This window comes from Arachis ipaensis, chromosome B4, assembly GCF_059453495.1.
Source record: "Arachis ipaensis isolate K30076 ecotype BB chromosome B4, ASM5945349v1, whole genome shotgun sequence".
Classification (NCBI taxonomy): domain Eukaryota; kingdom Viridiplantae; phylum Streptophyta; class Magnoliopsida; order Fabales; family Fabaceae; genus Arachis; species Arachis ipaensis.
The window spans coordinates 139658779-139730867 of NC_142439.1; the positions used below are offsets into that span (position 1 = coordinate 139658779).

General features: G+C 34.8%; 6 protein-coding genes across 6 annotated transcripts; 2 read left to right on the forward strand and 4 right to left on the reverse strand.

The window, feature by feature from the left end:
- Nucleotides 1-16536: 16536 nt before the first annotated feature.
- LOC148569447 (uncharacterized) lies at nt 16537-17151 on the forward strand. Its single transcript, XM_088485050.1, has one exon. The coding sequence runs from the start codon at nt 16537-16539 to the stop codon at nt 17149-17151; it is 615 nt and encodes a 204-aa protein (XP_088341176.1).
- A 15204-nt stretch (nt 17152-32355) lies between these two features.
- LOC107635231 (subtilisin-like protease Glyma18g48580) lies at nt 32356-37669 on the reverse strand. The gene is made up of 11 exons (XM_016338637.3): nt 37530-37669; nt 37319-37428; nt 37096-37193; nt 36825-36983; nt 35732-35855; nt 34318-34864; nt 34112-34206; nt 33751-34002; nt 33508-33622; nt 33201-33417; nt 32356-32982 (listed from the first exon to the last, which is right to left on the reverse strand). Exons 1-11 carry the CDS (start codon nt 37617-37619, stop codon nt 32438-32440), a joined length of 2352 nt encoding a protein of 783 aa, XP_016194123.1. The 5' UTR covers nt 37620-37669; the 3' UTR covers nt 32356-32437.
- A 12326-nt stretch (nt 37670-49995) lies between these two features.
- LOC148569448 (uncharacterized) lies at nt 49996-50514 on the reverse strand. Its single transcript, XM_088483400.1, has 2 exons — nt 50323-50514; nt 49996-50241 (listed from the first exon to the last, which is right to left on the reverse strand). The coding sequence occupies exons 1-2, from the start codon at nt 50512-50514 to the stop codon at nt 49996-49998; spliced, it is 438 nt and encodes a 145-aa protein (XP_088339526.1).
- A 1333-nt stretch (nt 50515-51847) lies between these two features.
- LOC107635232 (uncharacterized) lies at nt 51848-55507 on the forward strand. Its single transcript, XM_016338638.3, has 2 exons — nt 51848-54701; nt 55146-55507. Exons 1-2 carry the CDS (start codon nt 51848-51850, stop codon nt 55505-55507), a joined length of 3216 nt encoding a protein of 1071 aa, XP_016194124.1.
- Nucleotides 55508-58367: 2860 nt separating this feature from the next.
- Nucleotides 58368-63994, reverse strand: LOC148569449 (uncharacterized). The gene is made up of 7 exons (XM_088485051.1): nt 63924-63994; nt 63796-63864; nt 62977-63054; nt 62140-62230; nt 61631-62015; nt 61400-61419; nt 58368-58601 (listed from the first exon to the last, which is right to left on the reverse strand). Exons 1-7 carry the CDS (start codon nt 63992-63994, stop codon nt 58368-58370), a joined length of 948 nt encoding a protein of 315 aa, XP_088341177.1.
- Nucleotides 58956-61335, reverse strand: LOC148569450 (uncharacterized). Its single transcript, XM_088483130.1, has 4 exons — nt 61294-61335; nt 59378-59611; nt 59081-59173; nt 58956-58988 (listed from the first exon to the last, which is right to left on the reverse strand). Exons 1-4 carry the CDS (start codon nt 61333-61335, stop codon nt 58956-58958), a joined length of 402 nt encoding a protein of 133 aa, XP_088339256.1.
- Nucleotides 63995-72089: the final 8095 nt, after the last annotated feature.

Below are 72089 nucleotides of genomic sequence, written 5' to 3' on the forward strand. Positions count from 1 at the left end.
CGCGACGATTTTAATAAATTTTTGAAAATTTTGATCCTTATTTAAATTTTGAGCGTTGTGATTTTGATTGAGAGAAGAACCTTTTGCGCTATTCAAGAGTTGGGAAAGCGCGTATTTACACGCAATCTAAATTAACAGTTATTTTTGTTGGATTTAGACTAACTTGTATGAACTTGTATACCAAAAAGATTTATTATATATGTAGCATGCCTCAATAGAAATATTAAAGTCGACATGTAAAGATAATATATGTATCATGTATTAAAAGTTTTTTTTATTATTATATATATCATATTATTAACCAAATGGGGCTTTTAGAAGGGAAAAAATTGTTTAAATAAATTTAGTATATGCAATCTTAAGTTCATGATCAAGGTACTCATTAACTTTTCACAGGTAACCAAAAGTATACTCAAAATTTTTTAATGCTTGCACGCTACGTGTGATATTTTTTCTTTCATCCAATACTTGTATTGCTTATGGGAATTAAAGTAGAATACAAAGAGGGACCAGCATGCACCATTATATGTCAGCAAAATAAATCATGATAAAATTAAATATGAATAACCGTGTATATAACTTTCGGCTCCACAACCCCTTAAAGTAAAAATGAAATGATTTACTACTACTATAGGTTAGTAGCAGGTTAGGGGACAATTAAATTAAAATTTTCTAAATTCCAATTTTATTATTTGCCATGTATATTATTTGCTTGTTATTAGATGGTTTCTAACTCGTGTGGTGAACAACATCTAATTATATTTAATAATTATAATCTCATCATCATATTTCAAATAATTCTGTTTATTTGTAATGACTTGTGCAGTTGTGCAGAAGAATAACAACCAATTTTAATTACAACATCATGATGTTTTTCATGCAATTATATCTATATATTTTTTAATTGTTGTAAGTTTTGTTTTTCAATAATACATATATATCAATCGATTAAAGAAATGATAAGGATAATGGAATAAGATCTCACACAAATATTCAGTACTTCAACTTGAGAGCGAGTAAAACTTTTCTAATTAATGTGAGTTGATTTTTTGAAATTACTTTTCTATTTTAAATTTTAAAATTAAAATTTCAAACTCTAAACTTTACGCTTTAACACTTTGTTTGGATGCAAGATAGAAAATGGAAGGAAAGAAAATGAGAGAAAAAAAAAATGAAAGGAAAAGTTGATTTTTTTTTATATTGTTTGGATGAAGAGAAAATGAATGGGAAGAAAGTATAAATTTTTTTTTATTTGAATAGAAGAAAAAGTAGAGAAAAAAAATTATAACCAAGTAAAATTACATTAATACCCTTATTTATATTATATGTAAATTATAATATATTAAAGTATTTAAATTATTTTTTAATAAAAAAGTGATCCTAATTGTATTTTAAAATTTTAATGTATTATCATTGTTAACAATAATATTTTTTTAAATTGATCGTTTTTTTATTTTCAATTAAATGTTATAAATTTTGCTTTGCATTTAAACAATAGGCATATTAGTAATTTTATCTTTATTTTAGAATTTTCGTTGGTTTTCTTCGCAGGTTTGGAAAGAAAACTTAAATGTGGGCCCACGTCATTATTTTTCTTTTTCATCCATTTTCTATGCTCATCCAATCAGAGGAAAACTTCATTTTCCATCAATTTTTCCTCCGTGCATTTTCTTTCCTTCTCATTTCTATTGATCTAAACATAGTGTAAATTCTATAATACGAACAAGCCAATTTGTCATGGTTCGAATATACCAATTGTAGATCCGACAATTTATGATAGGCCAAATGTACTAATTGCAGATCTAACAAGCAAAAGAGCAAAAAAATCACCTGTGTAGATGAAGGATTATGAAGCGTGATGTAGGGGTGCGTCACGGAAAAATTATTACAGTATGTTGAGGTGGAGAGTTAATTACAACAATAGAAATAGTACATGTGTATAAAGAGAGAGTAGTGTAATGGACAATGGTAGGAATTTTCATATGGAAAGTTGTCAGAATATTCTTTCCTGAGTCAGAGTTGCTATTATTACTGATATACTACAATTATATTTTTCACTGTTTCATTGATTACTTGATAATTTTCTGCATCGTATAACCTCACTTGCTGATCTTGTTCTTATGTGAATTGTATTTTGATCGTTAAATAAATAAGTTTTAATTTTTATCTTTCTTGTCCTTTTATCATTTTCGACTTCTTTTGCATTAATATTTGTTTTTACTCCTCCATACGTTTTTTTTATATCCCCCTTTTTTCAGTTTTTCTTTACTTGAGGACAAGCAAATTTTTAAGTTTGGTGTTGTCGCTTTACTTGTGGTTTTTCTATTTATTTTAAGGGCACCAAAGGGAGGCGAATCATCTTCACGGAAGAGCACAGCCTGAAGAATGAGACGGCCACTAGGATAACTGAGGTGGTTGATTTCCTTTGATTCTATATTTCCTTCTATTCTTATTATGTTATATTCATGTTTTTTGCTATTTTGTCTTAGTGTCTGCATGATCTTTGGTTAGTTCAATTCCTAGGTTCTAGTTTAATTTTGCTAATTTTAATTCTATTATTTGCTTTTAATTCTAAAAAGTTATCTCATGTACCGCTCACTAAGCTTAAATCTAAAAAGAAAAAGAAAAGAGGTGATGTATTGCATGAAAAAATGAGTTTATATTAAAGAGTAGTCTTATTTACTTAAATGTGGTAGTGTATCTATGATTCTGAATGCATGATATGAACAGTACATATTTGAATTTGAATCAAAGGATGTTGATGCATAAGGAACAGGAATTTAGAGAACTATTATGAATTCTCAGAATTAAACAAAAGCTTAATCCTTGAAGCAAAAGAAACAGCAAAGAAAAATAAAAGCAAGGTCCAAGACTCTGAGCATCAATGACTAGGGAGGTCAGACATGATTAAAAGCTCAAAGAGTTATTTCTCTAGTCATATGCTTGTGGTGTAAATGTGTCAAGTAATCCTTGAGACAGAGCACTAAGAGTCGAGATCAAGTGCATTTAACAAAGTATGCTAAAGGCTTTGAGCACCACTGTCTGTGTAATACCTGGTCTAACCAAAATTAATTAAATAATAAGTTAAATAGGAGCGAATATGGTTGGAAGATTTGGCAATTGGAATTTGATAATTTAAATATGATAATTGGATTCAGTGAATTTTTCCGAGTCGGAAAACATAGTTTTCTGCGTAAAAGCGCGCAGTGGAATTTTGACCGGCAGTACCGGCCGAGATCTGTCTGGTACTGCAGTTGAGAAAATTGAGTATAAGTAAATAAGGTTAAGAAAGGAGGAATTTTAAATAGGGAAAGTAGAAATATTTAAAATGCGATTTGGAGCGCTAATCTTAAAGGTTTTGGCCCGAAATTGAGCCGACGGACAAAAATAAGTGAACCGGGCCTAAGTGGGCCCAAGACCCAACATATATAAACATTAGTTATGAGCATTTCAGCTCATTTTACTCTAAAGAGAAGGGTTGGGGCGCTGAAATTGAGAAGAGAGAAGAGAAGAGAGAAAACCCAACTCTCTTTGATCTTCAAACCACCTTAACTTGAGCTACGGAGCTCCGATTGACGAGCCGTTTACGGCCACGCATCGCTCTTTTGATCCTCTACAATTCTATCTAAGTTTTGCGGTAAGTATTCCATTCATCTCTGCCCAGTTTTCAAATTTTCCTACTGTTACACGTTTTTGGGTAGTTAGTGTTGAAATCTTGTGGTTTTGGGTGTTTAGGGATACTCCAACATGAATTCTAAGTGGGTTCTATCCCTACTTCATATGGGCTGAGGTAAGATGTGCTCAAACCCTTGTGATTTGTCATTTTTATGAGCCCTAGGTTGATGTATGTATGTATGTGATGTTGGTGCACAATTGGGAGATTGGTATTGCTTGAGGAGCTTTGGTGAGGCTTGGAGCTAAGGTTGGTGAAGACTTCCAAAGAAGAGGCTCAATTGGTTTGGGTACAAGAGGTACGGTTTAAGTTTCATTTAAGTACCGTGTGTTGTGACGAGAATTCCTAGGCTAGATGCCCCCTAGGATTAAGTTTGGATTGTGTAAATGGTTGGTGCTAATATGCATAGTTGGTATGCAATGTGAATTAATGATTGGGTTGAAAATTGTGTGGCCATGTATGCTTGGTGTATTGAGAATTTGATGTACTGGGTAATGAGTATTGATTTGTGGTTCATGCATTTAAATTGTGAAAATTGGGCCGGAGGCCGTGAATTTTGGGCCGGAGGCCGGAAAGAGGTAAGAAAGGTAAGTCGATGTGTGCATTGTATGATGGCACAAGTGATTGGATGAATTTCAGATAATGAATATATGAATGATTAGGTTGGTTATTGAATAATAAGGTATGAGGAGTTGAAGTGCGGAATTTGGTAATTTTGGGTGAAATTATGTAGATGAGGTATGTTTGGTTTGGTTGAGATATATTATGTGATCATATATGTAATTATGATTATTGATGCCTTGATGGTATGATGATGCATTAGAGATATGTATGTTGTGATATATGCTTGAGGAATGATTAAGGTTGATTTGTGGGTGAAACCACGTGATAGTGAGTATGATGTTGATTAGGTATAATGATGGTTGATTTGGAAATGGTATTATTGGAAATTGGGATGAGGAAGGATGTATGACATGATATTGTGTTTATCCTTTAGGCATTTGATTGAGAAGTGTTGAAATGGTTGGATGTGGTTTTGAGAATTTTGGTAAAGTGTCAATGTATGAGTTGAGGATGGCTTGATGTTGATTTTGGTACATTTTGATTGATTTCAAAAAGGGTTGAAATTGGCATGTTTTGGTTGACTTTGAAAATAGTTGAACATGGCTTGTTTTGAAAATGGCACCTTGTGGTTTTGTATGAAAATATGGTTTTTGGGCATATTTTGATGGGACATAACTTGGACTACGGATCTCTGTTTTGTGCCAAATTTGTTTAGAAATGAAATTGGATCCGGGATGTCCATGCCGTTTGAAGAACGGGTGAAAAACAATTTAAAATGAGAGAGTTATGTCCGTCGGAAGATTGGGGGTTGAATCTGTAAATTCTGCAGCTTTTAACTTAGAAAATTTTTAGCAGAACGACCCTCCGCGCGTAGGCGCACTTGGCGCGTACGCGCCGTTCTTCCAGAAAGCACCATCCACGCGTGCGCGTGGTGTGCGCGGGCGCGTCGATGCGCTGCACCAAATGCCCAGCTATTTTCCAGAGAGTTGTGCCAGGGTTGTGCCAGTTTTGTGCCTGGGCGCAAGAGCACCCACGCGTACGCGTGGCTGACGCTTGCGCGTCGATGAGTTTTTGGCCATCCACGCGTGCGCGTGGAGTGCGCGTACGCGTGGCCCTGCTTTCATGCCAAAGTTGGTTTTTGAGTTTTAAAAGCCAAATCTCATACTTCTAAGCCTCCGATCTCACCACTTATGTCTTAAATCATTATGATATGCCTAGCAATGAGAAAAGGAGCTAGTGAATGTGGTAACTTACGAGTGAAGCAAGGGGAAAAGTAATGATCAATGATGATCAAAGATGATTATATGAGATATGGAGGATGACGGTGGAAGTACCGTGTATGCCATGAACCGAAGGGCTGTATTTATTGATAAATGGCTGGTTCTCGATTGAACCTTGAGTTGGATGGCTGAGTTATTGCCGGATACGGTGGAGCCATGTTGATAAATTGGCTAGTTCTGGATTAAACTGTGAGCCGGATGGCTGAGTTATTGCCGGGTTACGGCAAAGCCATTATGGATTATGGCTGAGTATAAATGCATATATGATAAATGAACGAATATGATAAATGAATAATGATGGAAAATGTTGAATGTAAGTATGCTTGTGTTTTCTCTCTGGTTGTAAGGGTGACAGGGCACCGATACCCTCTAATGGCGACAGGGCGCAGATACCCTCTAATGGCGACAGGGCGCAGATACCCTCTAATGGTGACAGGGCACATATTCCCTCTAATGATATTAATGCGCAATAGAGAGACTGTGCCCGGGTTAGCTACCGGACACGTCGGGTTGGCTTGATAACCGACAGATGATATCATCAGCCATAGGGCAGGCATTCATCATTTGCATATGTTTGAATTGTTTGGGTTTGCCATTTGTTTTGGATTTCTACATCATATATGCCATGTTACCTGACTATATGCTACTTGTTCTACTTGTACCATATTTGTGTATTACTTGCCTGTATTGCTTGTGTTTATACAACTCAGAGGCCCCTCATGCTGGTGTCGGTGGGTGTGAGGACTGTTCTTGATGGGATGAATTGATGATGCGATTGTATGATGATGATGATTATCGAATGAGATAATTGGAACTCCCTGGGTAGACGCAGTGATGTGGTTTCACTAGCTCCAGGCGAGGGTATGATGTATTGATATAGAATTGCTGAGGCAGAACAACTGGTGATAGTTTTCCTTATGATTCTGAGTCTGACTCGTGGAAGAGTCAGCGAGTTTGGAAACATGTGTAACAGGAACTAGATTTAGTATCCCCTTACGACAGTTGCCTATTCATGGATCAGTGAGAATTTAGGCTGGATATTTGAAGAAGTTTAGGATGCTCAGTGAGTTTTTATTGCAGTGCATTGTATTTATTTGGCACTTTTACCGTACTGGGAACCCATGGGTCCGGGGTTCTCATTCCGTATATATCTCTTGTTTTTCAGATACAGGTCCAGGTACTCAGAAGTGAGCTGTGGTTCGTCTGAGAGACGGCGAAGATATTTATTTTCTCTACTTTGTGTTTTGCTTAGAATCTCTCCACCTTTGTTTTGAAAAGATTATATTATGTATTGAACTCTTTTGGAACTTGCCTATAGAGGCTCTTATGTTTCCTTTGGGAGAGATTAGGATATACTGTTGTCATCTACTTTCATACTGTACTCTAGCCGACCTAAACTTCGCGGGTCGCGACTAGTGGCTATTTACTTATGCTATATATATCTATCTGTTATCTATCTCTTAATCTCCTTTATGCCTTGTCCGTATATCGCGTTTGGCTTAACAGTTTAACTTTTCGTTGTCGAAACGTGAGTGATACGTCTTCGCGATTTTATTTCTACTCTTTTCAGGCTTCTCGATTAATACTCCTTTCGAAAATTACCTATATTTATATATGAAAAATCCACCTGAGAGTCGTACCACCGTAATATCATTGACTTATGACTCGAGCATAAGGATTTGAATATTAGGGTGTTACATTATGGTATCAGAGCAGTTCGTCCTCGTGAGCCTGAGAGATGGAACTGCTTATGCTCCAATGCATACTCTGAGTCTGTGCCTGTGCTAGTTAGGGTATCTAACCGATACATCTAGCATGAAGTCCATGAGTGTACCTTTGGTACTTTGAAGCACTATACTTCTGATATTGAGACTGATCAACTTGATATCGATTGTTTGGTGTGTATAGGAACCAGATGGCACCTCGTGGATCCAGTCAGGGACGTGAGAGAGACCGTACTAACACGCAGGAACCGGAAATTAACCCGAATAACCCGGTAAACCTTATGACGGCGTTGGAGAATATGGCTGCGGCTATGCAGGCCACTGCGGAGGCTCTTGGGCAACAGATAAACAATAATGGCAATGGCGGAAGGGAAGCTCAGGGCCCGATGACACTGGCAACCTTCTTAAAGGTTAATCCACCTAAGTTCAAGGGAACCACTAACCCGACTGAAGCTGACACCTGGTTTCAGGCCATGGAGCGAGCACTGCAAGCGTAGTTGGTTCCTGAAGAGCAGTGTGTTGAATTTGCTACCTATCTGCTCACGGGGGAAACATCGCATTGGTGGCAAGGGGCTCGACGTCTCCTGCAGCAGGGAAATGATCCTATCACCTGGGGTACCTTCCAAGTGGAATTTTATAAGAAGTACTTCCCGAATTCTGCTAGAACGGTCAAGGAACTTGAATTACTGCAGCTGAAGCAGGGTACAATGTCTGTATCTGAGTATACGGATAAATTTGAGGAGTTATTCAGGTTTTCTCGTATGTGTCAAGGAACCCCGGGAGATTTCAAGGAATGGAAGTGTATTAAGTATGAGAGAGGACTTCGGAGTGAAATCCTGAGCTCCGTTGGACCGATGGAGATTAGGGTCTTCTCCAAACTTGTGAACAAGAGCCGTATTGCTGAAGAATGTGTGAGGAAGGCTGTTGAGGCGAAGAATGACCGTCAGGAGTCCCACCGCAGGGAGCACAATCAAGAATACCCAACAAGGGGTCAAGAGTTTAAGAGAAGAGGATACACACAACGTTTTTCCCAAAGGCGAAATGACCTTGCAACGAATAAGAATTCCCAAGGAAAAGGTAGGGAAAAGCAAATAGTGGCTGCTTCGGATGTTTTGAGCTGTTAGAGATGTGTAGGTCATCACCCAAATAGACCGTGTCGTTATGGTTCGGGTTTGCGTTACAATTGCGGAAAGCTAGGACATTTGGTCAGAGATTGCCCACATCGGAAGGACCGGGAGACTGCCAGGTCTGATTTTCATACCTAAGGTAATAAGAAAACTGATAACTTAATTCTTTACCACTTTAGATAATGCTGAAGGCTGGTATTCACTCATAATACATGGTCGAATGAAAAATTATGATCTGTTCTAGATAACCCTAAGTTATCTTAATAGAAGGTTTGGTGAGCATAAGTGATTAGGTAGGCCTTTAGCAGAAAGCAATCTCAGAGTGGAATGACTGGTGGGCGATGTCAAAGCCATCATCCGGGAACTCCGTGTCGAGGTGGATTGGGACTTTGCCATGGTTGTAGAGGAGTTGGACACGTGTCCTGGAAACGTCCTAAGAAGGTCAACCGGAATACTACCAAGGGCCAACAACAAGGTCGTGTGTTCACTACAACAACGGGTGATACCGTTAGATCCGACGGTTTGGAAATTGATAAGCGAAAGATCAGTAACAACGTGTTAAAAGTACGATTAAGTTGGTATGTGGTTTTGGCTATCATAGATAGAAATCTAGTGAATGCCAGTCATGCTAAGTTGTGGTTGAGTACTTGAGGAAGTAAGTGATAGAACTCGTACTAGACGAGAGATCAGAATAAAACAGCGGAAACTTGTGGAAGCAGTAACGCAGGATAGCTACGAATAAGAGCTGTAAAAGTTTACTATAGTATCTTATGTTTGAATACTAGAAGGGTTAAGTGGGTCACTGCAAGTAATGATCCCCAAATAGTTGAAAATGTTTGCGGCTGCGAGCTTTGATGGTTCTAAAGTGGATGGGGAATCTATCATTAATGGACAATTGGATTTAGATGATGAGAGAGTGCAAGTTGTCGTGTTTGAGAGATGAGTACCATGATGTTGGGTCATAGTGACCTTGGATTTAGATTGAGATTTATAATGATTGGTTTTGAAAGACGAATGTGAAAACCATTAAATTGAAATATTGATGCGGTACTGAGATTGGTTTGAGGGAACTCGTGACAGGTGGTAAACTCCAATTTTTGGGGAGGTACTGCTGAAAATTCTTCCCCAAGAATTTGAAAGAGTGTTGGTTTTGGTTTTGAAGATGATTTTTGATATGTGTAATTTTAACAAAAGAGATGTGTTTCAAATGCTTTTATAGATTATTAAAGGAAATGCGGATTCTTATGATTTTGTTAACTTGCTATTCCAAACTCATTTGATTTCTAGAAATGAAAGGGGTTTTTGATTGATAAGCCAGAGACTTTATATCAGCAAGTCATGTAAAGATTTGAGGGTTTGAGAATAAGAAAGTAAGTTTGGAGATTATGCTTGGAGTTGAACTGTGATTAGAGGAATTGGCTTGGTAGAGAGAGAGAGAGGATAGTGATGGAGTATGATTAAGGTGTGGTGATGATCTTTAATTGATTATAGTGATGTGGGATAATGACTATGATTAACGATGATGGCAACCTTATTGATGACATGATTCGAGATTTAATAAGGTGTGAGTTGATAAGACGATAAAAGTAAGGAATGAGATTGTTGGTCGGCGTTGAACGAACGACCGAGACCCTTAGGGATAGAGAAATCAGAGCGCGGCAACGGAAGCACGCAGAGTAAAAGGACCTTGAAACTGTTATGCGTTTGATATAAAGGCAGACTATGCTCGCGTACTCGTAGTGATGGATGGAATTTTCGAGAGCGAAAATTTCTGTTAGGGGGGTAGAATGTAATACCTGGTCTAACCGAAATTAATTAAATAATAAGTTAAATAGGAGCGAATATGGTTGGAAGATTTGGCAATTGGAATTTGATAATTTAAATATGATAATTGGATTCAGTGAATTTTTCTGAGTCGGAAAACATAGTTTTCTGCGTAAAAGCGCGCAGTGGAATTTTGACCGGCAGTACCGGCTGAGATCTGTCTGGTACTGCAGTTGAGAAAATTGAGTATAAGTAAATAAGGTTAAGAAAGGAGGAATTTTAATTAGGGAAAGTAGAAATATTTAAAATGCGATTTGGAGCGCTAATCTTAAAGGTTTTGGCCCGAAATTGGGCCAACGGACAAAAATAAGTGAACCGGGCCTAAGTGGGTCCAAGACCCAACATATATAAACATTAGTTATGAGCATTTCAGCTCATTTTACTCTAAAGAGAAGGGTTGGGGCGCTGAAATTGAGAAGAGAGAAGAGAAGAGAGAAAACCTAACTCTCTTTGATCTTTAAACCACCTTAACTTGAGCTACGGAGCTCCGATTGACGAGCCGTTTACGACCACGCGTCGCTCTTTTCATCCTCTACAATTCTATCTAAGTTTTGTGGTAAGTATTCCATTCATCTCTGCCCAGTTTTCGAATTTCCCTACTGTTACACGTTTTTGGGTAGTTAGTGTTGAAATCTTGTGGTTTTGGGTGTTTAGGGATACTCCAACATGAATTCTAAGTGGGTTCTATCCCTACTTCATATGGACTGAGGTAAGATGTGCTCAAACCCTTGTGATTTGTCATTTTTATGAGCCCTAGGTTGATGTATGTATGTGATATTGGTTATGTTAGTGTATTTGGTGATGTTGGTGCACAATTGGGAGATTGGTATTGCTTGAGGAGCTTTGGTGAGGCTTGGAGCTAAGGTTGGTGAAGACTTCCAAAGAAGAGGCTCAATTGGTTTGGCTACAAGAGGTACGGTTTAAGTTTCATTTAAGTACCGTGTGTTGTGACGAGAATTCCTAGGCTAGATGCCCCTAGGATTAAGTTTGGATTGTGTAAATGGTTGGTGCTAATATGCATAGTTGGTATGCAATGTGAATTAATGATTGGGTTGAAAATTGTGTGGCCATGTATGCTTGGTGTATTGAGAATTTGATGTACTGGGTAATGAGTATTGATTTGTGGTTCGTGCATTTAAATTGTGAAAATTGGGCCGGAGGCCGTGAATTTTGGGCCGGAGGCCGGAAAGAGGTAAGAAAGGTAAGTCGATGTGTGCATTGTATGATGGCACAAGTGATTGGATGAATTTCAGATAATGAATATATGAATGATTAGGTTGGTTATTGAATAATAAGGTATGAGGAGTTGAAGTGCAGAATTTGGTAATTTTAGGTGAAATTATGTAGATGAGGTATGTTTGGTTTAGTTGAGATATATTATGTGATCATATATGTAATTATGATTATTGATGCCTTGATGGTATGATGATGCATTAGAGATATGTATGTTGTGATATATGCTTGAGGAATGATTAAGGTTGATTTGTGGGTGAAACCACGTGATAGTGAGTATGATGTTGATTAGGTATAATGATGGTTGATTTGGAAATGGTATTATTGGAAATTGGGATGAGGAAGGATGTATGACATGATATTGTGTTTATCCTTTAGGCATTTGATTGAGAAGTGTTGAAATGGTTGGATGTGGTTTTGAGAATTTTGGTAAAGTGTCAATGTATGAGTTGAGGATGGCTTGATGTTGATTTTGGTACATTTTGATTGATTTCAAAAAGGGTTGAAATTGGCATGTTTTGGTTGACTTTGAAAATAGTTGAAAATGGCTTGTTTTGAAAATGGCACCTTGTGGTTTTGTATGAAAACATGGTTTTTGGGCATATTTTGATGGGACATAACTTGGACTACGGATCTCTGTTTTGTGCCAAATTTGTTTAGAAATGAAATTGAATCCAGGATGTCCATGCCGTTCGAAGAACGGGTGAAAAACGATTTAAAATGAGAGAGTTATGTCCGTCGGAAGATTGGGGGTTGAATCTGTAAATTCTGCAGCTTTTAACTTAGAAAATTTTTAGCAGAACGACCCTCCGCGCGTAGGCGCACTTGGCGCGTACGCGCCGTTCTTCCAGAAAGCACCATCCACGCGTGCGCGTGGTGTGCGCGGGCGCGTCGATGCGCTGCACCAAATGCCCAGCTATTTTCCAGAGAGTTGTGCCAGGGTTGTGCCAGTTTTGTGCCTGGGCGCAAGAGCACCCACGCGTACGCGTGGCTGACGCTTGCGCGCCGTTTGGATATTTTCAACCCGCGCGTTCGCGCATATGGCGCTTGCGCGTCGATGAGTTTTTGGCCATCCACGCGTGCGCGTGGAGTGCGCGTACGCGTGGCCCTGCTTTCATGCCAAAGTTGGTTTTTGAGTTTTAAAAGCCAAATCTCATACTTCTAAGCCTCCGATCTCACCACTTATGTCTTAAATCATTATGATATGCCTAGCAATGAGAAAAGGATCTAGTGAATGTGGTAACTTACGAGTGAAGCAAGGGGAAAAGTAATGATCAATGATGATCAAAGATGATTATATGAGATATGGAGGATGACGGTGGAAGTACCGTGTATGCCATGAACCGAAGGGCTGTATTTATTGATAAATGGCTGGTTCTCGATTGAACCTTGAGTTGGATGGCTGAGTTATTGCCGGATACGGTGGAGCCATGTTGATAAATTGGCTAGTTCTGGATTAAACTGTGAGCCGGATGGCTGAGTTATTGCCGGGTTACGGCAAAGCCATTATGGATTATGGCTGAGTATAAATGCATATATGATAAATGAACGAATATGATAAATGAATAATGATGGAAAATGTTGAATGTAAGTATGCTTGTGTTTTCTCTCTGGTTGTAAGGGTGACAGGGCACCGATACCCTCTAATGGCGACAGGGCGCAGATACCCTCTAATGGCGACAGGGCGCAGATACCCTCTAATGGTGACAGGGCACATATTCCCTCTAATGATATTAATGCGCAATAGAGAGACTGTGCCCGGGTTAGCTACCGGACACGTCGGGTTGGCTTGATAACCGACAGATGATATCATCAGCCATAGGGCAGGCATTCATCATTTGCATATGTTTGAATTGTTTGGGTTTGCCATTTGTTTTGGATTTCTACATCATATATGCCATGTTACCTGACTATATGCTACTTGTTCTACTTGTACCATATTTGTGTATTACTTGCCTGTATTGCTTGTGTTTATACAACTCAGAGGCCCCTCATGCTGGTGTCGGTGGGTGTGAGGACTGTTCTTGATGGGATGAATTGATGATGCGATTGTATGATGATGATGATTATCGAATGAGATAATTGGAACTCCCTGGGTAGACGCAGTGATGTGGTTTCACTAGCTCCAGGCGAGGGTATGATGTATTGATATAGAATTGCTGAGGCAGAACAACTGGTGATAGTTTTCCTTATGATTCTGAGTCTGACTCGTGGAAGAGTCAGCGAGTTTGGAAACATGTGTAACAGGAACTAGATTTAGTATCCCCTTACGACAGTTGCCTATTCATGGATTAGTGAGAATTTAGGCTGGATATTTGAAGAAGTTTAGGATGCTCAGTGAGTTTTTATTGCAGTGCATTGTATTTATTTGGCACTTTTACCGTACTGGGAACCCATGGGTCCGGGGTTCTCATTCCGTATATATCTCTTGTTTTTCAGATACAGGTCCAGGTACTCAGAAGTGAGCTGTGGTTCGTCTGAGAGACGGCGAAGATATTTATTTTCTCTACTTTGTGTTTTGCTTAGAATCTCTCCACCTTTGTTTTGAAAAGATTATATTATGTATTGAACTCTTTTGGAACTTGCCTATAGAGGCTCTTATGTTTCCTTTGGGAGAGATTAGGATATACTGTTGTCATCTACTTTCATACTGTACTCTAGCCGACCTAAACTTCGCGGGTCGCGACTAGTGGCTATTTACTTATGCTATATATATCTATTTGTTATCTATCTCTTAATCTCCTTTATGCCTTGTCCGTATATCGCGTTTGGCTTAGCAGTTTAACTTTTCGTTGTCGAAACGTGAGTGATACGTCTTCGCGATTTTATTTCTACTCTTTTCAGACTTCTCGATTAATACTCCTTTCGAAAATTACCTATATTTATATATGAAAAATCCACCTGAGAGTCGTACCACCGTAATATCATTGACTTATGACTCGAGCATAAGGATTTGAATATTAGGGTGTTACAGTCTGGGAGTAACTGAAAGAAAAATCAGAACCAAAAGATAGTTTCCCAGTCAAGTGCTTGTGGTGTTTTTGTGTCAAGTAAAGCTTGAGACAAAGTATTTAAAGTCACAGCTAGGCTCAAGGTGCAAAGCACCAAAGAAAAGAGAATGAAAGAAATTTTGCTGTGTTCAAGGATTAAACCAAAGTATGAAAGCCAGAGAATTTATAATATTATCCGGATTCCAATTCCAAATGACAGTGACATTCCTCTGATTCAAAGGATAGTGAGATGCCATAACTATTCAGGATTGTAGTGTATAAACCCCACTTTAAGAAGAGACAGAAGCTTAATTGAACACTCACTTTTCATGTAAATTCACATCCTAAGCCTATATTAGTTTTGGTTGCTTGAGGACAAGTAACAATTCAAGTTTGGTGTTGTGATGCGTGAGCATCTTTTTTATCTTTTCTAGTGAATTTGCATTTGAATTGTTAAGTTTAATCAAGATTTAAATATCTTTTAGCCACTATGGATGCTACTTTGAGTTGTGTGTAATTCTATTTATTTCAAGTAGCATTCGGATGGATTTGATGGAGTTTCTGTAGAAAAAGAGAAGAAAGTGAATGATGCTGTCAACTTTGGCCTCCTTGTACTCCAATAGGAATAACTTGAGCTACAGAGGTCTAATTGATGTGATTTCAGTGACATTGGAAAGCTAACTTTCAGAGCTTTCCAACGATATAAAGTAGTATATACTTTCCTCCTATTTGGTATGGTCAAGGTGGCGCCTAACTTGAAGTTTCTCAAGTTAGGCGCTAGAACATCAAAGCTTGCACGTGAATTCAGTCAAGGTGGCGCCTAACTTGAAATTTCTCATGTTAGGCACCACATGAAGGAGCCAGCAGCAATTCCATTTGGCCATGGCAAAGTCTAACTTCACAAATGTGAAGTTAGGCACCAATACTAGTATTTGCCATGGTCCCCACGCAAAAAGAAGTATTCGAAGATTTTGTTTTATATTTTGATTAAACTTTTATTTTATTTATAAATAGGAAAATATATTATTTAGTTTTATAAAATATATTTTACATTAATTAGGATTAGATATAAAAGGGAAAAGAATCAGCCCTTCGGGGGCTTCTCTTCTCTCGGATCTCATTCTGCACTTTACAGTTTTTCAGAATCCTTATTTTCTCGCTGAATCATGAGCAACTAAACCTCCACTGTTAAGGTTAGGAGCTCTGTTTATTGTATGGATTGATACTATTACTTTTCTATTTCAATTCATGTACTGATTTCAGTTTCAAGAATTATTTTCGTTCATCATCTTATGAATCTGGATGGAACGGAAGTATGACCCTTATTCTAATTGAGTTCTTGCAAACCTTGGAAAAGCTCTTTACCTGAACAACAGTTTGAAAACAAATTCTCCTAAATCACTGATTATCTAGACTTAACGGGATACGTAACATATAATCCTCTTATATTTGAATAATTAGGATTTCTGTGGCACATAAACTAGTTTTGAACCTAATCCTCTAATCGGAATCAAGTGACCAAGTAATTGGCAGTTGAAAAAGGATAGAGGAGACTAAAAAGGTCTAAGAAATTAGGGTTTAGTCACATATAGTTTGCCATGAATTGAATCTTACATGATTAAAATAGTTGGTAAGAAATAGAAATCCAAAAGATAAACAACTCCGAAACCTTAACTGTTTTCTCATATATATTTCACAATCCATTTACTGCTTGCTTTCTAATTCTCTGAATTTACTGTTTAATGTTATTGAACTCTCAAACACCATTTTCTGTTTGTTTGACTAAGTAAATCACTCAACCATTGTTGCTTAATCCATCAATCCTCATGGGATCGACCCTCACTCACCTGAGGTATTACTTGGTACGATCCGGTGCACTTGCCGGTGGTTATAAATTCCGCACTATCTGCCTACCTCAATTGGACAGAGTTCTGTTACAATAATTATTTTCACTCTACCATTGAAATGTCACCACATGAGGCCTTGTATGGGTTTTCTGTCAGAACTATACCCGACTATACTAGTTGCTCTTCTTTTGTCCAAGATGTGGATGATCTATTGCGAGTCAGGAAGATTCTTGACATGGAACTCCAATTTCACCTCTAGCAAGCCCAAAAACGCATGAAACGCCAAGCTGACTCTCATAGGCGTGAAAAATCATTCAATATTGGTGATTTAGTTCTTTTAAAGCTCCAAACATATCGGCAGGGGTCGGTAGTGACGCGAGGACATTTGAAGCTTGGTAAGAAATATTTTGGACCATTTAAGGTGCTCCAAAGAGTGAGAACCGTCGCCTACAAGCTGGAGTTGCCAGTTGGAAGTGCAATTCATCCTGTTTTTTATGTTTCACTATTGAAGGAGTTTAAGAGTGAGTCTATTGTGGCAGGGGGCATCAACGAGCTTCCTCTTTCGCTGCCCTTTGAACCAGTGCCGATAGCCATTATTGATACTAGAACCTTGCAGCTTGATGATGGGTCTCAAGATGTTCAAGTGTTGGTGGAATGGCAAGGAGCACTAAGAGAGGAAGTAACATGGGTGAGTTGGACTGAATTGGTGAGAATGTATCCTGCGGAAGACTTTGAGGACAAGGTCATTGTAATAGAAAGAGTGATTGATACGAACAACTCAATTTATGATGGGCTGAATACACCAATTGCAGATTCGGCAATTCATAATGGACCAAATACACCAATTACAGATCCAACAAGAAAGAAAACAAGAAAATCACTTGTGTAGATGAAAGATTATGAAGTAAGATGTGGAAGTGCGTCACGGAAATTATTATATTATACTGAAGTAGAGAGTTAGTTACAACAATAGAAAAAATGCTATGTATAAAAAAAGAGTAGTACAATAGAAGATGATAAGCATTTTCATATGGAAGATTGTTAGAGTATTTTTTTTGAGTCAGGATTTTTGCTATTACTGATATACTATATTTATATTTTTCACTATTTTATTAATTATTTGATAATTTTCTACATCGTTATATATTTTACTTGCTGATTTTGTTTTTATGTGAATTGTATTTTGGTTAGCCTATTATTTTGAATCCTATAACTTCTAGTTCTAAACCCTAAATATTTTTTTAACAATACAGATTAAAAAATAATTTTAAAGTAAAACAGTTGACTAATATTAATTAATTACAAGTTAATTTTTTATTATATTTATTCATCATTGAATTACAAATATATTAGTCACCAAAAGAAAAAGAAAAGAAAATTAAAATATATATGTAGAATAGTACTGTATACTATTAATTGGCTCTACTATATTAGCCTTTTTTTTTCTCTTTCTAATAATTGTATTTACTAGATTTGATGGAGTTAATAATAAATATAAATTCGTGGAAATTAAGATTTAGTTTGATAAAGTTTTAATTTTTTAAAAGTAGCTTATAAAAGCTAACTTTTAAAAGATAATTTTTTAAAAGTTGTAGTATTTATGTTTGGTGAATCAAATTAAGAATAGCTTTTAATAAACACAAGCAACAACAATTACGTTTGGTAAAATAGCTTTTAAAATTTAAAAATACTATAATAGACACAAATGCAAGTATTAAATTTGAAAATTAGTTAATATACGAAGTTATATTAGATTTTTAAATTTTAAAAAATACAAGTCAACTTTAAAAAACTCTATTTTAGGTGCTTTCAAAAGTATCCCGATCTTTTAAAAACTGCAAGTACAAGTACATGATCTTTTTTATTTACCAAACATAAAATGAGGAATTTGAACTTTTAAAAAGTACAAACACCTCTTCAAAAAATTTTACCAAACCAAATTTAAGACAAACGATAACTATAATTACTTCTAAAATATATTCTCAGTTGACGAAATAAAAAGTATTTATAAATTATAAACTATAAATACAGAGGAAAGTATAACTTTTTAATAATAACTTTTAAGAAGTCACCAAAAAAAAAATAATAATAATAATAACTTTTAAGAGATCAATTGGTATTTCACCATAAAAGTTCCTTTCCCTCACCACATTATTTTCGACTTAACATTATTTTATAAACATAAAATACTTCTTATTTTCTTAATATATCCGCAAACAGCCTTTTAATTACTAAATGAATAACGGTGGAGATTAACTGCGCTCTACTCCTATTATTCATTCGAGCTTATATTTTTTTTAATAATCAATTGACTTTAACTCAAAAAACAAAACTACACAAAACTATTTTAGGGAAAGATACTCTTCTAATATTTTTAGAAAATTGAAGCCAAATCATATTAGAAAGTGAATCATAAACAACTAAGTAAATAATTTAGTTGTATTTAAATTTAGTTAAGTTATTCACACAAAATTTTTCAGGGTGATTGAAAACTCTTTAGAATTTAATTTTAGTGTTTAAAACAAAAATATTTAAATTAGTTTATATGAAATTCAATTCAATTTTATTATTTTTTTTCTCAAAATTAGTTTCAAACTAAATAAGTCTGATTTGAAATTGTATTCTATTGGGATTTCATTTAAAATTTAAAATGTCTTTATAATCTAATAATGCCTTTATAATTTAATTATTTTTTTTTAACTTTTCTCTCACTCACTTTCTTTCAAAGTCTCTCACCCTTTAACACACATTCTCTCTTCTTTTACCACCTTCGTTCCTTTCTCTTTTTTTTTTTTTAAAACTCACTTAATATAATATATACTTTTTTTTAAGTTCTATTATATAGATCTAAAAAAAATCCACACGTATAAATTTTATGTGTTTAATTTAGATTAATGACATACATACACTAAGCATTTACCAATACGTCTGAACATTAATGACACTAAGCGTTTGTCAATACATCTAAACATTTCAAGTGAACAGTCACCAAAAAAAAAAAAACATTTCAAGTGAAGTTGTGTCAATCATGATACTACTAGTAAAAAGTAGCATAATTTCGTTCTATTTTAATAACATGAATTAGTTATTATAATTTACGGTTAATAACTAATTTTTTTTACTTACTATGTCATTAAACTACTCAACAAGTTGTTTCTTGATAGTTGATGTTTGTTTTTTGTTATTAGTTTGTCGATAGAATCAACTATAAAAAACCATTTAATTTTTTAATTAATAAATATTTTTTAAATTTAATATTTTTAGATTAATCTAATTTTTATTTTTTTAAAAGAAGTGAAAAAATTTTAATTGAAAAAAATTTTAATTAAAAAATATAATTTTTTAATTATTTTATATAATTTAATAAATAAATATATTTATTATTTGAGAAAAAGACAAAAAAGTTCTTGACCTTTGATCCGTGAACATTTAAATTCTCGACATTTTCAAAACTTGGGTCTGTTAGACCCAACGAAAAAATCAAACGTGATTCCCATATGGATGCACATATGAGAGAGTTTTAAAATGAGACAAATTAAACCCAGAGATCAATATGTTCAAATTTTAAAGAAGTTAGGAACTTATATATTTTTAAATCTTTAAGAATTTAAATGTCTGCAAACTAAAAAGCCAAAAATCGATTTATTTTTTTCTCTTATTATTTAAATATGATATTAAATTAATAAAAAATAAAGTTATAAAACTATAATTCATTTGACATTTTATAATTTTATTAATTCGTTCCAAACATTAAAATTGAATTCATTTCTATATCATTAAAAGTTTCTAACTTTTTAAACATACCATTCAGAATACATTAATTAATTGTCACATTTCACTTCTTAACTAGCAAAGTCTGATTTGCTGCTACAAGAGAAAAAAACTATATGAGAGTCATAAAAATAGTTCTGACAAAACTTCAAAACTATTTGAGTTTATTTTTACTTGGATGCTGTTATATCATCATTGAATAAACGATAAAAAAAAACTCAGAAAATACCCTAAAATTTTGCTAAAGTAATTAAACAATTATCCAGAGTTGCACTAAAGACTGCGATGAAACTGTCATGGTGATTTCGGAGGATGCGATTATAAGCCACCGATCTCAAGTCAATAACAGACTCATTTGTGTTGAATTTTATCCAAAAATCCAGTAAAAACGCCAAAGAATGTAAATAATAGATTATTCAACCAATTGAATATTACTCTTACTCAAATTAACTTAGTGTCATTCAAAATATCATTAATTTAATTATTTGAGCTTATATTTTGCTAATAGTAATAGCTCAAATGGTATAGACTTCCCATAATCAATTAAGAGGTTGCGGATTCGAGTCTCCAAAGAATTAAGTGAAAAAACATAAAATATAAGATGAAAAGACACCACATCCAACTCAAAACCTTAAAGTAAAAAGTTAATGGGTCTCTCATCTTATAAACTATTCACTCTTCCTTACTTTTTTTTTTATGTGAGACTAACTTCAACACTCTTCACACTTGCAACATTAACAATTTGTACTTCATTTTTGTAAATCTTAGTTATTAGTTCACCTTTTATACAAAGAAGAAAAGACATATTTCCCGGGTTAATTATTATATTCATATACCTAACGGCAATATGTTTTGTCATGTTTCACTATTTCAAGTTGTTTGAGCTGATTTTGGTTAGCGACCAAACAACTTTTTAGGTGGAGAAAAAGAGTCTACAACCCTTCATGAGTTGTCAAATATTAATAATTGTGATCACTATATATATACACATTGAGAAAATACTATATAATGTTCATTTTTATTTTCCTTTTGGGACTCCATTTGAGAAGGATCACTAGTGTTTAAGTTGATAATTTATTTTAGATAATTTTAAAGAAGTTCGATTCAAAATTGGAGACAATAACAACTATTGTAATATTGCACTATTTCTTTCGACATTGTCATCAAGAATAATTCAACACTACTTGATAAAAGTTGATATATGATTGTAAGATTTCATAAAGGTTACTATTGTAAAAGTATACTTTGATCTAGGGTGCTGAAATATCATAGTATATATATAAAATGCTGCTCCAATATGGATCACATTGTCCTTGTATAGAATATAAATAACGTTTTGAAGGTTATGAAGATAAAATCAGATTTGGTACAACAGTCAAAACCATTATGAATGAAATTTGTTTCAATAAAACAACAATGCTAGGAACCAATAGGGTACCAGTCAAAAACCAGCTAAATACTTCTAGGTGAATCCAAAACTTTTATATAGATAATGCTTATATTAGACATTAGGATATTTTTTCTATTAAATATTAAAATGTTTCTTTTTCATACTAAATGAATGTTCTTTTATATATTTTATATATTTTTTATATACTAATAAAAATTGGGATTGTTGAAAGTTCCATAATTCCCGTCCTTATTTCTCCAACATATCATTCAAAATTTTAGTTTGGGATGAGAAGCAATTAATATTAAATATTATAAATTAAAAACAAATAAAATTAATTAAATATAATTATAAATTAATTAAATTATTTATTTTTTAGTTGATCACTTTTGGTTCTATATATTTTTCATAATGAAATGATATATAAGAAATCGTGTTTAAGACTCAAGTCAAATTAAAGGATTTGCTTGATCGTAATTGGTTGTACGAGTAATAAATATCTATATAGAAATCAAAACGGATAAAGATCTTGCCAACAAAGAATATCCTCTTATATTAGGACTTCATATTCTTTATTTTCATATTCCTAATGAGATTTAAGGTTTTGAATAGTGATGATGTGGGGGGGATGATAGTGTAATTCCTTTTCTTTATTGGACGTTCGTTAACCTCGTTTCATTTAAAAAAAAAAACCACTCATAGCATTAAAATCTAACTTCAAAAGAGAGTATATCTAATATTCGTTTCAGACCAGCTAATTTAATCTTAAAATCTTATAATAACTATGAATTTTTAGTTATTTCTAACATTGTTTATAAAATACGATAATGTCAAAGGATAATATTTAAAATTATCTTATATAATATAATATTTATTATTTTATATATAATATTTGTAATTATATATTTATTATATTTAAAATTATACAATTATTTTAACGATAATTAATAAATACTAAATAAAATAATTTTAAATTGATTGAACTGATTTTTTAAATATTATTGTATAAAATATTGGTTTGATCTCAATGAATATTACATGTCACACAATTAATAATAAATGGGATGACACATGGCATTAACACTATTAATTACACGCACGTAATCTTCATTAAATCACAAATGACCTAGCTAACTTGGTTATCGAATTTGTTCCTAATTTGGGACACAATCCAAGATCAGCTTAATTCCAATTTGATCGGAATGAGATCTTTATTATTATCCTAATTAAATATATAATAATCTTATTTTATGAAACCTATATAGTAGGTTAAAAGTTTTAATTGGAGAAAAGGAAAGGATCGGAAAAGGTTTATGGGGACTACCAAAATTTTTTAGAGAAGACGATAATGTTATTAAAGATTTAAAGGTTCCCTTTATCTATATAATTTGAGTAACTCATTTAAGCAATATAGTGGGGCACAATGGAAACCTCTTTGTTAATGCAGGAAACTAGTACTATTTTAACACGAATATTAATTATGTATAGAGAAAAAAAAAAAGATGTTTCCATTGAAAAAGACTTGGTCTATATCTTCACAACAATGTACAAAATGGGATAAATGCTATGAATTAAATAAGAACAACTTTTTGGCCATGTTGTGTGTAGTGTGTACCACCTGAATTGATGAACGTAGGGTATATGCCCTTTAGTTCATGAAAGGTTTTTTGGGTCCTAAAAATGGTTGAGTATCACTTTACAAGTTTGAGAAAGGTACTCTTCTCCTTTTGTAAAAAGAAAGGTATACTTTATTTCCAAGGGTTCTTAGGGAAGTGAATGTATTTAATGTTTTATAGAAATAATAATTGTGGCAAGTTGCAATTGGATCCTTAAACCTTCTTTCTATATTGTATAACATAACGGATAGATTATTGAAAGTGACACTGATTGAGGTATTTCAACCATTAGGTTCTTCTTAAATAATAACATTGAAAAATCAAAAGGTAAAATTCTAATTATTTTAAATAATAAAATTATAAATTTATCGGTGATGATTACATATTATTTTTTCTTGTCTTAGAAGATAGAATAATCTATGTTCTAAAAATAGAGAAAATAAAAAATAAAACTATAATTATAATCACTTTATCATTATCAATTTATTTTTATTATATAAATTTTAAAATGCATAGTATACATTTTTGCATCAAACATTTTGACATGACGGATTTTATATCTTTTTGATAATTTTGTTGATTATTTTGTTATTAGTATTTTGATTTACAGTTTATAAGTGCATATTTTAAAATCAATATCTTTTCTTGTATTTTTCAAGATGAATGCATATCTTTTGGTTTGTTGTGAATGTCACGTATTAGTGGGTTACTAGTAGAATTTATTATTTTTTGTTGGTGAAAACTCAGGTGCAGTCGACTTCATGTGAAGTTGATATCTAAAAGCTGTTAAATAATTTGATTGATTTGACTAAATTTTCATCTAACGGCTCTCAGGTATCAACTTCACGTGAAGTCGACTTCACCTCAGTTTTTACCTTTTTTGTTATTATTTTTAATTATTAGTTCAATTTCTTTCATTTAATAATTTAATAACTTTTAATCTATATTTTTAAATATTAATAGTTAATTACTGACAAAAAATAATAAATTCTATTGGCCTTTTAATATTTTTTCATGTCATAATAATAATAATAATAATAATAATAATAATAATAATAATAATAATAGAAGAGAAAAAGAGGTAGTACGAGAAGAAAAAAAATAATATTATTTAAAAGATATTAATTTTGACAAAAAGATGAAATAAAATATTTTAAATACTAGAGACCATATTAGAATTTAATTTAAATGTTAGGAGTTAAAAAAAATACTTTATCTTAAAAATTATATGTATAAGGAATGGATTGATTAATTTTGTTGACATATATATAAGAAATATATGAGTTTAAACGATAGAATTTTAATTTGACTATACAAAAGATTTAATAGCTATAAAATTATAAAGTTTTAATAAGAATAGAAAAAAATTATAATAATGAATTGTAATTACTCATTTGATTATTTTTACAATTTAGGTGACCTTTCATTTTAAAAAAAATAAAGAAAAGTATTATGTCATTTAATAAATTTGGTGGTTTTAGCATATTAGATAGATAAAAATTAAATATCATTTATACAATAAAATCAATCATTTATATATAAATATATGTGTAATTTAATTTATTTTTATATATATTTTATATTCTAATATGTATTTTATATCAGTAATTAAACTTTGCGATTAATTTTAGTGTGCACTTAATATAATTATATTCAGCTAGATATTAAATAAATAGATAAGAGTGGGTGGAAAGGTGGTCCTTTGATCCACTAATTATTTTTGAAATGGTTGTTTAAGTGTTGTTACTTGTTATGTGGGATGGTGGGTGAAAGCAGTGTTATTCACAAAGATGGCCGATTGGCAGGGACCCGACCTCATGAAAACGAGAGAAGAAAAAGAAGCTGCTCTGTCTCGCTGCCAAACAAGTATCTATTATATTCCCTGTATTTTCTCATTTTTGGTCCAATATAATAAATTTTCAGCTTCATCCACTAATTATTTTTATGACAAATAACAAGATGGCAGTTGAGCCGTTGGGCAATAACATTTGTTTATTTATTTATTTTGGTCAAGGCAATAACATTTGTTTATAAATATAACAAATTGATATTAAAAGTGCCATGTCCCTTTTAAACTTTTTTTATTCTCGAACAAAATGAATTTCAATAATGAATCCATGTTTTTGACCAAAAAAAAAAAAAAAAGAAAGATACCAATACCATCAGATGATAATTCCGTTTTTTTTTTTTTTGGTTCAACTTCCAATACTTGTCTATTTAGTCATGGAATTACCAATATCTTTTTTTTTTGTCTACAATATTTTTTAGTTTGACGGTCTAAAGATTAATCTGTTGTGAATCTGAATTTTATTTAAGAATCTACCGTTGATTAATGAATTGCTACATATACAATATGAGATTCGGTTCCGCTACATTACCAACAGCATATCTGTCAATTTCTGTCAACTCTTATTTATAATTGTGTTTCATGGAAGTGTGTTCGTGGATGTGTCTAATAAAAATGTCTTTTTTATAGCTGTGTTTAATAGAAATGTCTTTATAAATATATTTTCTGGATGTGTCTCTTTATATATGTATTTAAAATATATTAATTATTAGACACATCCACGAACACACTTCCATGAAACACAATTATAAATAAGAGTTGGCAGAAATTGACAGATAATATGTTGGTACCCTATACTTTTCCTATGAGATTTAAACCTCCAACACTTACTTATGGCGGTAGAACTACCAACACTTTGGTTTTGCTCTTCTATTTTTGTTTGTTCCGAGTTCAAGGCTTATTAAGGCCCAGAATGTTTGGATCAAAGCTTTTTTTTTGGTCAGGAGAATGTTTGGATCAAAGTTGAAGCTGGCTTATTACTGATCCCTCCTTATTTGGCCCATACTTGCCTTTTTCTGAACAAATTTTTTGTTAAGGAACATCTATGTAATTACATAGAATCTTCTTTCTTTGTCAAAACTTTAAAAGTAACCGTTAGCAAAAAGCTATTTTCTCTCCGTACAGTTTCTTTCCGTCTTTCCTTTCTTCCATATGACCGTTAACGGGAGGCCGGAAAATAATCCGGCCGACCACCAACCCACCGAACAGGAACGTGATCTCCTACAACGAAGCATTAAAAAAGTGAGAAAGGGTGAGGAGGGATTCACTGGCACCTCCATCCTCACTCCAAGAATTGAAGACTGGATGCTGGAAGAACCGGAACCCGGTAAAAGGTCATATGCTAATATGGTCCGAGGAGAAAACCCAGAAGATGAGATCGAGCTGGGAGACTCTGAAGATGACGACATGTCAAGGGAAGAAGGCAGCCAACCTGAAGACATCCCTGAAACAGAAAACGAAGAAACAACAGATAAACATAACAATACAAGCAAATCAGATATCAAAGTGGTGGACTTGGGGGAAGGCCTCTTCAACATCCTGATCAGTGAAGCAGCGGAACGTGAACTATGGAAACCTTGGTGGAGGTCTCTAATAGTCAAACTGCTAGGAAGGAAAATAGGCTATGCAGCCATGAAGAGAAGATTGGAAACTATTTGGGGCAGATTTGGTGGTATTGATGTCATAGATTTGGGAAATGATTTCTATATCGTTAAATTCTTGGCACAGGATGATCTTGATCATGCTCTACTAGATGGTCCTTGGAAGATATATGACCACTACTTGGCTATTAGGCTGTGGGAACCAAACTTCAATCCTCTTCTTACAACCATAGACAAGATCACAGCTTGGGTTAGATTACCCGGACTCCCCATAGAGCTCTACAATGACCAAATTCTAAGGAAGATAGGAGATCTCATTGGAAAAACTTGCAAGGTTGACTACAACACCTCCCATCTCTGTAGAGGAAAGTTTGCAAGATTGTGCGTGGAGGTTGATCTCACGAAACCTCTCCTTGGGAGATACATGGTCAATGGAAAGCTATACAACATAGAATATGAAGGTATACATCAAATATGTTTTACTTGCGGAAAAGTGGACCATGATCAAAAGAATTGTGCCATGGGAAAAGAAAGAGTAGAACAGTCCAATGATAAGCAAGATGCCAATAAGGATCAAGCGGGAAATGAAGCCTACAACCAAGCGCAAACAGGGAACAATAATCAAACAAAACAAGATGACAAAGAAGAAACCAGTAGAAAGGACAAAGGAAAAGCCATAATGAATCAGAGCAATGACAATTTTGGCCCTTGGATGGTAGTCCAAAGACAAAGAAGGGGGAAAAAAGAATCAAAAGAAGAGGGCACTAAAAATGGAGCAGGTACCAGCAAGACCACAGAAAAGAAAAGGGATATTTCAAGATTTAGTGTCCTCGAAATAGAAGAACCACAGCAAGGTACTGAAGAACCACAAGCAAACAACGAAGCCGAAAACACCCACCAGAACAACAACACAAGCCAGCACCATATGACAAAAGCTAAACCCCAACTAGAACAACAAACGGAGGCAATAAGAGGAAGCAAGTCCAAAAACACAAGTTCCCAAGCCAAACAATACACAAGAAAAAATCTAGTTACAAGGAACCAAAAGAACATACAACCTGAAGTAGAAACCAAAGACATTCCCAGAAGCCGTCAAGAAGCGGCATGCAAAGAAAACTGGATAGAAGCTAATGATGACACTCAAGATCAGGAGGAACAACATGCAGAAAAAGAGACAAATACACAGCAAAATATGGAAGAAGACAAACCACCTGACCCCACACACCTATCGGAAAGCAGAAGAGAAGATATGGAGTTAGAAATTCAGAAGGAAATATCAAAATTAGTTGAAGGGGTTGACTTTGAAACCCCACCTAGCAAGGGTTGGAAAGATGAAGAATCTGCAGATATGCAGTTAAACTAATTTCTTTGTTTTTTACAATGATCATTATGTCATGGAATGTTAGAGGTGCGGCTAGTGCGACTTTTAGACGCACCCTCAAAGAATACATGAGACAATACAAGCCTGATATAGTTATTTTGATGGAAACAAGAATTAGTGGTGACAATGCTAGGAACACCATTAGGAACTTGGGATTCAGCTATTACATTATTGAAGAAGCCCAAGGTTTTGCAGGAGGAATCTGGATTTGTTGGAATGATAGCGAGTACAATATTACCCCCATAGAACAACACCCACAATTTATACACACCATTGTTAAAAGACCCAGGAGAGAAGACTGGTGCCTTACCGCGATCTACGCCAGCCCCCAAAGCCATAATAGAAGAACCCTTTGGCCTCACCTCCAAAACATTGCAAATGCAATGAATAAGGCTTGGTTGGTCATAGGAGACTTCAATGAAATCAAAGACAGTTCAGAAAAGAAAGGTGGAGGTAACACGGACACTAGATCATGCAGAAACTTTGCGGCTTGGATCAACAACTGCGGCTTGATTGACCTAGGTTTCGTAGGCTCAAAATTCACTTGGAGAGGACCTCAGTGGGAAGGACAAGATAGAGTTTTCAAGAGACTTGATAGATCCCTTGCGAACTCCCAATGGAGGCTTTCCCACCAAGAAGCCACGGTCAATGTCCTACCTAGATCCAATTCGGACCACCACCCCCTCCTTATAACTGAAAATAAAAATCTTAGCAGATGCGGCAATAAACCATTTAGATTTGAGCTCATGTGGTCTACACATCCTGAATATGATGGTTTGCTTCAACAACATTGGAAAAATGATAATAGCCTCATCAGCAACCTCAACAACACCAAAACAGCACTCAACACTTGGAATAAGGAAATTTTTGGTAACATCTTTAAAACAAAAAGAAGGATCATGAACAGATTGGCGGGCATCCAAAGGCATCACTCCTATGGGAACAACCCTTTCTTAGAACAACTTGAAACATCCCTCCAAAAAGAGCTGAATGATATGTTGGACAAAGAAGAAATTTTTTGGCTACAGAAATCCAGAGAACAATGGATTACGGAAGGGGACAGGAATACGAGGTTTTATCATACAAAGACCATCATCAGAAGAAGGAAAAATAAAATTCTGAAACTTAGAGATCAGGAAGGCAAATGGATAGAAGAGGAGCAGCAACTAGAAAACCACGTTATTGATTATTTTCACAATCTCTACAAAGAAGAGGTAAATATAGCTCCTGTACATTCTCTAATAACTTCTTATCCTAATATAGATCCCTCTACTTGCAGAAACTTGGAAGCAACTCCAACAGATGAGGAGATCAAAAGAGCCCTTTACAGCATAGGATCAATCAAAGCCCCAGGAGAGGATGGGTTCCCTGCTGTTTTTTATAAAAACAACTGGGAGCTGTTGAGCAGAAAGACGAGTGACCATATAAAAGACTGCTGGAACAATCCAGAACATATCAAAGACTCCAACACCACCCTCTTGGCTCTTATCCCAAAGACTCAAAACCCGGAGTTTGTCGCCCAATTCAGGCCCATAGCCCTTTGCAATGTGAGATACAAAATCTTGACAAAGATCCTTGTAAAGAGATTGAAGCCCCTTCTTAATGAAAGGATATCTCCGCACCAGTCCAGCTTCATACCAGGCAGGAACATCCAGGATAACATCCTTATAGCCAAAGAAATTATGCATTCCATGAAAAGGATTAAAGGGAAGAGAGGATACATGGCAATAAAGATTGACTTTGAAAAAGCCTACGACAAAATTAATTGGAAATTTATTCAGAGAAGGCTGAGCGACTTCAAGCTCCCTACCAAGATCAGCAACATTATAATGCAAGGGGTACAATCGGTCAACTTTAATATCCTGTGGAATGGTAACAAAACCAAAGATTTCAAACCCGGTAGGGGAGTGAGGCAAGGAGATCCAATATCCCCCTACCTCTTTGTGATTTGCATGGACTATCTATCACAGTACATTGAACAAAAAGTGGAGGAGGAAAACTGGAGTCCTATAAGGGTGGGGAGGAATGACCCCAAAATTTCGCACCTCATGTTCGCGGATGACCTCTTGCTATTTGCGGAAGCTTCTGTCAACCAGATTACTATAATTAAAGAAGTGTTGGAGAACTTTCATGCCATTGCAGGGATAAAAGTCAACAAGGACAAATCCACCATAGTATTCTCCAAGAACACAACAACCCACATCAGACAGGAAATTACTAGCAGAACAGATTTCAAGGAAAATAATGCTTTGGGAAGATATTTGGGGGCTATGATAAACAACAACAGGAAAGGAAAGGAGAAATTCAAAACAGTTATAGATAGAGTCCATAGTAAGTTGAAAGGTTGGAAGAGCAAGTGCTTATCCCTGGCGGGAAGGATCACCTTAGCTCAATCAGCCATCAGTCCCAGTGTAAACTTTGAGATGCAAAACGGAAGGGTGCCTAAAGGAATATGCGAAGAAATTGAGAAGATGCAAAGAGGTTTTATTTGGGGAGACATCGAAACTCAAAGAAAATTTCATGCAATAGGATGGAAAACTCTCTGCTCCCCCAAGCATGAAGGGGGATTGGGCCTAAGAAAACTAAGCGTTATGAATGACGCTTTTCTTATGAAGATAATCTGGCAACTTGATAAAGAACCAGATTCTCTCTGGGCAGAAGTCATTAGACACAAATACTGTAATGGCAACAGACAAATCATACAACCAATAGCAAGAAGAATGGACTCACCTTTATGGAAAGAATTAGTCAAAGTTTGGCCAGAATACAAGAGGAACACATTTTGCCAGATTGGGGATGGACTCTCAACAAACTTCTGGCGAGATCCCTGGGTAGAAGACATAAATAGCCTGCTAGAATTCGCAACAAAAAGCATTTCAGACACTGAATCCGCTGTTTGGGAATGGACCAACAACAAAGGGGAATGGGACACTAACAAATTAAAGGAATACTTACCGGAAGATATTGTGGCCAAGATCACAGCATCCCCACCTCCATCCCTGGACCAAAATGAGGACACAATAGGCTGGAAGCACACGGAGGATGGTGATTTTTCCATTGGAGCTACATACAAAGGCCTGGAGAAATGGACAAAACCCCAACAAAATGATTGGACCAAGATATGGAAATGGCAAGGGCCTCAAAAGGCTAAAACGCTAATATGGAGACTTTTACACGACAGATTGCTAACTAACCAGAGAAAATCCCACACCTTTGGTGGTGATGACACATGCCATAGTTGCAGAACTCAGCCAGAGGACACTTTACATGCTTTCAGAAATTGCCCGATTGCCTCAAGCACCTGGATGATCCTGATAAAACCGGTTGCAGTGCAAGCTTTCTTCAGAACTAATTTGAAGGATTGGATCACTCTAAACCTCAACAATCAACTAGGAACCTCACCAGATACAGAATGGAAAGACACTTTCATCATCACATGCTGGAATCTGTGGAATTGGCGGAACAGAGAACTCCATGAGAACAGCTATCAAAGACCTCCCAATGCAAGCAGGGAGATTTTAAAAAGGGTGCGAGAAATCCGTGAAGCTTTTGACAGAAAGAAAATCTCACCTTTGGGAACTCGGAAGGAAACCATCCATGTGAGATGGAATCGGCCACCATCAGATTGGATCGCACTGAACACAGATGGCGCTATGGAGGGCACGACGATGAAGGCGGGTTGCGGAGGACTCCTTAGAGGCAGCAACGGGAAGTGGATTGGCGGCTTCTCCCTCCACATCGGTCATTGCTCAGCTTACAAGGCTGAGTTGTGGGGCATTCTGAAAGGACTGGATCTAGCCTGGACTTTGGGAATAAGGAAATTAGTTATACAGTGTGACTCCCAAGCTGCTATATCCATGATCAATGGTCAAAAAGATCTCAGCAAACACCCTAATACCTTGATCAGAAACATTAACCAGTGGAAAAAAAAGCCTTGGGAAATTCTTTTTGTAAATATTTATAGGGAGAGCAACAGATGTGCTGATTGCCTAGCTCGAAAAAGTCTAAACTTAGACCCAGGCTTTTATTTTTGGGACCTGCCTCCTAGAGAGGTTATTAGCATCTTAGCTGATGATGAACAAGGGGTTTCTATGCCCCGATTAGTTTGTATTTAGTCTTCTTTTGGGTTTTGGCCCCGATTAATCACCAAAAAAAAAAAAAAAGAATCTTCTTTCTTTTAACAGTCAAAATCATAAATGAAACACATCTAGCCATTTAATAAAGGATCACCAACTTTGATTAGAAAAACAAATATATTCATTAATTTAAATTAAGAAAAACAACTATATATATATATATATTCTTTTTTTTGGTAATTCAACTATATGTATTCTAGAAAATAGAAATGCACAAAATAGTCAAAGGTTATGCGCATTTCTCTAACAATCAACAAGTCGCAGAAAAGAACAAAACTAATAGGATAGCCCATACCAAATAAAAAAACAAAAGCAAAATTATGAACACTAATAGACAGACAAACATCCAAAATAAGAAAATGAACAACTCATATCATGTCATAGGTCATACATAGCCATATATTAATGTATTAATATTAATTAGTATATACTTCTCATGATGTGCGCCTCACAACAATTGGACTTCTAACAATGTGCTTCCCATTTGTCCATTTCAACTCTCCAAATTGATAATTCCCATTCTGACTCACACTTCTTGCCTTCACAATTACTTGGAACCTCTTCTTCTCACCAACTCTCTTGAACGTTAAGGAACTTGGCACCACAACAATGTTAAATCCAGGCAACTTTGCATTTGCAACATATGTTCCTGGAGGTCCAACATTAGTAACCGTGCGAGTAACATTCTCCGCGTCAGATCCGAGATTTGGTAATGTGATTGAAGGGTAATTTAAGTCTGTTACTCTGTGAGATCCAGAGCATATGAAGTTCTTGTTGGAATTGAGTGATGCTATGAGGCTTTGACTGTATCCAGAAGCACATAAGAAGCTCAAGTAATCAAGAATGGTAATGTCATAAACAAGTCCAGGGTCCATGGCTAAGTCTGGTTGAACATGCCCTGAACCATAAGCAAAAGGTGTGGCTAATGTATTATCAAATGCATCTTGTATAGCTCCATTGGTGTTATCTTGAGTAGTTGCTGAAAAAGTGAAGAAAAAGAAACAATATAGTAAGGCATGCATATGAATAATCATATAGCATAACAAAATCATGACTACAACTTGACGTTAAAATGATAGTTGAGAATTGTTAGACGTTTAGTCAAAATGTCAAATCATCTGTCAATTCTCATATGCAAGTGATCGCCTAACAAAATAATTAGCCTTAGGATACACAAGAAATGCATATTTAGAGTACCTGTGGTCATGATTGCGGATTTAATAGCTGCTGGAGACCAATTTGGATGACGAGTTTTGAGAAGACCAGCAACACCAGAGATATGAGGGCATGACATGGAAGTTCCTTGTAGCACATTGAACCGGAACCCGCGGCGTGTGTCTGATGGCAAGTTAGATGCACTTGCTGCTAAGGAATATGAAGCCAGTATGTTTACCCCTGGTGCAGTTATATCAGGCTGAAACACAAAGCAGGGGAATGTTGTTAGAAATTAAAATAAAATTTTGAATAATATGTCAGTAAGGAGCATCAATGACTATATATAAACCTTGAGTATTGATGGTTGAATCGGATTTGGACCTCTAGATGAGAATGAGGCCATAACTGGAGCTGGCTTTGTTCCAAGCAATGTTCTTGCTGCAGACATGTTAATAGTAGGGCTCCTGAAACATTTTTATGTAACCATAAGTTGAAGTGTTGAACAAAAATTTACTTGCAATTAACTATAGTGTTTTAAAATGTTACTTAGAATTTGTTAAGTTATTATATATATGGCATAATTATTACTTACGTGGTACTGTTGTAATAATCATGAACATTTTTGTCCTGGTTATTTTTAGCCACATTTGTAGTGGACAAAACATGAGGCTCAGCTAGAACTGTGTTTCCACTTTGAGCATCGTTTTCCATAACCACTCCAACTGCACCTGCAGATAAAGCTTCTTGGCCTTCAGCAACTGACCTTATTTTCCCACCTCGAAGGCACATGACTATTTTGCCCCTTGCTTTTGCTGGATCGAGTGTTCCAGGCATACAAAGTTGACTGCAATAACGTATAACAAGTGCATATACATGATTAAATTTGCGCGACTTTGTATCTATCTATTATCTTGTTTTTCAATTAATCAAAGTTTTGTAGGATTTGTACTTACGCGTTTTGAATTGTGGCATTAGCAAATCTAGCATCAGATGCAAGGATCAGAGGAAAGGATTGACTGGATGGTAAGTTTACGAAAAGACTGGCTCCCTGGTAATTCAAGTTTACATGAGCATCACCAAATTAATTCAACACATTAAAAAATGTTAAATAAATTTTGAAAAAAGTACGAAATTAAAGTATTTTATGTTAGAAACTTACCGTGACTTGTTGATTGTTACCAAGAGTTACGTTACTGCTGAAGTCCCTATCAATGGTGCTAGCAGCAACCGTGAATACCCATGGAGCCACGTTGACAACACTTGAAGGTGTGGGTCCTTCATTCCCCGCCGAAGCAACAACAACAACGTTTCTTGAAAGCGCATGGAACGCTCCTATGGACACCTCATCGGTGAATATCTCATTAGGGTTTACCTCTGTTCTGCCACCAGCCGAAATGGAGATGACGTCAACGCCGTCGCTGATGGCTTGGTCAATGGCGGACAACACGTCTGCGCCATGGCAGCTTGTCTCGTCGATCGTTGACCAGCACACCTTGTAGGCAGCAACCCTGGCTCTTGGTGATCCACCCTTTGCGGTGCCGTTGCCGTTGCCGAAAACGCTTGCGCCGGGTACGAAGTTGCCTCCGGCCGTTGATAGAGTGTGGGTGCCATGGCCTTCGAAGTCACGTGCCGTGTGCTGTGATGGCGCAATTTTGCCTATGCTTGCCTCGTAACCTTTGCTGAAGTATCTTGCTCCGATTAGTTTCCTGATTAATCATAATATAGTATAAGCTCAATTAGACTAACTAGCCAAGTAATTTTTTTTTAACAATTTAATTTTAATGTGGTAAAAACACAGTTATAAAATCAGATTTATGCTTTTTGACGACATTTTTAAGTAACAAAATTTAAAAGTTAATTATTTTTTTTTTTACTAAAGCCACAACTAGGGACAAACGGGGAAGCTTGTTCCGTCTCGCCAAAAGTCCGTCATCTGAAGGGTTGGTCTGTTTTGCCTCCTCTAGTAAGATGATCTTGAATTTTTCTCTCATCTCATCTAATTGTGTACTAGTAGGTTAGTGGGTCAAACCCACTAAATCTCTTTTTTTTTTTTTATAAATTATTAAATATTAAATTATATATAATTTCATAACCATTTCAATAAATTTATAATTTTTAAAGATATAAAAAATAATTTTTAAATTTATAAACATTAAAGTCTTTATAATTCTAAAACAAAACAAACATTGTCTAAAATATATAATTAAATATCTTTAAGTTTATAATCAATCAAACATAAAATATAATGTAAAATATAACTTAAATTATTTTTAATTATTATCTTCATCCTTTTATAGATTAATAACATTATAAAAATTTATAAAATATTAGTAGTGACCATAAAAACGCCTGGTTCAACCAAAAAACCGCTACTTCCCGCCAACTCTAGCCACAATACATTATTAATTATCATATAAAATTCTTTAACTCTTAATGATATACACGTACAAATTAGTTTATCATTTTTAATATTGGATTGAATTGATAAATCTAGTGCTTCTTTAAATTTGCAATCAAGCATACATAGCAGAACATGCTTGTATCTGCAGAAAATATTATTGAGAAAAGAGAACCTGTTGCATGGAGTTTTCTTTGAACCACGAAATTTGTTAATTTCACACACATTACCGCCACGCCATTTTGCTGGAACAGGACCTATTCCTTTGTCACTAAAACTCTTAGATTCAGGCCAAACACCTGCACGCATATGTAAGATGTGAAATTTAATATAAACAATATATATATATATATATATATATATATATATATATATATATATATATATATATATATATGGTTTATGTTCGAATTATATGATTTGTTTGGGAGCATTTAGATAAAGATGATTTTTAGTAATTAAAATTTAATACATATAATCGATTCAAGCGTGTTATTTTTGTTAAAATTATATCAGACAAATTAATTTAGCCAAAAAATCAGTAAATCAAACTTTAAATTGACTAAATTAATATTCTTTTTTATAAAAAATGACTACAATAACTCTATATATATATATATATATATATATATATATATATATATATATATATTCTTTTTAATTTTGATAAGTCTAAATCCTAACTCCATGATGGCATAGAGATAAGAGAAAGGTTAAGATTTTTTATTCTCAAAAAAAAAAAAATAATAATAATAATAAGAGTATTTTAGTTATTTTATATATATATATTGTAGTCATTTTTATTAAAAAATATTAATTTAGACCGATTCAAAATATAGTTCACTGATTTTTTGGCAAAAATAAATTTATCTTATCTAATTTTGACAAAAATAACATAGTTTAATCAATTATATGTATTAAATTTTAATTACTAAAAAATATTTTTCAAAAAAATGTTTTAAACGTTTTTATATCTAATAAGTAGGTCCCAATTTGTTTACAATTGTCTATTTGTCTCTAGATTTCATAAAAGATTCTTATGTCACAAAGAGTTGTTGTTAACTACAATTTATCAGATAACGAATTATTAGATATTTAATATATTTAATTAAATTATTGTCTAATAATTTTTTAATTATTAATTTAAGATGAAAATAAACAATGGGTTTTCATGGTAATATAATCCTATTGGACCAACTCATTATCAATAATATATGCAGTTCTGATTTTGATTATGAAGTAGCATATGAGATGTGGAGAAAGCTTACCTGTATCAATGTTAGCTATGATTGTATTTTCACCATATCTCCCTTTCTGCCATGCTGTGTTCATACCATTCCTCCTGTGCAGTCCAAGAAACTCCCATGAACGTGTAGTGTGTGGTTTATACTCTTTGCTCAAGAACACTGACACAACATTTGGGTTTTCTGCACCAAATTGAATTCCCAGATAAACATTATTAACTATAAATTTTGTTTATTAATTAAGTCCTGAGCGACAATATTCCTAATAATGGAAAAACTAATATTGCATCCTTACTTGAAATTTGTGCTGCTTCTTCCTCTTCGAGTAGTGCAGCAAAGCCATTTATGTGTTTATTATATGAATAAATAATTGCTTCTTTGGCCTTCTCATGGCTGTGAATTCAATGTGAATGATGATGATCAAAATATATATGCGATAATTAGTCCATTTACTGCATGGTTTTATTGTGAATTACACTTAGTCGATCTATATATGATATGATTGTTTAATTATATACCTTCCCAAGGTTGAAGTTAGTAAATCATGATGAGAATTTGTAGCGGATTCAAGGTCATAAGACGAAGGGTTTGGACCATGAGAATGTGCTCCCAAATACACAATGTAGCACTGAAATTTACAAAATTAGAAGGCTCATTTATTTGAAACACAGTATGAAAAATGAAAAAATAATAGTAATTAGAAGCTAATAATAATAATAAAGATCTTGCCTTTTTGGTGGCTTGTGCAGCATTCAGAAAGAAAGTAGAAAGAAGAAAAGATGAAACAAGAAGATGAAGGTAAAAGATATAACGACCCATATTCTTGATGCTCTTTAATTTTGTGTATACTAATTAATAAGTATATATACTTTCAATTCTATGCATTGGAAGGAGCTCTGCAAAATTTTCTCCTTACTTAATGAAACATCTATCTATTTTTTAAGATAAACAAAGAAAAGAGATAGGGTTGTCTCTTATTATATTATATTACTGTTGGTCTCTTTTTAACTCCTATTAATTTAAGGTTTTCCAGCTCTGATCTATTCATGTATATTTTTCACACTCTCATTTATTTAGTAATTTTTTCAAGGCATGTTCCTTGTGTATGTATATATTAGTTTAATATTTATTTTTAAAAAGCAAAAAGTCTTCATAGAATTTAAAACAAACACCGGAGATGTATGCATGTGTATCGAGAATCTAAGAATATATACCATGCGATTATGTTAGGTGTATATTAAAATCAGTCATAATATAAAATATATGTTAAAATATAAATATATATTAAAAATAAATTTAACTACACATATACGTATATTTATATACAAATATACAAATATATTAGTAATTGATTTTCATATCCACAAAGTATATATTTTTGTATAACATGCATATGTTAGGTGAGTGTAACAACAATAATTAAAGTCAAGAGGGAGACTGGCTCCTATATTTAACTAAGGATAGCAGGAAGAAGGAGACTATGAGACAAATGAGATTAAATAATAATTTTTTTTAATAATACTTTATATTCATGTAAAAAATGCATTTAAATTATTCAAGTAATATTGGCTAGACGTACTCTCCTCTTTCTTCACTCATTTGTCATACACGTGCTACATATAATGTACTGTAACCTAAAGTTTTGCTCGACGTAAATCTTTTGCTGCAACATAAATCTTTTTCTCTGCTCACATTTTTTTTTTCTTTTTTTCTGCTTGCGTTCTTCTTTATTGATCTACATTGTCTTTATCGTTCTCCTTTGGTCGCATTCATCTTCTTATTTTCTTCTTTCGATCTGGTTACATTGCATTTATCTTCTTCCTATTCTTCTTCGTTTTTTTCTTCGGTCTACACTTCTGAATCGAAACAATGAATGACTCAACTTCAAATCAGTTGAATGAGGCCGATTTGGATTATTCTTCTAAAACGAATCAAACTGACGAAGTTTGGATTATTTAATTTTGAATCGAATTGAATTGAATAGACGAAGGTGTACTGAATTGAATTGAATTGAATTGATAATTTGTAAATTGTAGGTAGAGCTGTTTGAATTTGATTTTATATAATGGATTATGTTTCGTTTACTCAGTACTATACAATTATTTCACCATAAGTATGTGTTCGGTTCATTATGCAGAAAGCTGTTTGAATTTGATTTTATATAATGTATTATGTTTCGTTCATTCAGTATTATACAACTGTTTCACCATGAGTACGTGTTCGGTTTATTATGCAGAAAGCTGTTTGAATTTGATTTTATATAATGGATTATGTTTCGTTCATACAGTACTATACAATTGTTTCACCATGAGTACGTGTTCGGTTCATTATGCAGAAAGCTGTTTGAATTTCAATTTATATAATGGATTATGTTTCATTCACTCCGTACTATACAATTGTTTCACCATGAGTTATATAATGGATTATGTTTCTTTGGATTATGTTTCTTTCACTCAATATTATACAATTGTTTCACCATGAGTACGTGCTCGGTTCATTATGCAGAAAGCTGTTTGAATTTGATTTTATATAATAGATTATGTTTCGTTCACTCAATACTATACAATTATTTCACCATGAGTACGTGTTCGGTTCATTATACAGAAAGATGTTCGAATTTGAATTTATATAATGGATAATGTTCTATTCATTATTTAGTACTATACAATTGTTTTACCATAATAACATGTTCGGTTCATTTCTGTTATGCACAATTTAAAACTCTTCCTCCTCACCTTCTACTGCTTCTTCACCAGAGAGAAAGAGGAAAAGACAAAAAAATACAGCAGTAATAACAATAAAAGAATGACGCTAAGGAGAAAACACGTGAAAAAGAAGTAACGCAAAAAAGAAGGAGGAAAATGAGGAGGAGGAGGAACACAAAGAAGAAGAAGAAGCGCGAGAAAGAAGAGAAGAAGAAGAGAAAAAGCGTTGGGAAAAAACAATTTCGTATGTGTTAGACGTGTGTATTTTATATTTTATTTAATGGTATTGAATTTTTTCTATTAAACCAACTTAAATAAATTTAAATATAAAATTACATGAATGTATAACATCACTGTATTTTTTTTTTTTTAATTTCTCTTTCCTTGTTTTAATAATAACATAGGTGTACATAATAGATAATAATACACTCGTGATTGTCGTCGTTCCTTATATATACAGTCATACAGAAATAATTATTTTACCATTCTTCCTAGAAACTACTAGAATGTTGACAAAATTCATGCATTAGTTAGACCAACTTAGCAACGCGTGTATTATATTGTGTATCTAGTTTATACATACAAAATCTAAAACATGATCTTCGTGAATGTTGAGCTAAATTAAAATTAGCACAATAATAGTAATATAGTCGGATTTAGAGAACGACGACTCCGTAAAGATAAGGACTTATTACATGGTTGTCTTTCTTTTTTCTTTTATACTTCTATTAAGAAAATAATGATAATGTTGAGAACCACAGGTTGGACAACTCAAGAGTGTGTCTAAGGACAATAGATTTTTTTAATTATTTAATAAAATATAATTTTTTATTATTTAATATTTTTTATATATTTTTTATTTTATTTAAAAATATAAAATAAAAAATTATAATTTACTAAATAATTTAAAAAAAATTAAAAAATCCATTTCCGTGTCTAACGGGTCTTCTATACCAATATTTATCGTCATAATAATGCGTTCTTTGTTTTTGCCATCTATATATATACATGCTTGATGCTTAGCTTCTTGATAAAGAAAAAATAGAATAATCACATTATTGATGATGAACTATTAGTAAAACCAATTATCTAAATGACCAAAAGTTTTAACCTAATATGTGGTTAATAATCTCAGTTTCACTCTCTTTCTTTTATAAAAGAAGTAAAACTGTAAAACATACACAATTAATTAATTGCTTTTTCATAAAAATATTTAATAACAAAAAAAATCAAAACACCGAAATTTATCTTATTTAACATTTATTAATTATTATTAAAATTAATAAATATTAAATAAGATAAATTTAAACTTTTTTTTTTATCTTCCTATAGTATAATATAATTAGCTACAAAACTATTAATCATATATATAGCTTTCATTACTTGTAAGTACTTATCTTTCATGCTACTAAATTATGAACATCTATATAACACACATAGAGTGTATATATAAAAAAAGACGAATAGGAATAAAAAAAAATGACTCCGTCGTTTTTTCTCTCTCTTCTTCAGTAATATTAATAGATGGTATTAGAACCGTTCTTCTTCCATTCATGTCAGCATTTTGTATAGAGGTTATTATGTCGGCGATGGTGTCCTTATCCATAGGAAAATAAATGTTACCCTTTACTTAACTTGAATTTTTGGCGCAATCGCCCGGAAATTGAGACAGTTAAATTTAGTAGATCTGTTCTGCCCAAAATGGGAATGGGCTAGGGTTATGAACTTAGAATCTAGAATAGATAGTATCTAGAATTTAGAATATTCTTATCCAATAAGCCAATATGAGTCTAGTATAGATATTTGTTACAGATATTAAATTATTCCATTTTTTCTTCTAACTTTTCACTAAATTGAATTTAGTGAAAAGTTAGAAAAAAAAAAAAGAAAAGCGTCCATTATCTAATGGATAAAACAGAGGTCTTCTAAACCTTTAGTATAGGTTCAAATCCTATTAAACGCAAATAATTTGTATTATGTATTTTATATTTATATATTATAAATATAACTCTAAATAGAATTTCTATATTTCTAATATATATATATATATAGTACGTACAATCACATGGGCATGTAAATTAACTACAAGAAACTCATCGTCATTAAAAAGGACCTATTTAAATAAAATTTATAAAGAATTAAAGACCAAAAATTTGTTTTAAAAAGACAACAATACCATTAATCAATCTCTCTTAATCTATTTTTTTTCTTAAAGAATGACTTTTCACTATATATATATATATATATATATATATATATATATATATATATTAAACAAAAAAGTATTCTTTTTAATCTTTGAGTTTTAATTCATTCATCGAACTTTTTTTTATATTGGATTATTAGGTGTAAAATCTTCAATAATAAATTAAATTATGTGTTAAACATTGCTATGACCATTTATAAAATATTACTGATATTTTATGTTTTTACACTTAAAATAATATTTTTTATTATAAAATGTAAATGACATTTTGTCCTTTTACAATTAAATTTTTTTATTATAAAACATTACTGATATTTTGTATTATCACCATAATAATATAAAATATTAAAATAATTAAATATTTTTATATTTCATATTAAAATTATCCATATATAAAAATTTTAGTCTCATTCATCTTCTTTGATGTGAACTTTAATTAAAGAAGATGAACTTTAATTTTTAATTTGGTGATTGCTCCCATACCCTAAGATTTGTGATAGAATTCATACATTGTTAATGTGGACCAATACAATATAAATATGTCACATCATTAATTTCAGTCAATTAATAATTAAATAATTTTAAAAAATTAAAATTTAATGTATTTTAAAAGTATATTAAATATTATTAATTATTTTATATACAAATACGAATATGTATATACCTTATTAATCATGTATGATTAACTATAGTTAAGTATTTTTATTTATTAAAATTAATATAAAATTTTTAAAAAAACTCTCTTCTCTTTACCCTCAGCCCTCAGCTCTATCTTCCCAAAACACGACACGAGTCCTGTGCTTCTAATCCAGAATACTTCACCATCAACCTAGATGTGAACTTCTCCCACCACCGCCGTTCACCACTGCTCACCCACACCGCCAAATTCCTTATATCTTTCACTTCTTTTTCTATCTCCATCTCCATCACCCTCTATCCCGTCTCCGTGACCCTGATTACAACGCCCCCTGTTTCCACCTCCAATAGTAGTTTTGTCGCCGTCTCTCACGTCCTAAGCCTCCGTGACCTTTGTGTCCGCCACCTCCGATCCACCAGTGTAGCCGCGTCTCCATCGTCCACACGTGACCCCTGTTCACACCGCCCGCGTCCGGCTCCTCCAACAGCACCGTCGTGTTGCGTCCGCTATCACTGTCGACAGCAATCTATTTCTCCCTCACACGGAGCCAACGGTGACATTAGATTAGGTTTTCATCCTTCAAATTATTCTCTGTTCACTCTCTGTTCAAACAATGAGTTTCATTTTGGTTTTGTTATCTGGACTTGTTTCGCTGCTTGCATGTTCAAACCATGAATTTCATGGTTTGAGTTTCATGGTTTGAACATACAAGCAGCGAAACAAGCCCAGATAACAAAATCAAAATGAAACTCATTGTTTGAACAAAGAGTGAACAGAGAATAATTTGAAGGATGAAAACCTAACCTAATGTCACCGTTGACTCTGTGTCTTTGGCTCAGAAGGGAGAAATAGATTGCTGCCGGCAGTGACGACGGACGCAACACGACGGTGCTGTTGGAAGAGCCGGACGTAGGCAGTGTGAACAGGGATCACGTGTGGACGATGGAGACGCGGCTACGCTGGTGGATCGAAGGCGGCGGACACAGGGGTCACGGAGGCTCAGGACGTGAGAGACAGCGACTACACTGCTGTTGGAAGCGAAAATAGGGGGCGCTATAATCGGGGTCACGAAGACGGGATAGAGGGTGATGGAGATGGTGATAGAAGAAGAAGTGAGAGATAGAAGGGATTTGGCGGTGTGAGTGAGCGGTGGTGAACGGCGGTGGTGGGAGAGGTTCAGATCTGGGTTGATGGTAAAGTACTCTGGGTTAGAAGCACAAAGCTCGTGTTGTGTTTTGGGAAGAGGGTGAGGCCTGAGGGTAAAGAGAGGAGAGTTTTTTTTTTATTTTGTATTAATTTTAATAAATAAAAATACTTAACTATAGTTAATCATATATAATTAAAGTATATACGTATTCGTATTTGTATATAAATAATATTTAATATACTTTTGAAATATATTAAATTTTAATTTTTAAAATTATTTAATTATTAATTAATTGTGATTAATAATGCCACATGTCTATATTGTATTGATCCACATCAATAGGGTATAAATTCTATCACAAATCTTGGGGTTTGGGAGCAATCACCAACTAACTTTTTTTACTTTCACAAAAAAGACACATGGCATACCAGGCCAGTTACCAAGAGTAATTCAAGCAACTATGGTAATACCATCTAGGGATGTCAATGGGGCAGGGCGGGGGCGGGGGATGCCTCCCTGCTCTCCATCCCCGCCCTAAGATTTGCTCCCCATCCCCGCCCCATTCCCTGCCGTAGGGGAATATTGCTCCCCATCCCCATTCCCACGGGGCCCCATTCCCCGCGGGGACCCCATTCTCCATGTACATAATAGTTCTAACTAATTATTAATTTCCATATGAATAGAGCTGCAAGTATCTATCTTATACAAAAACTGCAAGATTTTATACAAAAAGTCTAAATGACACGATGGTGACTTCTTTCGAAATAACGCAATGGGGACGCAACGACGAACCAAAGGACAAAGTAGTAGACAAGGTGGGAGACGCGACAATAGAAAGGAGAATGGACACGACGGCAGAGTTACGAAAAGGAACGCTGCAAAAAGAAATTATGACGCGGTAAGGGTGATGGCACGATGAGGTGTGACGATGCGGTGAGAAGGGTGACGAGGGGGTGGCTGCAGAGAGGTTGGATGAAGTATGGACTGCCTTAAGAATCTCTGAATTGAAGAAGGGTTATGCAAATAAAGATTAGGAGTTTTGGGTTTCTATATATATGTGTGTGTGAGAAATGTCTAAAAAACATATATGAGAAATAAACTATTAAGGATAATTCAAGGAATTCATAAATTTCGGGGAATAGCGGGGACGGGGCGGGAATCCCCACTCGGGTCCCCGCGCCTGCTTCGGGGGAATTTTGTCCCCATCCCCATCCCTGCAGAAAAAATTCCCTACAATCGGATCCCCATTCGGAACAGTCCCCACAGGGATCCCCGCGTCTCGGGAAATTTTTCCATCCCTAATACCATCAAGCACCAAGGCAAAACAAGTAAATTTGTACAAAGGGAACTATTGCTAGACTTTTCAGACTAGACCATCACTGCCAAAACTCAATTCAGCAACGGATGATCTCTTTTTTTCTCAAAATAAATTCCTTCAATCCTCTATTTTTAAGTATCAATAGTGTTAGAGTAAATAGCCAAATTGGTCCCCGAAAGATAGCCCATTCTGCAAATGAGTCCCCGTAAAAAAAAGATAATAAAATTTGTCCCCGAAAGTTTTAAAATTGGTAACGTTTGTCCTTCCGTCAAATGTTTCAGTAACGGCGTGAAGATATGCTGACCTGGCCGTTAGTGTGACACGTAGGCTAAGGATGAAACGGCGTCGTTTTCTTAGGGGCTCCTTTACAACGCTTGGTTTTCATCCCTGTTTCGTATTCTCTCTGAAGTTGCATCCTTCTCCCGAAAAGAAAGAACCCCTGCAGTCCCTTCATCTCTCAAGTTGTTTCCTCCAGGAAGACAAAGCATTGAACGGCGACGACCAGGCTTGACCGACGACGACAGTGTGCTGGAGTTGTTGGTGAGCAGTTTGCGACGACGTTGGTCAACCGAAAAAGGCACTCCATCGCCTTGCGTGAGAGGTAGGTTAGCTAGCTTTTCTTATTTTGTGAGAGTGATTCTGGTTTTATCTCCTGATCAATGTGGTTGTGTTATTGTTGGACTTCCATTTTTACTGTTTGCAATGTTAGGGTTTAGGAGAATGTGTTCAGGCTTAGGGCTTTGGTGATTAGCCATGATATGACCCTGTTTTTAGATTGTTGAGAACGTTGTTTGTGCTATGTGTATGTGCATGTGTGTGTGTTAGATACATTTTGGGAGTTGATGTTGAATATGCTTTGCCTCTCCATGAAATAAATTTGCATGAGTTGTTGCTGTTTTGGTTTCAGATGGAAGGTCCCCCAATGACCTTTGTATTTCACCATGGCGGGAAGTTCCAAACAGATGAGTCAGGCTATCTGTGTTATGAACCAGATAATACTGAAGTATTAATGGGTGTAAATGCAGACACTCTAGACGTTTTCTTTGTGAAGGGATACTACAAGGAGCTGGGATATGCTGAGATGAACAACTGCCTGTGGAAAGTTCCTGGAACGCTGCTGGAAAATGGGTTGAGGAAGCTAGAAAATGACACAGATCTGTTGAAATTGGTTAAGGATTGCAGGAGGAATCATCACCTTATCAACATCTATTTTGAGCATGTTGTGTCTAAGCCACACGTAGTTGACTGCATGAGTGAGGATGATGATGAAACACTTTGTTTGCCAACCATCCCTGAAGAAGCAGAGAAACCGAAGAAGGACCACAGTGATGCAATGTCCCAAGATTACTGTAAGACAACAAAAAAATCACCTCAGCCAAAAAGAGCCAAAACTCAGCCCACTCCTAAGGCTACTCCTCAGCCCACACCTAAGGTAACTCCTCAGCCCACACCTAAGCCCACTCCTCAGCCCACAAATAAGCCCATACCTAAAGCCACACCTGAGCCCACACCTGAGCCCACACCTAAGCCCACACCTCAGCCCACTCTTGAGCCCACACCTAAGCCTAACCCCCAACCCACATGTACGCCCACACCTAAGCCCACTCCAAAGCCCAAACCCAAGCCCATGCAAAAGCCCGTCCAGCAACCCAAACCTTGGACTAAATCCCAGGCTGCTAAAGGGAGTAGCAAGGCTACAGCAGCCGAGAAGATCAGCAAGAAGGTGAAAGCCACAACCACTACAAGATCTGGAAGGCAGGCTAAGGCAACTCCAGTTGCAGTTGATAGTCAATCTGATGATTCAGATTCATATGATAGTGCTGAAGACAGTTTGTACAAGCCTGCAAAAGGTGCAGGAGATTCCATAGACAGCAGTGAGAGTGATAGTGGAGTTGATGGAGTAGAGTCTTCTTGGGCCAGGAAAGTAGATCACAGAGAGAAACATAGGCCTGCTGCTGACAGAAGAAGGGAGAAAGCTATTGACACTGATGACTCGAGCTATGAGGACATCGAATCTGATGAATGCTCTGATGGAGGTATTTAGTGATTAATTGTGTGTCTGTTATTGAATTTACTTGTTTAACAGATTTGATTCCACTAATGTAGTTTTTCTACACAAATCTGATGGTATTTTCATGTAATTTCAGATTCAGATGACGAATTTGGTTGGGAAGATTCATCAGATGGAGATGAGTGGAAGTCAGAAGATTCTGCCCATAAGTTAGACTCTGAAGATGAAGGGCCAGCTGTGTATCCACATTATAATGACAAGGCCAAATTTGGTGATCTGAAGTTTGAGGTAAGTATGGTTTTCAAATCCAAGCAACATTTTATGGCTGCCACTAGAGATTACACTATACAATGGGGTAGGAATATTAGGTTATGTAAGAATGACAAGGTTAGAGTGAGGGCGGTTTGTAAGTGTGAAGACTGTCCATGGGTAGTATATTGTAGACACAACCCCAGTGATGGTTCCTGGCAGATAAAAACACTAGTTGACAATCACACTTGCGCAAGAAAGCGAAAAAACAGAGCTGCAACATTAGAATGGACTGTGAACAAGTTATACCCAAAACTTAGGAAGCACCCTAAGATGAAGCATAGGGAGGTGTATGAGTGGTTTGTTAGGAAGTGCAATGTGAAGCTGAATAGTTCATGCATAACCCGAGCCCTTAAGGCATCTAGGAAGATAGTTGAAGGGGATGAGATTGCTCAGTACGGGTTGATATGGGATTATGCACATGAATTGCTCACTGCCAACCCAGGATCCACAGTTCAGGTGGGTGTGATTCCCATAACTGATAATCCACCACAGTTCGAGAGATTTTATGTCTGTCTAGATGCTTGTAAGAAGGGTTTCAAAGCAGGTTGTAGGCCATTGATAGGTCTAGATGGTGCATTCCTGAAAACTTTACACGGAGGACAGCTTCTCACTGCATGCGAACAGGATGCAAACAATCACATTTTTGTGATTGCGTACGCAATTGTTGATGTTGAGAACAAAGAGAACTGTAAATGGTTCTTGGAGCTGCTCCTATCAGACCTGGGAGAATATGAGGCAAAAAACTTGTGTTTCATATCAGACATGCAGAAGGTGAGGACTAATTTGAATCACGATTTGATTTTTAAGGACTCTTTTGATTTAATGATGCTTCTTTGAGGACTGTTATGACTGTATATCTTGTCGGGCTTGACTTTTTTTTCCAGGGGTTAATACCAGCAGTCAAGGAACTCGTCCCAGCTATTCCACACAGATTTTGTGTGTGGCATTTGTGGAGGAACTTCTCGAAACAGTGGGGCAGCGTCGAACTTAAGGACTTGGTCTGGGAGTGTGCAAGATCGAGGACCCCGGTTGAGTTCGAGAGGAATATGAATAGAGTCAAAAGGATCAATCAAAAAGCTTGGGAGTACTTAGCCAAGTGGCCGAAGGAAGCTTGGAGCAAAGCCCATTTCAGTGAAGGGCCAAAGGTGGACAACATTTGCAACAACGCTTGTGAATCCTTCAATGCAAAGACGAAGCATGACAGAGGTAAGCCTATTCTGAGTCTGGCAGAGGAGGTACGAAGAATGGTTATGAAAAGCATGTCTGATAATAGACTGAAGCTTCTGAGTTATCAAGGAAAACTTGCTCCATTTCAGCAGAGTAGGCTGGAATCTCTTATTAAGTTATCCAGAAACTGGGCTCCATACTGGTCGGGTGATGCGAAAGAGGAAGTATATGAAGTCCAAGGATGGCCTACTAATATGGTGGTAGATCTGGGGAAGCATACTTGCTCCTGCAGGTTTTGGCAGTTGACAGGTTGAATTCATAACTTATTTCATCTTTCATATGCATACCTTGAAAAATACTTAACTGAATGCCTTTTTTTTTCTGAAAAATATAGGCATGCTTTGTATGCACGCAATATCAGCCATCCAAGAAAAAAATGATAAGAGTCCTGAGGAGTATTGCCACGAATGGTTGAGCATGGATGCTTACAGAAGAACATACCAATTCAATGTTAATCCTGTCAAGGGACAAGATCTATGGGAGAAAACTGGTTCTCCTGCACCTGTTCCACCTCCTATCAAACCCAAACCAGGCAGACCAACAACAAATAGAAGGAAGGACAAGGATGAAGGACCCACTGGCACGAACACAAAAATGAAAAGGAAGTATGCTCCAATTCGGTGCATGTACTGTGGAGAGGTGGGCCACAACAAGAGAACTTGCAGCAAGAAAAAGCAGGACGATGCTCAGGAGAAAGCAAGGATGATGCAATTGCAGCTTGCAGCTGTTCAACAACCACAACCTGCACCTGGTCCAGAAGCAGAAAAGGAAGATCACACTCAGCCTATACAGACACCACCTGCAGTTGCAGTAGCTGCTCCAGATGAACAAACTGAAATTCCTGTTACTCAGCAGCCTCAGCTTCCCCTGACACAACAGTCCCAAACCTCAAGCAATGTCACTCAGGTAATGTTGTAAAAGGTTTTAATTTTAGCATTGTTTACTGTAGCTATTTTTGATTTCAGAGAATGATGAAAACTGTTTGATGCAGACTAGAAAAAGAGGAAGGCCTCCAAAACTCCATGTAACCAGGGCCAGGGCAAAGGGAAATGCCTCTCCAGGAGCACATGCTGTATCTGCTGAAACCATCAAGGGTAGCAGCTCCGCAACAGCCAAGAAACTTGCCAGCTTCATGACATTTGTTCCAACTCCGGGTTTCAAACCTCCCAGAAAGAAAGACATGGAATGATTTTAAGACTTGAAGACATAAGATATAGGGCATCTAGTATCTGTTATTTTGTCGGGGCTAAATTTTAGTTTTTATAAACAATGTGGGAGTTGTGGTATTTTCAATAGCCCTGTTTTTTGTATAGCCCTTTATGGTGTACTGCTTTGAACTGTCAGCTACAACCTTCTGGATTATTATCATGTTAAAACAATGTTCTTATTTGAATTTCAGACAATGGAAACTACTTCACCATTGGTGATGTTGTCATGTTTTTCTATTCCTACTTCACTTAATTTTTATTCTGCTATGACTGATTTGCTTATATTATGTTATGATCAACAAAAAAATTGCATGTAAATAACCTTTTTACTAGTAAATAAACATCAACATACAGGGTTTTCACAACAACAGAAAACTGTCAAGGTTCACAGCATCATCCTTTTCACCTTTTGACAGTAACTGCTTCACTTCCCACTAAAGAACATACACATAATCATAAAAACCAAAATCACAACTATTAATCCAAAATACAGCTGCATCCTAAGTGCTTTTACTTCAGCTTCTACGGTCATCATTCTCCAAGATATGTTATGGTTTAACAAAGCAGCATCACTCTCCATTTGTGCATCAGTTTTAACTTCTCCTAAGTTCTCTAATCCTTCATAATCGTCGTCCTCAGCCCACCTAAAGTAATTGCAGTGGCTGCCCTTCTGCACAACCTCAGGGAACCAAATTGTCAAAATCCAACTAAAAACATTTGAAGCTTCAAGAACACTACACTGATAACTCACCCGGTATCTTGGACAAGCATGGAACAATCTATCAGGATTTTCTCTTGTCCCAGACTTCTTGATCACTGTCTTCAGCCCACAAAAGCAAACTTGGTCGGAGTTCTTCCTCCGCCACCGCAGCGAAGAGCTCGAGGCATGGCTTCCGTGTGATTGCGACACATGTCCACTGCGACCCCCACCTGCGCTACCCATCGTGCAACCGCTCATGAATTTTCGGCCTCTGCAGAACCAAGCTCAAGCTGCAGCAACAATGGCAATTTAAAACGAAGAGGGGATTAGGGTTTGGGAACCTAGGACTAATTTGACATACATATGGAAACATATCTTGTCACCAGCCACTCTGCGCCAAGCTGGCATGCTCATATGCCACACTGACAGCCAACTAAGCAACAGTTAACGGCGTCACTGACGGAATTGACGGAAGGACTAACGTTACTAATTTTAAAATTTTCGGGGACAAATTTTATTATCTTTTTCTTACGGGGACTCGTTTGCAGAATGGGCTATCTTTCGGGACCAATTTGGCTATTTACTCAATAGTGTTAGAAAGAAAAGACTTGAACTAACTTATTTGGTTGATTGAATGGTCAAATTACTGATCTATTTAAATAAGTATTTAATATTTACAAATTTTAAAAATTTTGAATTAGAATCTTTATATTTTTCTAACATTTTTTTTAATGCCAAAAATTGATTAAAAATATTATTGTCTATCTAAAATAATCTTGTGGTCCATTCTCCTAAAAATTTATTTAAATAGGAGATATATTTTAATAATTTTGATGTAATTAGTCTTTCTTTATAATTAACCCGTGTTAGCGGTCCTCTTAATTAGGATTAATTTCCCAATAAATAATCTCTACAAAAGTTGTTGCGACTATTAAGTAATAGGCCAATTAAATTAAAGGACTAATTATTTTTTGGTGAGCGTAATTCTTTCTTTATATATGTCTTTTTCCAAGCAATTGAAAATTATCACCCCATCCTTTCAGACACAATAATTTTTAGTCCAGTGAATAGTTGACGTACATTTTCTTTAGCCAACTTGCTTTCTAAAGTAATGTATATTCAAAATCCTATAGAAAACTAAAATAAAATAAAAGACACTCATGCTTAATTTTCTTCAAAGTAATGCGACTGGTCATGAAAGACAAGGAGCCATGGACATTGTTTACAACATAGAAGAATAAAATTTATGACAACCAAAATGGGAACGTGCCTTTATTTAAGGACAAACTAACTATAGTTACAACGTAAGTTACGAAACGTTTGTCTCAATTTATGCATAGTTTAAGGATCATGTTTATTTACATTGTAGTCATTTATTGACCTATAACACTCGGTTTCTTTTTACCTTGTGAAACTATTTATAATATAATATATAACATATAACATATGATATAATACATTATATGAGAATCTATACGGCCATACCAACTTCAATAATCATCAACATCACATACCTAATACTATTGTCTTCAAATATTTGAATTCAGAAATCAAATCCAATTATTGTACAAGAATCATGGTACCATTATTGTCTCAAACTATGTTCATCACATTCATCATGTGTATGATTCTAACACTCCCTTCAACCCAAGTTGCTGGAGATAATGAAGATAGTGAAGCAAATGCTCTCCTGAAATGGAGATCTACCCTTGACAACCATAGTCAAAGTCTTCTATCATCTTGGAACAGCACTACTAGTCCATGCAAATTTGAAGGAATTCAATGTGATAATAATAAGTCAAACTCTGTCTCCACCTTAATTCTTGCAAATTATGGACTTAAAGGTACACTCCATGGACTAAACTTTTCTTCATTTCCCAACCTTGTTAGCATAGACATTAACAACAATTCCTTCTATGGTACCATTCCTCCACAAATTGGTAACTTGTCTAGAATTACCAATTTGAACATGTCTTATAATCGTTTCAATGGTTCAATTCCCAATGAAATGTGGGCACTGAGGTCATTACATAAGCTTGATCTTTCTAACTGCCTTCTCAATGGTAGCATATCTGCTAATATAGCAAACTTGACCAATTTGTCACACCTAGATTTAGGAGGAAATAATCTAGAAGGCAAAATTCCCCAAGAAATTGGGATGTTGAGGAACTTAGAGTATTTAGGAATTGCAGGAAATTCTCTTGTGACAGGATCAATTCCAAAGGAGATTGGAATGTTAACAAACCTGAGGTTCCTTGATTTGTCATATTGTCCTCTCTCTGGCACTATCCCTTCAGAAATTGGAAAATTGACCCATTTGACTTTTCTTCAATTCATTCAAAACAACCTCTTTGGTCCAATTCCACCCTCCATTTGGAACTTGACTAACTTGACTAACCTTTTACTTTCCACCAATAATTTTTCTGGTCCAATCCCAAGTTCAGTTGGGAAATTGGTTAATCTTGAAATGCTTGATCTGTCTCAAACTCAAATGTCTGGTCCTATTCCTGATTCTATTGGAAACTTGACAAAGCTCACCACATTGTACTTGTACCAAAGCAAATTCTCAGGAGAAATTCCTTCAACTATAGGAAACTTGGTCAATTTGAATGTTCTTGTCCTTGCAGAGAACAATTTCTCTGGTCCTATTCCTTCAACTTTAGGTAACTTAATTAGGCTCACTGATCTTCAATTAGCCACAAACAAGTTCAATGGTAGCATTCCAGAGGAAATGAATAATGTCATAAACTTGGGAAATTTGCAGCTATCTGAGAACAATTTTGTTGGTAGTTTGCCATCACAAATATGCTTAGGTGGTGCATTAACCAACTTCAGTGCTGATCATAACAATTTCAATGGTCCAGTACCAAGAACCTTGAAGAATTGCTCTAGTATCCTTAGAATAAGGCTTGATTCAAACCACATTGAAGGTAACATAACAGAAGATTTTGGTGTATATCCAAATTTGGACTACATCAATCTCAGTGGCAACAAGTTTTATGGCCACATTTCTCCAAACTGGGGAAAATGTCCTAAACTTACTAGTCTTATAATTGGAAGCAACAATGTCACTGGTGTTATACCATTGGAACTTGTTGAGGCAACCAATTTAGGTATGCTCGATCTTTCATCGAATCAGTTGGTTGGAAAAGTTCCCAAGGAACTTGGCAAGTTGAAGAATCTAGTCCAAGTCAAAATTGGCAACAACCTTCTTTCAGGAAATGTTCCAACAGAAATTGGACAGCTTCAGAGTCTTGAGATCTTGAATCTTGGAGGAAACGAGTTGAACGGCGCTATTCCAAAAGAAGTTGTGGATTTACAGAAGCTAAGGGAGCTGAATTTGAGCAAGAACAAGCTTGGTGGAAGCATTCCCTCTGTGTTTGGCCAATCAATGGTATCTCTTGATCTCAGTGGAAATTCATTGGATGGAACAATACCAACAAGCCTTGGAGGGTTACAACACTTGCAAGTGTTGGATTTGTCACATAACAATCTTTCAGGTACTATTCCATCAAAATTCAGCCTGACATTGGAATTTGTGAACATGTCAGATAACCATCTTGAAGGGCCAATTCCAAATTTTCCTGCTTTTCTCAATGCTAGTTCATTCAAGAACAACAAAGGTTTGTGTGGGAATATCAAAGGATTGGTTCAATGCTCAACCAACCTCAAAAAGAGCAGCAAAAAACACATCTTATTGTTGGTATTAATCATTACTTTGGTGAGTCTAGCAATGGTTCTTTGTGGGGTTGGAATTGCAATGTACTTTCTTTTCAGAAGTAAAAGGAAATTGAGAAACCAAAGTGAAGTCCAAGCCAAAGAAGGAAGAGTTGAACCAGACTTTACAATATGGAGCTATGATGGGAAAATCATGTTTGAGAACATCATTGATGCTACTAAGAATTTTGATGATTACTATCTCATTGGTGTTGGAAGCCAAGGACATGTTTACAAAGCTGAATTGCCTTCAGGACAAGTTGTTGCTGTGAAGAAGCTTCATAATGTGGTAGTAACTGATGGAGAAGTTTCAAGAACAAAGGCTTTTACAACTGAAGTTCAAGCATTGACACAGATAAAGCACAGGAACATCATAAAGCTCTATGGATTCTGTTCACATTCACAGTTCTCATTTCTTGTTTATGAGTTCTTGGATGGTGGAAGTTTGGATCAAATACTAAGCAATGAGACACATGCTGCTGAATTTGATTGGGATAAGAGGGTGAATGTTGTTAAGGGCGTCGCGAATGCTTTGTCTTACATGCATCATGATTGTTCGCCTTCTATAGTTCATCGCGATATTTCGAGCAAGAATGTTCTGTTGGATTCAGGGTATGAAGCTCACGTTTCAGATTTTGGGACTGCTAAGTTTCTCAAGCCTGGTTCATATAGTTGGACAACATTTGCTGGTACTTTTGGCTATGCTGCTCCAGGTTACACCTTTTCCCTTATAACTTTGAAATGATAGTGATCACATCATTTTTCACTTGTCCTGTTTGTTTTAGATTATATTTCATGAATCATTATTGGTGCCTAGAGTTATATTTTACAGCTCAATTTTGCTTATGGTTGAGATGCATTAAGTGATAATGTAAAACTGATTGTTGAAGTTGTGTGACAAATTACACATTATTTCTCAATCTTTCTTTCACATGCTAACATGTCATTTAATATGATACATCGTTAAAAACTCAAAATAACTATATTTGACAAGCAATTAATTACTTACATGGCATAGATTTCAACTATTAAAGTAAAATATACTTGTAATTTCAAATTCTAAATTATATATTTACTTGTATCTTGAGTTTTCCATGAAGAAAGTATTGACTTAGTAATTATATTTTGCTTCTTTGTTTTGTGTTATTTTGGAACAGAACTTGCACAAACTATGGAAGTGAATGAGAAATGTGATGTGTATAGTTTTGGAGTACTAGCTTTGGAGATTATCATGGGAAAGCACCCTGGGGATCTCATTTCATCATTAATGTCAACATCAACAGCATCAATGGTCAATGATTTGTTACTAATTGATATCTTAGATCAAAGGCTTCCTCAACCCAACACCAAGAGTCCAATTGTTGAGGAGGTGATCTTGGTTGCAAGGTTGGCATTTTCTTGCTTGACAACAAGCCCACGTTCTCGTCCAACAATGGATCAAGTTTCTAAGGCCCTTGTAATAGGAAGATCCACTTTGGTGGACCAATTTCCAATGATCAGAGTTGGACAACTATACTGATTGTTTTTTCCAACACCTGAGAGGTAGTAATTTTTTTGTCTGATGATGAACAAGGAGTAGCTTTGTCCCGCTTAGTCTGTAATTAGGGTTTTTTTTTTGGATCTCTTTATACCGTTTCTAAACCCAAAAAAAAAAAAAAAACAACTACACCTGTGCAAAAATTACTCAATCATAATCTTAGAGAACGATACTATTTACGGTCCCAAAAAAAAAAAAACATAGTATAGTAGTATTTAGTATTTACAATGTTGCTAAATAATGATATTATTTCTATGCTACTCCTTTTAAGTATTGCTAATATTTCATAATCATTATATCAACCATAGTAATAGCCACGGTAATTTACTAAAAAAATTAGAAAAAACTACCAAAGTAAAGTTTACGAACGCTGATAAAAGTACTCATAAATTAAGAAAATTAACGTTGTATCTATAAAAGATGGATTCCGTACTACAAAAGTATTCAAATCTTAATTTTTTTTTATTTTTTAATAAAATTTTCAAACTACCCCACCCTCAACCCCATTTTACTGTCACTCTCTCTCTTCTCAGTTCTTCTTCTTTCTTTACTTCTTCCTCTTTCAAAAACCTTCACAGAGTCACAGAACTCTCTTCCTACTACTTCACTGTCGTCTGCAACCCACCTACCCCATCACCGCCAATCTCCTCCCCTCTCACTCTTAAGGCGACTACAACACTTTCGTCGCACGCCTGTGACCCAATCTGAGGATAACGTCGCCGTGGCATGCCTGACTCAGCCGAGGAGAACGTCGTCGTTGCGCTCCTGAGGAGAGAAAAGTCGTGGTGCTGCTGCATGCAGACTAAGGGTTCGATAAAGAGAAATCGGAGAAGAAAGGGAGGCGGCGCTGCTGACCGTCGACGATGTTACACCCGGCGAAGAAAAATGTATTTCTTTTTTTTAAACATTTTTATTTTATTTTTTTTCAGAAATTGATTTAGTTACTATTAAAAAGATACTATTCTAATTTTTTTTAATCTGCTTCTATTTTTTATGAAGGTTGAGATTGATTTACAGAAGATTTAGTTGATGGCTACTTCTACTTCTAATTTTTGCTGAAGTAAATTTTAAATTAGATGAATGAATTTGTTGGTTTTTTATAGTTGATGGCTGTTTCTGTTTTTGTTTTTACTAAAGTGAATTGAAATCGGATGAATGGATTTGAAAATTTTTATATTTTGGGTATTTTTTGGTGTTTGATTGATTTGGTTTGGGTATGAGTTGTAAACTTATGACTGAACTGGTTGAGGTCCAATCCTCCATCACCACCACAACTACCATTGATTTCGGCCTGGTTTATTGTAGGAGTAGTTTCAGACTCCATGACAAGGGTTTTAAAGGTGCAGGTTGGGTTATAGAAGGTTAAAAAAGTGAGTTGAGATTGAGGGTGGGATAGTTTGAGAATTTTATAAAATTATCAACAAAAAATTAAGGTTTGGATACTTTTGTCATTCGGAACTCATCTTTCACGAGTACAACATTAATTTTCTTAATTTATGGATACTTTTGTCAGCATTCGTAAATTTCATGGGTATTTTTAGTAGTGTTTCCAAAAAACTATCCTTACTTTTCTTTCTTTTTTTCCAAAAATTACAACTTCTGAAATTTATAAACTATTTGCACAACTTATAAATTAAAATTGTTAATGTAAACAACTTTCAATGATTATTACAATTAGTTCCTATTTTAAATTTAATTAAGTTTATTGAGTGCAAAAATTATATAGAAAAAAGATAAATATATTCCCTTAATTTTTTGGAATTTTATTCTCATAATATAAGATTACATCCCCAATAGAAAAAAAAGAAGTTCAACTTCTTTTTTCTCCAAATTTTACATCAACATAACTGCAAGTCTGCACCACGTATCAGAATGGCTGTTTTTCCACATTTATAGTGTTAATTAAAACCCTGATATACTTTATGAGTAATACACATTCTAGTCCGAGTCAATTATTTTAAAGACTAATTAAGTGTATCTTAATGATTCAAAAAAGTCATATTAGTCGTAGACTATTAAAAACGTTAGAGAATTCAGTCTCGGTTAACAAACGAGAGTAGCTGATGTAACCTGTTAATAAAATAGTTAAAAGATCGAAATAAACATTTAAACAAAGACAAATTTTACTGCAGATAGAAGAATTCTATCTACATGTGTAGATTAATGTTGACAGTGCTTAAAAGTAACAAGTGTGCATGGAATACATCCGACAAATAGCAGCGGTTATACAGTTGATTCGTAGCGATTTTTAACCGCTGCAGAACGGATAATAGCGGTTGATAACCCGTTGGAAGATAGCGTGCAGCTAAACCTTTAGCAGCGGTTAATAGTAACTGTTGGTATAACCGCTACTAAATGGTATTTTGCGGCGAAATAATTTTGTGGCAGTTCTAACCGCTACGAAAACGTAAATAGGGCTGCTTATAGATGGCAGCGGTTGTTAATCGCTACAAAATGCCATCTGTTGAATAGCTGTGTTTAAATATAGCGGCGGATTTGTAACCGCTGCCAAATGTAGAGTTATAGTTTTTTTTTTTTTTTTTTTTTTTTTTTTTTGTAAAAATCCAAATTTATAATAATATATTCCAATTCTTTAATTTCTTATATGTTCTTCCACTAAGTTGCTTTAATTTATTAAAACAACCAACAACCAACCAAACTAAAACACACAAAACAGAACAAAAATATTGATGCAAAAGTCATTCATTATAATAGTAATTTGAATTCAGTGCATCGATGTCTGTAAACTACAAATAAATATCTCAAAAGTCATTAGGATAGTGAACAGTTAAAAAGTATTCACATTCCAAGATTTATCATTCAGATCATTAGTGCCAGCACATCATCTTGCATGGGATGAGGTCGGTGCACTTTCCAAAGAATCCAGATCTGCAGCTATTTTAGGTGGCAAATTACCTCTTTGTTGCTGGATTATGTATCTTAAAAAATTTTCTATTGTCTGTCTTTTTGCCTTCTCCTTTGTTGCCTCTGCCTCCATTCTCTGTCTCTTTGCCTTTTTCTCTGCTGCCGCTGCCTTGAGTTCTGCTGCCTCCGCCTTAAGTTTTGCAATCTCTATCTAATACTTCTCAATCTGCACACCGGAGTCAGACTGCTGTGAAATATTACGAAAACACTGAGTGGGACATGAACCGAAACCTAGTCCACGAACTCGTCTTGGGTGATCCTTTCCAAGCACTTGTGTAAGGGAATCATTCTGTGAAAGTTCCTTACTACTGGAGGCGTCTTGACCCTCAATATGTTCAATTTTTTCATACAAACATGTGAGATTCGGATTTACACTAATTTAAATTCAATGTTATAAATTCAAAAAGAAATTTGAAAAATTAAAGAACATGATTTACCCCAACAACATGTGCATCTTCATTCATATGCGAACCATCCTTTTTTTATGACTCATGGTCCATGTCTCTCATCTACCAATAGGCCTTCTCTGCCGTTGCTCCTATAACATTCATCAAGACACAATCATATAACAAACAACACTATATTACCAAAAACAAGTCAAAATTCTGAAACTGAATTTAAATTGATTACTTCTTCGTGTCTCTTTCTTGCCATTGTTTTAGAACCTCCAGTATGTGTGTACAATTGCTTTGAACGATTTATGGCATTTTTTCTACACTTCTCCTACAAATAAAAAGACAAACATAAATATTAACGGGATAAATTAATACAATGATAACGGTCTATAACATAGCCATGTACAATTTCAGGAAACACAAAAATGCATAAGGTAAAGATAATTTGGGTAGAAGTTTTTCCACTATCATAATAAATTCAGCATGTTTAGTATTAATTCATGACGGTTTAAAATCGAATACAATGAAATACCAACTCAATATTTGTTATCTGTGTGTCCTCCTTCAACCGATATTCAAGAAACCATTTCCAATAATTTGCATCTATTCCTGATGGTTTACGCTTGACATTTTCCTCAAAAGTTTGTTCTTTGTCATAAAGCTTATGAAACAAAAGATTTCTTGCGTTCCTCCAGTTTCTTCCCATTCTTTGTATAATTTCCTGCTTTATTCTTCCTCTTCCATCGTCCTCATAGTGAAAGACTCGCTACAAATAGTTCAGATCATAAGGTAACACAATGTGCATGATAAAGATCTTCTATCAGTGCTTTCAAACTGTCATTGTAACCACTTAACTTGAACTCCATATCCATACTACATCACAGAATTTTATACACGAGTGATCAAATCAACACACAAGCAAATAGATCGAGAGCTTTTGACCATGAAAACTTTATCCAAAAGGCTAAGTTCAAAGAGCAAGTTTCACAACCAATATAACCATATAAAGAGCAAGTTTCACAACCAATATAACCATATAAAGAGCAAGAATCACAACCAATATAAGCATGCCTAATCACATAAGGCCACATAACTTGGTCCACATAAAGATTAACAAGAGATTATCATACAGACAAAAAATCATAGTAGGTGGACCTTGATCATGAACTTCAAGAATAAAGAGACCCTTGACAAAGATGGATCAATATTGAGTATTTGTTTTTCAGTAATCAAAGTTAACTGGGAACAAGCGCATGAAAGCCACTCTTACCCTCTATATTCCCTCCTAACATACACCTTATCAGTAACAGGATCAAATCAAATCTTGATGGACTGCTCACCTGATTATACATGCCACAAATATTCCCAATAATGATAGTGGAAAAATCACCTTCAAGATATGAGAAGAATCCCCTTGCTGGACCAGCTTAGTAGTGATCAAGTATATATCACTTCATTAAATAATGGTATTAGTTACTAATACAATCTGTTAAAACTTTTTGGTAAAAGTACCCATCAATCCTACAAAGGAATCAAGCTGAATCTCTTCTACAATAGCTTTCTACAGGCAGGGACAAAAATAATAAAGTTGAAAGGTGAATGGGTTTTTGGTCGGGAAGGTTGAGGAGGAGCGGACTAAAAATTAACAGAAAAAAAACATATAATAATTAACCTCCTGAAATAGACTTACATATTATCAGAAGACACATCATTATTCATGAACAATTCTCATCAACAAAATTCAAAGCAGTGAACAAAAAGAAACCCAACATGCACTATTCTTCTCTAATTTACAAGACAAAAACAAAAAAAATAGAAAAATAAAGAAATCTATCTACTGACGGAGAATAATAGAATAGAAAAACAGCAGAATTGAAGCTAGTCAATAATCAAATAATCTCTCAATAAAAAATTAAAACCACAAACATTCAAATTTTCAAAGTTAGAAGGGTAACGGATTCCACTTGTGCAAATGTGTACCATATTTATTTTCTTCTGACATTTTGATTTAACCAAAAGTCATAAATAATAGCTAGTCACTCTCTAATTATTTACTATAAAAGCAGCTTTCACAATCTCATGAGGTTTATAAGTTTTATTATTATTATTATTATTATTATTATTATTATTATTATTATTATTATTATTATTATTATTATTATTATTATTGGTTACATTGCTATACACGAAGGACCGGATGATTTGGAACTAAGCTATATAATAACGTAGTGCAATTTACACTAAACAAAAGAGTCCTTATATATATATATATTGATATTCTCTAAGAATTTGTATGGTCGATATCATGTGTGTGCGTCTTAATCTTTCCATTGTACTGTTCATTCAAGAGAAAAAATCGAGCATTCTACAGTTGAAAAACGGTTGAACGACCCAAAAAAACTTAAAGCATTGGTATATAGTTACTTTATCAACAAACTTAAAAATTACCTTAACCTGGTCAAACGCATACTCCGTGCAAGCCTTGTTCATTGTCTTCTAACTAGTTTCACAAATTGGTAACTATTGAAAATCAGCCCCCAAAGTCCCTAAGAACCCGCTTAGTAGGCCCATTGCCTGACCAACTTATTGCAACTCTCTGTTATGTTGGAGTACGATCTTCCTTCCAGGAGGAAGTACTAATGCCTCCTTAACAGTCAGCTCCATACAAGAAGTCATGCCGTTTTTTAACAGAGGAAAAAAGCTTTAAACGTTAGTTTACTAAGAGAATTAGAATGCAAGGAGAAGATTAATTACAGTTTCTAAGATACAAGCAAAAAAATAATACCTATGACATCAACTTCCCAAAAATCGGTGTCCTTTTTTTTGCTGTTAGCATTGCCTTGACGTTCAACTTCATGCACGGCAAATAAGTCGTCGACATGGTCATCGAACGACTTAACCTCATCTGCCTCCGGGTTATAGTCTTCATCTTTTGAATAGTCAACTGCAACTTCATGTAAATCTGGATGCTCTGTGCGTGTTGCAGGAGCTCGAGTGTCACCCATGTCACTTGACGGAGCCAGCCGTATTTCATTGCGCGGTGGTCGAAATGGTACAACATTAGCATGATATTGTCGAGCATCGTTGCCGGAATGCAAAGGTGCAAGCGCTCTAGCACGTCGCTGTGCACTTGAAGTATTTGCTCCCGTATCCTTCGTTCCATCCGTGGGCTAAAAACAAAGTAGTTAGTACATCAACCAATTTTTTTCAGTATTCTCACAAAGGATATTGACTAAAAGTCTATCCTAAAAGGCAAGTCAACATTTGAAATAAGTGTTTCATTACTTAACTCACCAAAGTAGCATGGGTTTGACTATCAGGGGCAGCAACAGTTCCGGCTGCAGTACTAACGGTGTACCAAGGTTTCCTAGGTATTTGATTAACCCTTTACACAACATAAGGTCATATTAGACAATTAGCAATAGAATGACAATGCAAAAATCAATAGTTAACAGAACTCAAACCTTCACCAACAGAATACTGTAACAATTTTTTTTTTTTTAAATTACAGAGTGTAATTTAATTTTTCTTAAATAAGGAACGTTTGCTTGGGTACCATTATTTGTTTGAAGATCTTTTTCTATAATATTTAGCATTTATCCTAAGATCTTTTCAAGTAATGAAATACACATAATTGAAAATCTAGTTTTTTAATGTCCAACTCTAAAATCCGATTTTTAATATAGTTTTCTGAAATCCAAATTTAAAATCCAATTTTTTTTTGAAAATCCCAGTTTAAAAGCAGATTTTTTAGCCCAAAAAATCAGATGTTTTAACCAAAATTCCAATTTTAAAACCAGTTTTTAGAAATTCAATCTCCAAACTAGATTTTTTAATCAACAATCTAGTTTTAAAACTAGTTTTAACAAATCCACTTTAGCACATTTCGCTGGAATATTCTTTCATCTAATAAGAAAGGAAATGATAAATACTAAGTAGTGGACACCATTTTTGAACTTTGTTTTGAATTTGGTTGTTACCAATTAATGTGCATGCTAGAAACATGAGTTAGTGTGTGCATTAATGGTTAAATCATTAACATAAAATCTCGAAATGCATAAATATCACAGCCAAACTAATTTGAAATGCACTAATATCAAAATTCATAAATATCACAACTAAGAAACAAACCAGGAATCAAGAACAAAAACAGATAAAAGATCAACAACAACATACACTCTAGATCCAAGACTCACAACCAAAATCATACTAGTAAAAAACAGATCAAATAATTACATAACAATAGAAAACAAGGTCAACGATCAACCTTAACCAGGATTAGAAAAATCAAAACCAAGAACAAAAATAAAAAAGTTAATCAGTCCATGCATAAACCATAACCACCTCAGATGTGCTCAGGTCCAATAACCACTAAAAATTGTGGACCCAGATTTTTAGGAACAAATTTCTTTAACAAAATAAAGGAAAACTCAGAATAGGAAAAAAAGTAAAGAAAAGGAGAAACAACGACAAACGATGAACCAGAAGTCCAGAATATGCAGAAGCAAGAAGGATATATAGTTGCCCTTGTGACAGTCAGTCGGCAGCAACCCCACATAAAAAAGATGTATTAAGCCCTATCCACAGTAAACTACAATAGTTACACAAAAACTCAAATCAGCATCATGAGACTTCAAAAACAATAAATTAGGGTGCAAAAATTATAGAGGATAATTTTAGATTTTATACAATTATTTAAAAAATAATCATGAATCAAGCTAATATTGCTATGACATTCGATGAAGCCTATGAGAATGGCATATTATGAATTTAACTGTCTCAATTTACCATCAGATAGTTAAATTTAGGATGAATTTTACAAAACCAAACAAAATTGCTCCAAATAAACAAAAGGAATGGATATCCAGATACATGCAGGTAACAAAGCAAAGTGCATTCCGTTTAAAGATTTGAAAGATGTTCATACTTGCTCTCTTCTAAATCGAACACCTATTTCCAACCCAATAACATGCAAAACCAACGAATTTCAGAGTGTTGTTGCTTCTAAAATAACTGAACCTGACAATTTACATTGACCACATTATGAAACATGGATTATTGTGAATTGCAATACTGACTCCTGCAGCAACCCCAGCTCAAGACTATCGCAGAAAACTATTTCCAACAAAAATCGAAGCCACAAACCCATTCCAACCAACAAATGTATCACAGAAACACTAAATGCATTATTACAAAATGCATTACATACCTTGACAATGGAGAATACAAGTGGGTTCCTCCAGATAGAGACAGGGGTCTCAAATAATTTGCTTCACAGTGACCTCAGAGGCGACGAAAACAGGAACCACGTTGAGGACGACTCCCTAATCGATGAACACAGGGATGCCGTTGTAGATAACGACGGAGGCTGCTATGCCGATCACTCTAGGAATTCCAAACGACGAAGATGGGGGCGACCTTCCAAGGAGCAATGGCTGACGACACGCACGATGTGCAACGACGACAATAGAAGGCGGTCCAGCGTTAATGGGTGGTGGTGCTCTAGAGGATGAAGCTGACTGGAGTTCTTGCGTTACACTTAGAAGGGTTTGTGATCTGGGGTTTAAGCTGTCTTAGGGTTTTTTGGTTTATGGTGAAGGAGGTGCGGAGTAAGTAAAGCATATAGGAGAAACTGTCGTCTAAAATCTTGGGTGATTTTTTGAATTCCTATCAATTTCATCTCAATCAAATTATTTGCCGGTGGATTTAAAATTTAAGAATTTAAGTTATCAGATTTTAAAAGTCCGTTTCTCATTATAATTATTTTATCCATTCATTTACTTAATTATAAAGAAAGGAAATGCCTTCTGTTTAAAATGTTAGTGACTGAAAATGCGGGAATAGATGGCAATTATGTTTTCTTATCTTATCTTCACAACAAATTTGGTTATTAGTTATATTTTAAAGGTGTTTGGAAGTCTATATAATAACTTATTTATCTCGTATAATCACAAACTCAATAGCTCAACTATTCTTCTTTTCAAATGTTAGGAGCCAACAGTCTTTTGTGATTTTCTTGTATTTTTTTATCAACTACACATTCATCCAGGTACCACATTATCAGTGCTAGATGATAATTTTTTCTCTAATGTGTACATTCAAATATTCATTCTACACAATCGTGCAACAAAGTGAAAATCTCGTTAAAAGAATTTTTAAACTCTTTTTTTTTTATTTGGATGACCATTTTGGTTATTTTATTCTATATTTATCGTTTTCCTTTTTTCTGATTATTTTTTGTTCTATTTAAGGAGAGACTATTAATTGAGGTTAAAACCGTTTTATATCATTTATCCTTTTGTTTTTTTTTTTTGGATTTTGATTGTTGTTTATGATATATTTTATTATTATTAAATTATTCCTCCATTATTGTAAGGAATACAATATTTTTAAATTATTTTTTAGTGTAAAATTTTTGAAAATGTTTCCTTGAAGCAATAAATTTTTGGAAGACTATTTTTAATTTATTAACTCTTTTGCTCATTTTTGTTTTCTTTCACCTACATACATGAATTAGGTGAGTAATGATTTATTTGTAAATATTTTAGTCTCTTTTTTATGTCATCAATATTTTTGGTTTGTGATAACAATATATCATATGTTTATCCAATTTCTATCTGCACTAATATTTAATGTTCCTTAGTATTTATTATTAATTAACAATCAACTATTAATGCATTTTGATGTTATGTGATATATTAAATTAATATTAATGTGTACATTTTTTAATTAACAATATATATCCAAAATAATTCTTATCTTAGTACTTAGGTAAATAATTTTTCTCAAGTTTATATGTGTATTTGTTGTGTTCTTCTACTAAATACTAGTTAGTACTCATTCCACCAAGTATATATATATGTTCTATTTAAGGAGAAACAATAAATTGATTTTGTGGCCATTTTATATCATCGAACCTTTTGTTTTTTGTTTATTATTATGTTTGTTGTTTGTGAAATATTTTTTTCATGTTCAATTATTTTTAAATTATTGTTTTGAATATAATTATATTAAATTATTTTTTGTTATAAAACTTATGTTTCGTTGAAGCGATAAATTTTTTAAAGCTTATTTTTAGTTTACTAACTCTTTTGCTTTTTTTTATAAACATTTCAAACTTTTGTTTTGGTATCTTGGACCTACAAAAATAAGGTGAGTAATGAGTTATTTGTATATTTTTAGTCCCCTTTTTATTTTATAGTATCTTTTGGCTTGTCATAATAATATACTCCATGTTTATCCTATTTGTTACTTCACTAATATTTAATATTCCTTATTATTTATTTTTATGTAATAGTCAATTATTAATGAATTTTGATATTATGTGACATATTAAATTAATATTAATGTATTCATTTTCTAATTAAAAATATAAATCCTAAATAATTAATATTTTAATACTTAGTTAAATAGTTTGTCTCAAATTTTTATGTATGTTTGTTGTGTTCCTCTACTCGGTATTAATTAGTACTAAGGTTCTGAAAATTGAACTGGTCATCGAACCATCTTAGTCACTAGTTCACTCGTTTACTGGTCTAACCGGTTCAACCGAGATGTAACCAAAAAAATCGTTATATAATAAAATAATAAAAAATTATAAATAAACACACCGTACAACATAATTATAATCTAATATAAACTTTAAAATATTTTTCAAATTTAAAACATTACATGTAAAAACATCAATCAAATTATTATCCACATATGCATTATTATAACCAAATTCATTGTTTTAAATCATAATATGTATTAAAAATCTTTGAGCTCATCAATTTAAATAGACTCATTAAATTAATAAATTAATTAATTTAATTGAGCTAATTCAATTCATATATTTTTTCATTGAACTAAAAGGTTAGTCATGATCAATTTACTTCTTTCTTAACAAAGATTGATCATAATTTTAATAAATTTTTTGCATAATTTATTTCTTTCCTAATAAACTTTTAAAAAAATTTTAGCATAATTTTAATAAAAATTAACAAAAATTTCAGCACAGTTTTAACCAATATTAAACAAGTGAACTAAAATCAACTAATTATTCAAATCAATGATTCAATCCAAAGCAGAGAACAAAATAGCACATGAACATAGTTAATCATTCCATAAGGTGAATTTCAATATGAGTAGCGCATTAGCACTAGTAATCCCTGAAAGGATAATGACAGGAACACTAAAAAAGAAAGTTATGCAGCAGAAAAATAGAAGAGATGAGTATTGTGCAAAGGAATAAGTTAAAGATTACACATGGCCAACTAATACAATTGATTACACTTCTTTCAATTTTGTTCTTGATCATCTTGATTCTTTAAAACAAAAGAGCTATTCTTCGTTACAATCCAACAAAAATGAAGAACAAGAGAACGAAAATTAAAAAAAATGAAGCCATTAATAAAATTTGCACAATTTTAAGAAACATTCACCAAAAAACTAAAATAAACTAATCATTCAAATCAATGATTCAACCAAAGCAGAGAACAATACAACACATGCGCATAACTAATCATTCAATTAGACAGATTTCAATCTGAGTAGCACACTAGCACTAGCAGAATCCCAAAAAAAAATTTGTTCTGAGCAAAAAGAGGAAGAACAGAGAACGAGAATTAAAAAAAATTATGCCATTGCCTTCGAGGAAAAAGCTGCGCACCTGCGTGAGAGGGAACAGGGTTTGGGGACTTGAAGAACGATGAAAGGATGAAGAGAGAAGCTCCTGAGTGTGATGAGCAGCGGCTGTGGCCTACTCCTTGCGGCAGTGAAACTGGCGCTGGCGGTGGCTGCAATTTCGACGGCTGAAAGGAAAGCTGGCTGCGGGAATGGAAAGATAGCTGAAAGGAACTTGCGGTGACTTCCACGGACCTTGCGACGACGGCGGTGGCTGGACGGAGGTTGCGCTGGAAGCTTGATGTAGAGAGTGGAGACTGGATACATGGGAACTGAGAGCAAGAGGTGACTGGTGAGCGTGGAGGGATGGAGGCTCGAGAGTGTGCTATGGGTGTTTGGGTGAAAGCAAAAGATTGAGGGTTCCTCAAGTTAAAACGCAGCGTTTTTCACTTTTTTGGCAAAATTTTAAAAATCGGCTGGGTCACAGTTCAGTTCGACTGACCGGTTCTTGGCCGGTTTGATGGTTTAAATTCTGTTTTTGAATTTGACGGTTTTTCCTTCTGTCCGAACCGCATTTGCTAACGGTTCTCAGTTTGACCGGTTGGACGGGCCAGTTTGAACCAATTTTCAGAACATCAATTAGTACTCACTCCATTGAGGATATGTAACTATCAAAAAAATAAATAAATAGGCACATAATTACCCTAAAACAAATTTCTGGTGAATTACATAATGTTAAAGATTTTTTTTATTACAAATATTAATAAAGAATTTACTCTATAAATAACACAACATATATTTTAACTCCAAGTAGAACTGTATAAATTATATCATGCGGATAAAATACCCTAAGCTCTTTAACATTATTTTAGTGTTGAACAAGTTGTATCATATTAATTGTTAAATCATATCTTCGATGTATAATAGATATGGACAAAACCTGGATTCTTAAGCCACGAGATAGCATAGAATATAGACGAGGACTTAACAAGTTCCTAGACTTTGCATTTGCGAATGCATCGTCGGATGACATAATAAAGTGTCCATGTCCTCAATGTGGGTTTCAATATATGCAAACAAGAGAGGATGCGTACGACCACCTGTTGATAAAGCCATTTCCGCCTGGATATACTATGTGGTTGCATCATGATGAGAAACCGACTGAAGAGAGCTCTAGTTGCACATAGATAGTTGAGAAACCTACAACCGAGGTGAATTCATATTTTCAAATGGTGCACGAGGTATTTAACTTCACAATGTCTCATGAAAGTGAGGAAACCACAACGGGCGAACATGTAGAAGACGATGATCTGGAGTTACTGTGCTTGTACGATGGTTTAAGTCGCGAGGCCCGGGATTTCACCGATCTTCTTGCGGATGGAGTGGAGGAATTATATCCCGGCTACTCGAAATACTCATAGTTATCTTTCCTAGTGAAGCTTTATCACATTAAGTGTATGTGCGGTGTGAGTGACAAGGCTATGTCGATGATTCTGGACTTATTGCGGGATATGTTTGAGCAAGCCAAACTCCCGTCCACATTGTATAAAGCCAAAAAAACTATCCGAAAGTTAGGGATTGAATACAAAAAGGTAGATGCATGGCCGAATGATTGCATGCTATATCGGAGTATGATGAGGACGCGACCAAGTGCAAGTAATGTAGACTTCACGATGGAAGCAAAAGACGCGAAAAGGGTTCCATTACAAAACTCAAAATACCTGTCAGGAAAAACGAAAAGCCTCTACCAGCAAAGACTCTCTGTTACTTTGCTCTGATAGCACGACTACAACGATTATTCATGTGTAGCAAAACTTCAACTGACATGTCATGGCATAAAGAGGCTGATAATAATGATGGGTTCTTGAGGCATCCAAGGGACGCATAAGCATGGAAAGAATTTAATGCAAAGTATCCATTTTTTTCTAGTGATTCGTGCAGTGTTCGTTTAGCTTTAGCTAGTGACGGATTTAATCCTTTCAGAAATATGAGTACGAAGTATTCCATTTGGCCTGTGATTCTTATTCCGTACAATCTTCCTCCATGGCTTTGCATGAAATAGGTATCCTTTATACTATCTATGATTATTCCCGGTCCTAAAAGGTCAGATAATGACATAGATGTTTATTTGGAGCCCTTGGTGGATGAGTTGAAGCAACTGTGGGATGGCGTTGAAACTTACGATGCTAACAAGGGGACCACTTTCAAGATGCGTGCGGTGCTAATGTGGACTATTAATGATTTTCCAGGGTTGGGAAATTTATCTGGGTGAAACACGTATAGTGGGTTAGCATGTCCTACGTGTAACGTGGACGCTAAGTCTCAGCGACTAATATTCAGTCAAAAATGGTGTTACATGGGCCATCGTCACTTCTTGAATCAGGGCCATAAATATAGACTAGACCAAAATAGATTTGACGGATAAGTTGAAAGTAGAGATCTACCGAAGAAGTATTCTAGAACAGATGTCTTAAGGCAACAGTCTCACATGCAAGTTTCATTTGGGAAGAACTCAACTGTGACAGCCAAAAGAAGACGTATTGGTCAAGATGCAGATCAAGATGACTCGTATTGGAAAAAGATGAGTGTGTTCTTTGAACTCCCGTACTGGAAGGATCACATGTTGCGTCATAACCTTGACGTGATGCATATAGAGAAAAATATTTGTGAGAATGTGGTCTTCACTATCTTAAACGATGGCGCCAAATCAAAAGACAATCTGAAAGCTCGCAATGATTTACAAAGTATGGGCATAAGGCCTGAATTGTGGCCGGACGAAGGTGGTAAATATCGTTCAGCAATTTTCACAATGTCAAATCCATAGAAGAATGTATTCCTGAAGATTCTACAGAATGTGGTCTTTCCAGATGGTTACTCGAGCAATATTGCTCGTTGTGTTGACTTACGACAGTGCAAGTTGCTTGGGTTGAAAAGTAATTACTGCCACATTCTAATGGAACAATTACTTCCGATTTTGGTGAAGAATGCATTGCCGAGTCCGGTGTCGACTGTGATTGCGAATTTGTCTTCATTTTTCTGAGAACTCTATGGGAAAGCTATAAACCCTATGCAGCTTGGTGGCCTTCATAATCCTGTTGTGCAAACTCTGTGTCAGATGAAAATGATTTTTCCTCCATCCTTCTTCACTGTCATGGTTCACCTTACGGTGCATCTCGTTGATGAACTAAAACTTGGTGGCCCGGTACATTATCGGTGTATGTATCTAATAGAAAGGTTAACTTGCTACTAAATGCCTTTAATACATTTATTTTATCTCATTACGTATATACTAAGTGTTATGTCCTATTTATATAAAAGGTACTAGGACGATTGAAGGAATATTTGCGTAACAGGGCACAAGCAAAAGGCTCCATTGCGGAGGGCTATTTATCCGAGGAGATTTTGACATTCTGTTCTAGATATTTGGATAATATTGAGACTAGGATCAACCGACCAGCGCGAGTTGATGATCAACCTGTTGATATTACACACAATACAGGAAAAACCATGTTCCCAAAAATTGGAAAGGATTCGGGGGCTGTTTCACATTTTAAACTGACTCTAATGGAAAAAGATCAGGCACATCGTCATGTGCTAGTGAATTGCGAGGTTGACATTCCATTTATTGAGTAAGTATGCACATGTTTTTTTGAAGCACGATTATACCTCATTTCACATACTCAGTCGTTGGAATAATTTGCTGTTGTGTCATAAAGTACATTTAGGGCAGAAATGAAGCAAAAATTACGGCATCAAACAAGGTCGCAATCTAAGATTGACCGTGTTGTGCATGCAGAATTTCCTCGCTGGTTCAAGCATGAGGTTCGTAGAAATTTACCCTGATCAACATATTTGTGCCCTAGAATTATAATTTATGAATTCCAACGTCTTATATGAATGAAATCTAATTTATGGTGCCAGGTTCCAATGGACAGTACTATACATTCGAAACAAATGAAGTTGCTGGCATGCGGTCCCATACTTCAGGCAAGACGTTTTGGGGCGTACAATATCAATGGGTACAAATTTAGAACTATCACAAAGGAAGACGGGCTGAAAATTCAAAATAGTGGAGTTTATGTCTCATCCAATACAAGAAGTTATGCAAGCATGTGTGATAATAGAGTGGCTGTTGGTAGTGTTCCATATTATGGAAAAATTGGATAATACAATGGTTTTGTTAAGATGTATTTGGACTGATACAACTACGAGCAGAGGCATCAAACAAGACCATTTGAGCCTTACCAGCGTTAATTTCACTCATCCGATACACACCGGTGATCGAGAAGAGGATGAACCATACATATTGGCATCAGAAGCTCATCTCGTATACTATGTGCGTGATGAAGTAGATCAAGATTGGAGTGTAGTGGTTCATATAAAACCACGAGACTTGTATGACATGGGAGGAGAGAATAAAGAAGTTGAAGCTACTTTTTTTCCACAGCCCGGGTTGAACATGTCAGCGGCAGATGACATCGCACTACAAGATTTATATATATTTGTGGGTATTTTTTAGAGGGGGTTTTTAAAAACCTCTGCAATATATTTTATATGTGACATTTTAATAAACTCCCACCAAATATCTAACAATAAAACTCTACTGTTATCAATTAAAATTTCTTCAAAATCCAAGAAAC

Excerpts from the sequence above, each read along its gene's own strand:
- LOC148569447 (XM_088485050.1), top strand. The coding sequence starts at position 16,537 with ATGAAACGCCAAGCTGACTCTCATAGGCGTGAAAAATCATTCAATATT.
- LOC148569448 (XM_088483400.1), bottom strand. The coding sequence starts at position 50,514 with ATGGGTAGCGCAGGTGGGGGTCGCAGTGGACATGTGTCGCAATCACAC. Across the intron at positions 50,242-50,322 it reads ATGCTTGTCCAAGATACCGG|AAGGGCAGCCACTGCAATTA; the intron begins GTGAGTTATCAG and ends GAGGTTGTGCAG.
- LOC107635232 (XM_016338638.3), top strand. The coding sequence starts at position 51,848 with ATGGTACCATTATTGTCTCAAACTATGTTCATCACATTCATCATGTGT. Across the intron at positions 54,702-55,145 it reads TTTTGGCTATGCTGCTCCAG|AACTTGCACAAACTATGGAA; the intron begins GTTACACCTTTT and ends ATTTTGGAACAG.
- LOC107635231 (XM_016338637.3), bottom strand. The coding sequence starts at position 37,619 with ATGGGTCGTTATATCTTTTACCTTCATCTTCTTGTTTCATCTTTTCTT. Across the intron at positions 36,984-37,095 it reads AGAAGCAGCACAAATTTCAA|AAAACCCAAATGTTGTGTCA; the intron begins GTAAGGATGCAA and ends AATTTGGTGCAG. Across the intron at positions 34,865-35,731 it reads AAGAAAACTCCATGCAACAG|GAAACTAATCGGAGCAAGAT; the intron begins GTTCTCTTTTCT and ends ATGATTAATCAG.
- LOC148569450 (XM_088483130.1), bottom strand. The coding sequence starts at position 61,335 with ATGAACAAGGCTTGCACGGAGTATGCGTTTGACCAGGTTAAG. Across the intron at positions 59,174-59,377 it reads AGATAACAAATATTGAGTTG|GAGAAGTGTAGAAAAAATGC; the intron begins GTATTTCATTGT and ends TTTTATTTGTAG. Across the intron at positions 58,989-59,080 it reads CAAGAAAGAGACACGAAGAA|GAGCAACGGCAGAGAAGGCC; the intron begins GTAATCAATTTA and ends TGAATGTTATAG.
- LOC148569449 (XM_088485051.1), bottom strand. The coding sequence starts at position 63,994 with ATGGGTTTGTGGCTTCGATTTTTGTTGGAAATAGTTTTCTGCGATAGT. Across the intron at positions 63,055-63,795 it reads TGTTATTGGGTTGGAAATAG|TATGATTTTGGTTGTGAGTC; the intron begins GTGTTCGATTTA and ends GTTTTTTACTAG. Across the intron at positions 58,602-61,399 it reads GCAATGGGCCTACTAAGCGG|ATAGAGATTGCAAAACTTAA; the intron begins GTTCTTAGGGAC and ends GAGAAGTATTAG.